The sequence below is a fragment of the Rhipicephalus microplus genome, chromosome 7, assembly GCF_043290135.1.
Source record: "Rhipicephalus microplus isolate Deutch F79 chromosome 7, USDA_Rmic, whole genome shotgun sequence".
NCBI classification, from domain to species: domain Eukaryota; kingdom Metazoa; phylum Arthropoda; class Arachnida; order Ixodida; family Ixodidae; genus Rhipicephalus; species Rhipicephalus microplus.
The window spans coordinates 155955483-156019705 of NC_134706.1; the positions used below are offsets into that span (position 1 = coordinate 155955483).

The 64223-nt window shown below is 44.9% G+C and overlaps 1 long non-coding RNA gene across 1 annotated transcript; it reads right to left on the reverse strand.

Annotated features, from left to right (window-relative positions):
- Positions 1 to 19236: 19236 nt before the first annotated feature.
- Positions 19237 to 37678, reverse strand: LOC119179792 (uncharacterized). Its single transcript, XR_005110877.2, has 3 exons — positions 37506 to 37678; positions 36315 to 36402; positions 19237 to 19592 (listed from the first exon to the last, which is right to left on the reverse strand). It is a non-coding gene; the product is annotated as an uncharacterized LOC119179792 (long non-coding RNA).
- Positions 37679 to 64223: the final 26545 nt, after the last annotated feature.

Sequence of the window (64223 nt, forward strand, 5' to 3'; positions counted from 1 at the left end):
CACAATTCTGCCATACAATCCTGATGCCTCCGAGTTCAGCCCAGTTTCTGAAATGGCCAAACATGCCGAAGAGTCTCGTCAGCTTGCACGGTCCATCACAGCCGATAATCAAGCCCTCCAAAAAGATCGCCACGACCGTGATCTTGTTCAAGACACTTTCCCCGTCGGTTCTCTCGTATGGCTTCGACTGCCTTTCCCCTCCCCTGGACTGACTCCCAAGTTTGCACCAAAGTATACTGGCCCTTACCGCGTAATACGGCACCCTTCTTCTGTCACTTATGTGATTGAACCGCTCAAGCCGTCCACGGACAAGCACCGCCTTCGTCATGAGACAGTCCACGTCAGTCGACTCAAGCCCTGCTACGACCCTCCTGTTCTCTCGTCACCTTGAGTCGCCAGGATGGCTCATCTTCGTCGCCGGGGTATTGTAGTGGGCAATTCGCAAGGCACCGACTAGTGGGACCATCCCTCTCTGAGCGCGAAGCGCGAGTGTGTGCACGAGCTGTACACGCTGGACTGCTAGAGCATTTCTGTCCGTACCAGCTGCCTCCATCGCTACCTGGCATCGCTATTAAACTACCTTGCAATATATATATATATATATATAAATATATATATATATATATATATATATATATATATATATATATATATATTGTAGAGAAGCCTCTGAACACTGAAGTGGGCCGAACTCTCAAGTGCTTTTCAGTGGTGGGTCTACCCAAAAAGGACACCGCTCGCGCGGGGAGTTTGTGCTCGGCCGTGACTGTCGCCATTGTGTATGCTCGCTGCGTGCCGGCTAATTAACACCCTAGCAAATTGGTGGAGAGTGCTGCGATCCCCTTAGATGCTTTTGGAGCTACGATCACGTACCCTGCTATCTACCATGTCCAACGACGCTTCTAAGCAAACGCCTCCTCCCATGTCGCCCCCTTGTCCCGGTGTCCCCAGGATCCGCGCTCCGCCCACCTTCACGGGTGCCGATAGCACTGACGTGGAGGACTGGCTCGCCATTTACGAGTGCGTGAGCATCCCCAACAAATGGGACGAGGACCCAAGTTCACCAACTTGGTGTTCTAGTTTGCAGGCATTGCAAGGTTGTGGTACAATAACCACGCGTCTGATTTTGAAACCTGGTCCGACTTTAAGACCACTATCATCAACGTTTTTGGCCGCCCTGACGTTCGTAAGCTGCAAGCTGAGCAGCGCTTACATGAACGTGCTCAGCAGGCCCGTGAATTATTTACGAGTAACATCGAAGATGTGCTGGACTTGTGCGAGAAATCCAACGACTGCATGTCCGAATGAGACAAGGTCTCGAACGTCATGAAAGACATTGACGATGGTACCTTCACGATGCTGCTCCCCTAAACCCAGGCACAGTGGCTGATGTCGACACGCTGTGCCGGAGATACGAGAAGCTCCGCCGGCAGCGTTTGATGAACCGTCACTTCACACCACGAGATGCAGGGCTTGCTAACTTGGAGGTGAGCTGTGACCAGGTGACGCTGCTGGCAGACCTCAAGTCCTTCATACGTGAGAAAATCGCGCGCCAGTTCTCTCTCCTGCCCTTTGCCCACCCACCAGCTGTTCAACAATAGGCCACTACCCTTCTTCCACCCATCCGCCGAGCGATTGAGCAGGATATAGTGAAGGTCACGCCTGCGTACCACCCACAACCACTTCCGCACCCTGCGCCCCCAAGTTACGCCCAAGTGCTCGCCAGCCCACCTCCAGTCTTTCAAGCGCCCACCCCACTGACTTCTGCCGAAGCTGCCGCATGACCTTCGTCCTTTTCAGCGGATATGCCTGGCTACGTATGTTGGCGCGACCCCTCCGACTTAGCTCCAGCTCACTCTGCAGCTTTTAGAGCCATCGTTCCGTCCGCCGGCTCTTGCGACATGAAGAAGACCTATCCCGGCGAACCGATGGCGCACACCCGAAAACCAGCCTATCAGTTTTGCCTGTGGCTACGCCGGCAACGCAGCCCACCATCTCATCGCCTGTTGCTGGCCAGATCAGTCGTCCCTATCACGACAAACCGCCGTCTGTGCCACCACCGTCTCGTTTTGTTCCATCTCCTCGAAGGTCCCCGTCTCCACGACGTCGTTCCCCGTTCCCCATGCGGCCAAGTTCAGCTGCTCACGAGCGGGAAAACTAGTCGTCGCAGTCCCCGACGCAAGCACTGCGACGCTATCGCATTGTGAAAGCCCTCAGAGCCACCCATATAATGTCATTCACGTGCTTGTGGACTGTGTTCATGCATCTTCTCTTATTGACACTGGAGCTGCCGTATTAGTAATGGACAAAAACCATTACCACTTGCTTCGAAAACTGACGATGCCAATTTCTGGGGTGTCTCTTCGTACTGGTAGTTCGAATTGTATTCATCCTACAGCAGGGTGCACAGCTCGCGTTGTCGTTCAGGACGTTATGTATGTCGCCCAATTCATCATCATTCCTGCATGATCTCATGACGTCTTCCCGGGATGCGATTTTCTCTCCCGCCTCGACGCCGTCATCCATTGTGTCACCACAGAAGTTGATCTCTCACTCTTCTCGCATTTCACGCCAAAAGACAGTCTCTCGACACTGAGCAAGATTCTCGTGAAAGACGACACCATAGTGCCTCCAAGCTCGACGACGGGTGCATCGGTCTTCTGCGCCGGTTTCTCCGACACAATTGCACTCGTTTTGCCATTCGACCGTGATTTCAAAAGGAAAGGCTCGCTAGTACCTTTCGCGACCGTGATAATCCCGCAAGGCAATGTCCCTATTTGTATGGCCAACCCATTCCTATACAATGTTACCTTGGTTCGAGGGGAATGTCTTGGCAGAGTGGAACCAGTCGATGACGCACAAGTCCTGGATGTACTCGATGGCTCGTGTTGTCCCGATTCGCGTACCTTAGTGCTGTTTCTACTTCTGATCAGTCATCTCCTGATGTTTTTGGCTCCTACATTGATGACAACTCTACTTCGGTACGGCGTTCCGAGCTTCTGGACCTGCTGCAAGAATATCGTTCTTCTTTCGATGTCGGGCAAAGTTCTCTCGGTTTCGCGTCCACTGTTACGCATCGTATCGACACTGGTGCCAATCGCCCCGCCACGGTGGTCTAGTGGCTAAGGTACTCGGCTGTTGACCTGCAGCTCACGGGATCAAATCCCGGCTGCGGCGGTTGCGTTTCCGATGGAGGCGGAAATGTTGTATGCCCGTGTACTCAGACTTGGGGGCACGGTAAAGAACCCCAGGTGATCGAAATTTTCGTAGCCTTCCACTACGGCGTCTCTCATAATGATATGGTCATTTTTGGATGTTAAACCCCAGATATCAATCATATCACTCAACTGGTGCCCATCCACCACTGCGGCAACGTCCATACCGTGTGTGGCCTGCTGAACGTCGGGAAATTCACGAGCAGGTTGACGATATTCTCCGACGCGATGTTTTTCGGTCCCAGGACAGTTCATGGGCATCTCCTTTTGTTTTTTTTTGCGAAGAAAGGTGGTTCTGTGCGGTTCTGTGTGGACTACAGACGGCTAAATAAGATCACTCGCAAAGATGTTTACCCACTGCCCCGCATCGATGACGCGATCGACAGCCTTCACGGAGCCAATTTTTTTTTCTTCTCTTGATCTGCGGGATTCCAGCAAGGGGGCGCCGAGTAGTGCGGTTGTATGAACGTCGGCTCCTGTTTCACTAAATGTTTTTGGATGCAACTTTCTAGTCCCTGTGGCTGAGCTTCAAGTCCTGTGCGCTACCGCTCACACCGATACCGGACTTTGCTCGTTGAGTGATACCACTGCGGAATTTTCGAAACTTTTCTGCCAGGCCACGTCGAATGCGTCCCGCGCCTGTCGAGCCACGCGTCATGCGGCCTCTTGTGCGGCCATGCTTTTGCGAACAAAAACATCTTTTTACTATGCTAAATGAAGTAGAGGGGGTGGACATTACCATTGAAGAGTGCCTTGAGTCCGGCTGGACAACGGCCATTTCGAAGCGCAAGCAACACAGTGCGTCCGAGCGAGACGCGCACGAAAGTTTGATACAATGTGGTGGCGTCTCCTACAGAGGCCGTGCACTCACCGGCGTAAAGAAGCGTCTCATTGCTGCATCAAGACTGCCTCGCCTACCAATAAAGCACTAAAGAGTCATCGTGGAAGGTCGTGTGGAAGACCTCACTAAAGAGTCATGTGGAATGCCTCACACTTCAGCGCACAGGCTATGCAGACAACGCTTTCAAGTACCATACGTAGTTTGCTGACGAATACATGATCGTCAACGCACCAAGTCCCCTGTGCCGACCGGCACCAAGCACCTGCGGAGCCGCAGCAGACCGCCGTCGGGAGGGCTTACTGAACAACCAGCGCCATGGTCATCATCCAAGAGCGGTCGCTCCAGACCCAGGGGACGCTCGCGATCCAAGGACCCATCTGCTGTTCGAATACAAACGCTACCCAGCGGGGATACTCGCTGGGCCGACCGTGTCAAGGGAACGCCATCCTTGGTAACAAGGGAAGCGCCTCTATTGTCAGAGCATGGCGTGGCTAGGATTGCACAACTCGAACGCAAAAACGCTTTGCTAAGGAGTGCTTTTCAGCGCCTTCAAGCAGAGGTAGCCGAGCTAAAATTGGCGACCACGCCGTCACCCTCGCAGTAGCCTCCCCCATCGGGAACAGCACGTGCCCATTAAGATGCCGTCTGAGGCACCTGCTGACGAACGTCCCGCAAAGAAGAGAGCTCTATGCCAGCCTTTACGAGTTAATGAGCTGGAAGATCTTAAATCAGACTTTAACGAGTCAAACAACGACATGAAAGAATTTCAGGCCGAATTGAGAATTATGCTGCAGTTTCTTTAGGAAGCGTTCTCAACTTAGAGCATGAGGGTTGCAACACTCGAATCCAAGAGTCATAGTGGGTCATTAGGTTCGACAATGGCAAGTCCTTCATTTTCATCGGGTATTTCCACAGCTAGGACCACTCTAAAGGGTGGAAAGCAGGCCCCTATATGCAATGTGCCACAAGGCAAATCAAACTGAAGTTGCAATCATGTCGGGTCTGAGTAAGAATAGTAACATCGTAGTTTGGCTGTTGAACTGTGGTGGATCCCTACGAAAGAAGGCAATTTTTTAGCAATTCATTCGGTCTCATACCAACAAGCCGGTAATGTTCCTACTTCCAAAAACATTGACGGACTCATTTATCCTATCGGGCTTTAAGTCCCGCTGCTTATTCGGGCAAGATACAAGGGGTATCTGCACCCTTGTCTCGACGAAGTTTACCACCAAAGTTAATTATCTTTCCATGAGCCATAGTTAGACTGAGTACTTATTTGTCGAGGTTATACCAAGCAAGCAGCTTCGAAACAGCCGCTCAATTCTGAACATTTAGTGTACTCATAGGAACAACAGACAGAGCGTCACGTCGCTATTATCCAGGGCAGTAGGAAAGCCAGCTGGGGCACGACTCAATATTGTCGGGCACTTCAATGCCCCACATCAGGAGTGGGGATATCACGACACTAACGCTAAGGATAGAGAATTCTGGCAGGCTGCTTCAGAAGACAAACTAACTTTAATGACGGATCCTTCATTCCCTACAAGATTTGGAAATTAATGCTCCAGGCAAACTACCCGGGATCTAACCTTCGTGTCAAACTCGGGGTCGGTAACCTGGCACAATCTCAGCGAAAGTCTAGGCACTGATCATTACTTCTCGTCACTTCGATAGAAACACAGAGCAGACCTCCAAGGAAATTTCAGTTCACGGATTGGGATCCTTTTCGCGAAATCAGGGCGAAGATTTGTGAGAATAGGGAGTCACCAGATTCTTTCGATCACTGGGTGGCACAGCTCAAGGAGGATGTAGCTGCAGCTACCAAGTCCATAGTTATTGATTTTAGTGTTGGTAGAATAGACAGCCATCTAGCGCGTTTGTTAGAAGCTAAAAACGCCCTTCTCCGCAGACGGAAGCAACAGAAACTGAACTTTAGGCTGCAGAAAAAAATCGCTGAGCTGAATCACCAGATTGAGGAACACTGTCAGACGCTCTCTAGAGAACAATGGGATGAAGTTTGCAACTAGGTCGATGGCCAGATGCGCACAGGATGCCGGTGGAACTTGCTGAAGAATCTGATAAAAGAATTGAACTCGAGATCCAACCAGAGGGGTGCAATAGACAAAAACCTTCATATGACCTAACAAGAAAACTCAAAACAAAAAGTGTTCGAACGCCTCGCGAAAAGTTATCTGCCAGTTGAACTCTCGTGTGATGCCGACCATCCCCTTACGAGGGTCCGCACGTGGAGTCTTTAGACAAAGCTTTCAGCACGGCTGATGTGAGAGAGGTTCTTATGAAACTGACTAGTCGATCAGGCCCAGGCCCTGACGGTATCTCGAATCAAAATCTGCGTAATCTGGATGATGCTTCCATACAAATACTCACGGACGAGATTAACAAGGTATGGGAACAGGGCATTGTCCCGGAATCGTGGTAGCTGGCGTCAGTCACTTTTATCCTGAAACCGGGACGTCCACTGAACCTTTATAATCTCAGACCCATATTGATTACATTCTGCATAGGGAATGTAGCCTAACACGTCTATAATCGCCGCATTACTCAACACAAGGAAGGCCATGGCTTATTTCCGTACAACGTGGTTGGCTTTCAACCGGCATTATTGACCCAACATGCCAAGAAGTTAATTAAACACCAAATTATCTATGTTCAAACGAGAGATGTCAGGGCAATCTTGGGACTAGATTTATAGAAAGCTTTTGACAATCTCTCTCATACTCATATTCTCAAATCCATCTCGAGTTTTGGCTTGGGGCTTAGATTCCTCGTATTCATGAGCTCTTTTTTAAAGAGCAGAAAGGTCATGATTAAGATCTGAATTCAGAACCCTTCGTTCTCGGCTCCAAAAGTACGCCACAAGGTTCGGTGGTCTCACCACTTCTGTTCAATTTTGCTATCTGTGAGCTTTCCAGGGGGGTCTCGCAAATACAAGGCATATGTGATACTCTTTACGCCGACGACATCAATGTGGCAGTACGGGTGGCAGTGAGGGCAGAGTAGAAGAGGCACTTCAACAGGCTGTAGAATACACCAATGCTTTTCTTAGTGGCACTGGACTACGTCTCTCTCCAACCAAGTTTGAACTTTTGCTTTACAGACCTAATAGAAGGGGTGTAAGGCCTCGAGGCTGTGTCCCCTTTCCAGGTATCATTATAGTGCTTCGCACCAGCTCTGGTCATATCATCCCTAGGGTTGAGGTAATCAGACTACTCAGAATGCCTACAGAGGCGAACGGCACAAATGGACAGACCATAAACAAGCTTACTGCTAAAATGGCAAGCATGATTTGGCTTATCCTTGGGGTCTTCAACTCTAGAGGTGGCTTGAGAGAGGACAGTTTACCAAGGCTCTTCCACGCTTTCTGAATAAGCGAGGTTGCTTACGTTGCCGCCATGAACTGTTGGCAAAGTCATGAAAAGGTTAAGATTATTCTCCTGATTTCCAAGATCATCAAACGAGTCTAGTAATCCCTTCGGGTACCAGTACAGAACGCCTCATGCGTTTGGGTATACACAACACGTTGGAAGAGATCATCGAGGCACAGCATACGGCTCAGATGGCCAGGCTGTCCTCCTCGGCTGCAGGAAGGAGCATCCTGACAATCCTAGGGTATAGTGCGGTAGAAGAGGAATGTAGTCAGTCTCTCACTAAAACGCAAAGGGCCAACATTATGGTCGCTCCGTTCCCCCGCAACGTACATCCGCAGCACAACGTGAACAGGCGGAAGGCCAGGGGTGAAGCACTGCTCAAGAGCGTTCATGCACACACGGAGTCTGCATGCATCGTAGACGCGGCGCAATACGGTCCAACAGCCAACTTCTCGGTGGTTGGAGTTGAGCACGCAGGTTGTGTTATTCACTCCGCGTCTATCACGAACACCACTCCTTTAAAAGCTGAACAGGTAGCCATAGCTCTCGCCTTCCTTGACGACTCCCAGCAACACATCTATACAGACTCACGAGCAGCAGTGCGAGCCTTTGCATCTGGATCGGAATCGGCTGAAGTAGCTGGCATCTTAGGTAATAGCCATATTTGTGAAGACGCCATAATTTAGTTTCCAGCTCACCTCGGATCACATCCGGCCTCCATGACAAACCTAAACGAGGTCGCCCACGCCCGAGCACATGAACTTACTCACCGTGCTGGGCAGCCAGCGGGACCTTCAGACTCCAACCAAATGATCTTTAGGGATGTTCTCCTAACTTTCAATGAGGTGACCAAACATTATCAGCTAGACAGAAGGATTTTCCCTCTTTCTTATATGCAACTTTGCAGGGCCTAGACATCTACCCTCTGCATGCTCCGAACCAGGTCGGACCGCAGTCTTCGTTCCAACAGCAAGTTTATTGAAAGCATTGATCCAACATGCCCAGATTGTGGCGCCGTATCTACGTTAAACCTAGTTAGTACTCCATGATTGAATAACAATGACCGTACAAAGATGCGACAGACAAGTTAGAAGGTAAAACACAGCTCTAGTGTTAGTGTGTGGGGAGAGAGAGGTGTAGTGCGTGTGTGCATTCATGTTACCTCAAGTGTCGTTTCTTTGCACTGTAATTGTCATTGAAGCAGCGGACGATTTCATGAAAAGTAGTACATTTCGCTCAACAATTGAAATAAATATCTTCATTGTTCTCAAATATGACCTCCCCCGCCACGGTGGTCTAGTGGATAAGGTACTTGGCTGCTGACCCGCAGGTCGCGGGATCAAATCCCGGCGGTGGCGGCTGCATTTCCGATGGAGGCGGAAATGGTGTAGGCTCGTGTACTCAGATTTGGGTGCACGTTAAAGAACCCCGGGTGGTCGAAATTTCCGGAGCCCTCCACTATGGCGTCTCTCATAATCATATGGTGGTTTTGGGACGTTAAACCCCACTAATCAATCAATCAATCAATCAATCATTCAATTATGACTTCAATATTCTTATCTTTTGATACAAAGAAACTGAATTGCGTGATCAGAAACAATGTGTACAATGCCTATGAAATGCACTGTGGCTGTCAAACATAGGATACACTTCGTCATCGCTGAGTAAGCGTGTAAATTGTTTTAAACTCCAGAACTTGAGGCGATTATATTACTGCTTCTGTGAATGCCACCGTACAAAAGAAAAGAAATATATTACATAGCGAAACTAACATTTGGAACTGCGTTAATATTGATCGATGTTCATAGGAAACCTGGCTGAACGCTGTCCATCGGCGGGCTCTTTACCAGTGCACAAGAAAGGAAGGAACGATAACTTAGACAGCCTGCACAAAAATCTGAAGTATAGAATGTATTAACGTGAAGCATATTTTCAATAAAAAAATGCGGCAGATCAAGCGCACCTTAAACATCGATGTTATGCGAAGCAGGTGGAGGGAAGGTGAGCGCGTCGCAATCAGTTTCATTGTGCGACACGTCATAAAATGACGCTTAATATGTGTGCGAATGTCGCACGCATAGACCTATGTTGAAGAGTTGCAGATGTTTGTATAACCAGTTATTTACACTTGCGCAACTATGCCACCCGGAACATGCGTATTAGCAACACCAGAAGCTGCTATGAAGCGCTTATGCTCGCGAGGATGCTGGCTCTAGACACTGTTACATAAATCAACTTCAGCGCATGGGAGCAAACCACAGTTGACGTTAGCCCGAAGTGACGACTTTATCAAAGGAAGCGGAAGATAGGCAGCACTGCAACCACTATGTTGTTGTTTCACGAAGATTAGCGTCTATTTGAAAAGTATTTCCGAGACCTAGCGTAGCTTTGTGGTAAATTGCTTTTTTGCCACGCAGAATGCTTGAGTTTGATTCCTGCTGCAACCCTGACATTTATTCTTTGCATTCATCGGGTCGCCGCTACCGATGTCGGGTATTTCCCAACGCTCGCGGGTTATAATTGCCCGCGTGCGTTCTTGTCGTTTCTCGGTGGATACTAAGTGTCGATCACCTGTAGTACATGCCCGCATATCAGTGGCACATACTCGGCCGTGGTCATGTGTCCGGCGGGAGATTTTGACTACGCACGCGACGGGAATATGACGTTATTCTTGTTTTGTCCAGCGCGTCATATTCGTCAAACCATGTCACCTTCTCATGCTAATTTTGGTTCACGCGAAGTTAAGGCGGTGATCACGAGAGCACCCAAATGTAAGCGTCTAGATAGAGACGCTCAAAGTCGCTGAAGTTCGCTAAGAAATGCTTCGGGTTTAAAATTAGACAATGTCCGCGAAGGGAACCTTGATAGGATGCGAAGCTGTAGTGGTGCGCATGGCGTTGCCGTGGCTGCTGGAAGAACGGTTTAAAGCGAAACTCTGCGTACCATTCACTTGAGCAGACATTTGTTTGAAACGCAAAGACACAGGGAGGCTGGATGCGTTGAAGACGCCTGTGCTCGGCCTTCTTGGCTCGCGTCACGTCCGTGTTACCTGCGTGCTGTCTGTATTCTCGAATGCGATCGGTGTTTTTGACTAGCACCTCATTGCTGTCGACGCTTGTCTTCGGCTTCCCTGGCTCGTACTTCATCGGCGTTGACGTTGCCATACGTGAACGCAATCCGCTTCGCTAACACTCGCAATGCCGTTGACAGCCGGGAAAGGTACACTTATACTAGTGGGAAGCATGCCCCGATGTCGTCCCGCCCGTCGGCGCGATAAACAGCAAGCAACGGCTTGCTGTTTAGATTGTCGGCGCCGCGAGATTCTCAAGGCGCGCAAAGTTGGCGCACTCGCCGGCTCACGGCTTCTTCTTGCCGACAGATGCAGGGAGGTTGCGCGGCTAAGTTGTTACCTACTTGAGGAATGGGTTCGAGTGTTGCCAGTGGTGGAGAGGTTGAATCAAGAGATAGCTGACAGGCGAGGGAAAGAGCCGTCACCCGGCACTCCTAGGAAGGCGTGAGTTACTTGGCACTGCTCCAACAACTGTGGTGACGGAAGTGGTGGGGACGGATGGACAGCGTTACACAGGCTAGTCCAAAAGCTGCTTGGCATCTAAAAATTGTTAGCTTAGTGTAGCATAATTCTGCTCCTACGACGCATCATTCTAACAGACGGACAAGGCGTACGAAAACAAGGCCAAAGTAATCCTCACAAAAGGGTGCTTGCACATGTTGTGTGGTTCTGTTGTTTCATCTGCTGCCATTTGCTGCCGAGCATCAAATCGTCGCGAAAAGAACTTTTCACGTGACATAAAAACATCGCAAGCGGTGCTCACTGCACCTATGTTGCAACTGCCAGCTGGCTGAGGCGCCATGCGGCCGACACGTGTTTGAAAGCTCCTTTCAATAGAAGAGCGCTGTGTTGTCCTGCAACTTTTCGATATTGCCACGCTCCTTTCTCAAGTTTTCGTTATCGGCCCATTACACGTGTAAGTGCTGGGTTGCGCAAACCTCGTCCAACGGCTAAAAACCATTGATTTATTTTTAAAACATTTTTATGCAATTATGCGAACATTTTGAACACTACAGTTCCTTCAGAAACCTGTGCGCTCGCTAGTTATAACGGTGCAATATTCGATAGATCGAGTATAAAGGTGACGCGTTTCTTTGCTTGTCAGTTTCACGAAAACCAACGCTAAATGCACCGACATCAGAGTACAGCGTGCATTGTATGCTTTACTTTCACTTTCCGTCTCGTGGCAACAAGTTCCGCTAAATAAAGGATATCAACCTTAGGTCACCGCCTGCGGCTTTTTTAACGTCACGACCACGTGACATTATAGAGAGTAGCTTTGCTGAAATGCGTCGACAACCACTGATTATGAAAGACGCATGATTTCCTCGTTGCATGTACTGAGTTGTGATAAATAACACGTATCTGCTTTGAGTATCTACATATAGCCGTACCATGCTGCTGAGCTCCCGCTCACCAGCCAGTCAACTGCTCGTTCACTTCTTTACGCGAAACTGATTTCTAATATGCGTAAAACTGCGGTATTGCCCCGCGCGGTGGTCTAGTGCCTAAGGTACTCCGCTGCTGACCCGCAGAACACGGGATTGAATCCCGGCAATGGCGGCTGCATTTCGAATGGAGGAGGAAATGTGAGCCCGTGTGCTCAGATTTTAGTGCTCGTTAAAGAACTCCAGGTGGTTGAAATTTTCGGAGCTCTCCACTACGGCGTCTCTCATAATGTAACGGTTGTTTTGGAACGATAAACCCTACATATCAATCAATCAAAACTGCGGTATCTTTAGTCTGTCTGGAGCTTGCCCAAGCGTACAGCTCTGTGAAGTATTTGAATACCATAAGCCGCCTGTTCCTACGTAACTTTCTGGCAACCGCATCGTATTTAACTCAAGTGCGTCTAGTCTCATGGTTGTGATGATTGTTCGAAACTGGAATAAATTAGTTGGTAAAGCCTGCGGGCAAAAATTCCTGTTTTCAAAATTCACTGGTGATATCGTGCCACCATAAGCTTGATGAAAGCTTGTGGGCTCAAGCTAAGCGTTTCTTGGAATCTGGTTATCCCATGCTCCTGTTAAACGTCGTCGCGGAAAATATAAGCAGGAGAGGAAGGGCAAACGTGAGAGACCAGGCAGCTGTCACTAGGGCAGCCAAGGTTTCTGTAGTGCCCTACATGCATGCCATTTCGCATAACTTGCGAAGGATAGCGAAAAAAACTGGTGCGGGTGTAGTTTTTTCTGATCCCGAACGGTTGCAAGAAATGTGCAAAAAGGTTAACGCAGATGGGTGCGGGAAACGGGAGTATAAGATGAAGCACCGGGAAAAATTTGAGAATTGTGGTCGTGGTGTGGTCTATGGCACTCCTTTGACTTGTGATTGTGTGTACATTGGTCAATCTGGAAGGTGTGTGAATGAAAAACTTGGGGAACACAAATACAACGTAGAAAAGGCTAAATCTGGTCATTTGGCTCTTCACTGTCAGAGTTGTGGTTCTGTCCCTGTCTTTCAAAACAACCGTATTCTCCATGGGCCCGTGACAGAACTACACGTGAAATTATTGAAGCCTTTGAAATTGAGAAAATGAAACATGAATGTGTGAGTGCGGCTTCGATAGCTTTGTTAACTGAAGAAAAGAAGTATCTGGAATCTTCACTTTAAAGTTGGCGAGTTCAGATTGTCGCGATCGATGATGACGCGTGCATGAGGCGTGCTGTATCTTAACATGCTATGTTCCAGGTTTTATCGGTTCACTGTTACTGTATAAATGGACGTGTAATCGCAAATAAAAGAATAGTTGCAAGTTATTGCTGTGTGTGTGTGCGTCTCTTTTTTTGTCCTTGTCGTGGTGCGCTATACACTTATGAATGATGAACCCGAACCAACTAGCTCGGCAAAGTGTCTTAGTTGTAGACTTTCATGACTTAGATCCTGCAGCAGACCACATCACGAAGGTTCCCTGAGTTGGCACCTCAGTGCTTTGATGTCAGAGTGACTTCTGAGTCAATAGCTCTTGATGTTCTCTCTCCGAATACCGAAACGTAAATATATGATGGAACAACGAAAGTAATTGTGCTCACTATAAAAGGACCATATTAAATAAATATGAATGATTACGTACCTTTTTTCAGGCCAGCTCAGATGAGCATAATCCTGTGTATGTAAGGGGGCTATTTGAGAACTTGAGGCTTTCATACCAGACATCAGTGGCGTAGCCAAGGAGAGGACGGCGATCAAACACCTCTAAAAATTTGTCCCGACCCCCCCGCCTGCCACTTATTCAACCCATTTTTTTCGTCGCTTTGTGCTGACATGAGTTAGATACTAAGCGCTGCTACCATCACAGTATCATTGCTAGGCGCTTTGCAATAAATAATGTCTGCATATGGAAAAACGTGCCAGGCATTTTTCAAGGCATAGCATTCCGAGAGATTTTGGGTAGTAATCTCGCCCGAGAGTATTTTAAGTTGCCTCGTCGACGGGATTATTGCTGAAGCTCTGGTAATATGTATCCGCCGGAACAGATCTTGCCAGAGTCGATCACTATGACAATTTTTAATAGAAAAAGGTTCATCTTATTTGAAATAGCCATACACAGTTACATGTTCTGATAGGCCACGTTCAAACAAATTACAGTATGACTCTTCGTACGTGTGGTAAAGGACCGACAAAGGACACGAACTACCAATCATTACGTGTTGGCAGCGTATTTCAAGGCGGGGACTTCGCATTGCTAGGAAGCAACGAGCTCAGCAATGTTCAGGCGGTGACCCCGGATGCGAGGAACGAGAAATTTAGCGACGATATATGTCGGCTCAAAAAGTTCCACCTTAAACACTAGCGCTCGTTTCTCGCCTGGCGGAAAGATTCGCGGGTATACATTTCCTCCGCCTTCCTTCAGGTGCTGGTAAGATCGCGCTCACTTAGTATCTTGCTCTGCGCACGAGATGTCCCGCGTTTGTAATTGTGTCCATACGGAAGGCTGGTAGTTTCTATTGCGCTGTGATGAAATACCGCAAACGTGAATGAACGCAAAAGGGTTGATGGCAGGAGTGAAATTCCAGCGACTCTCATCAGGATGCCCGAAACAGACAACCAACAGGCATGGACGGTGCACACTAGAGAGTAAAACAAACTCGTGTTGCATGCGCAGGCAGTTTTCGTCGGCGTTTGCGCGTTCTGTGAAATGGATTAAGGTGCGCTGTGCTCTGAGCAACTCTGGAGTTTATTCCTTCATCACTGGTGAACCGATCACTGCAGATTGTGTATGGTTTGAGGCTTCTTCTGTTCAAGCTGGTGTAAGCGCTGGAAAATGAATAGACGTATGCTGCGTGGTTAAAGACTCTGTACAGTTCTGAATCTGTTCATGTATAGAGAAAAGTCGGCTGCACGCTTGCAAACAATCAATGACACCTTGTCGCAACGCTATCGTTTCAGGAAACCGAGTGAAAAGAGCAACAAAAAACGAGAATACACCGCGTTTCTTGCGCGTATTCAAGTGTTTTAGCGCAAATGAGCAGCGACCGAGTATTATGTGAGTAGGTATAGTCCCATCGCACGTGCACTTTTGATTGAGACCAAAGAATATTTCTCATCAATTATTACTTTCCCTCGCAGATTGCACAATAAAACTTCTACAATTGTAGTACTTCATTGCTATCTATAGTCATAGTGCAACTAAAATTCTGCCCGAAAAATAACGTGTGCAGTGTGGTGTTGCAAACATGCAGCAGATTTTCCAAAAAATACTTAAATATGTATCGCAAGCAAACTTAGATGCACGCGTTAAAACAAAAAAAGGTTTACTAAAAGTCCTACAAAAAAGTTTACTAAAAGGTTTACACTGTGTCTGGGAAGATTGACTAATAGAAAATTTTATAAAGGTCATTCTCATAGGCTTGAAGTCATAGACATTGACAGTAAGAAATTCGCTCAGCAAGGGAAGCAAAACCACAATGTAAATATGAATGTACAAAAGCATGCTGCCTATACTTCTGATTCCTCGCTGTACGTTGAACCCTCTTTGATCTGTTAAACGCTCTTAACCCCGATGAGGACTACACTATCTACGGTCAACAAAGATTAACGATTAACGATGTCTTCTTCGATCGGGTGGGTAATCGTAGTAATGCGTTTTTAAACCCTAGTCCAATGGTGCGGCTAGAGGCCGTTTCTCCAATCGGTCACTGCACCTGTCGTTTAGTGTATTTAGAGTACTTCTTACAGTACTGCACCGCCGCTGCGGTCTTGTGGCTTAGGTATTCGGCTGCTAACCAGCAGGTCTCGGGATGAAATTTTGGCTGCAGCAGCTGCATTTTTGATGGAGAATTATATGCTGGAGGCCTGTTTGCTCAGATTTTTGTGCACGTTAAAGAACGCTAGGTGGTCTAAATTTCTGGATCCCTCCACTACGGCGTCTCTGATAATCATGTGTAGGTTTTGGGTCGTCAAACCCCACATATATTTCAATCATTCCTACAGTACTTTTACTTACTCTCTTTCCCACCTTACACAAGGGGAGAGGGGGAATCTCACGACTTGATAGACATGTGCACCATCTGTTTATACTACAGTCGATAGTGACGTCACATATAAAAGCTGATTCTTGTGCCCCCTCCCCACGTCAAGTTTGTGAGACCCCCCTCCCCCCACAAAAAATGGCAGGCTACGCCACCGACAGGCATTATGGCAGTATTCAAAGCGGCAACAAATAAAAAAAAAACAGCTTTAACATTCTAAGCGCTGCGTACGCTGAAAAAAAAACGGCTGGTCTTGAAACGAGGATGACTCACAGTCAACGAATGCAGGGCTTTTTGACAGCCCAAGCTATGCTTCACAGGTGTCTTTTGTCAATTTTTGTTATGACACGCAGGAGTAGACGTCTTGTCGGAGCAACAGTTGTGAGTCCCTTTTGATGTTATAAATGAAAACCGTCCAAATCACTAAGTAGCACTGGTGTGGCGGGCAGTGTAATGGCCATGTGGCTTTACGTAGGACGTGTCTTTCAAATTACTCTTCAGCGCAATACAATAGCAGCAAGAGTCGTGGAGGAATACAACAATCATTATTTTGAGAAGCATTGATATAACATACGCCCTTTTGAAAAAAAAACTTCATTTTTCAATGTGCCCAGTGAAAAAAGCCAATACGTATACTTTTTCATGAGCGAAAATACATAACTTCTACAGGAGCATTCGTCATACTTTAGTGAATATATTCAAAACGCCTGCCCACGCAAAAAACAGCTTAGTAAAATTATGCATATTCATTATGCTTTCGATTCCATTGTTTATAACTAGCTAAAGTTTGGCCGCATAACCAAGATACTGTGCTTGCATAATCGTTTCTTTTTACTTTTCTGGAGTGTCAAGAAAGCTAAAGAGCAATAAAATTTTGTGTAGTGTAGGAAATTGCGACGCAGTGCTGCTCACAATCTAACGATGTAGTCTAGACTTAAGATAAAAGAAAATACATTTGGCAGCACACAGACAAGCATCCTGAGGTTTTAGATGGGAAAACGGCATCATGACGTGACTCTCCGTCGCTAGATCTAACGCTGTTCTTTCTAGGCTAAGGTGTTTAAAATAAACACAATACGGGTTCACAAACGTTGGTGCACTCGGTTGTCTTCACTATGTAATAGGATGAGCTGTATCTTAGCTTGTTACACTGAGAAACAGTATCAATTTTACAAAACTTCGATCTAGCAAGTACGTTTTCCAATTGGTCAGCGGGCTGTGTTAATGACATATGCCGCATAGGACTTGTTTGAAATATTTTTATACGCATTTTTTGCGCAAGAAGTTTCAACAGTGAAGTTGTTTGAGGTAGCCGTAAGTGGCACGCCTTATCCCATATTTAGGTGGATATATGCTCAAGAAATTGGGCAACTGTTAGCTAAAGAAACGGGCATGTGCCATTATGCGACCTTTCAGAAAACTATCATCATCGTAACCGTCGCTTGCCAGAGATACTCTGTGAATACAGGGATACATTTTTCTATAATTAACTATAAGAAACTCTGGCGTGGAGACCGTTAATCGACCACGAGAATGGTGCGTAGGATTTGCCGTCTTCGCACTCGCGGGCTTCGAATGCGCTTGTGTTTTTTTTTATGTTCTTCGGTTTACCAGCTCTGTGGTAGGATAATTGATTGCCACGCAGAACTATGCGGCTTGATTCCTGGTGGGACATTTATTCTTTTCGTTCGGCCAGCCAACGCTGCCTATGCCAGTGGTTTCTCAACTTGCAAGCGCTAAAATTACCCTTGTGTGTTCTTGCCGTTCCTGAGTAGTTATAAATTGGATAATACCTGTGTTCCTTACCCACATAACAGTGACATACACCCACCCCTGAGTATGTGCCACTGTCTTTCAGAAAGCATTTCATCACCTACGCGCCAAGATTGTGACAGTACTCACGGCATGACTGGCGCGCCGTATTCGTCAAATCATCTCACCCTCCCATACTAACTTTTGTGTACCCCAGGTTAAAAGGATGATCAAGAGAGCACCCAGATGTAGGTGTCTAGAAAGAAAGAAAGATAGATAGATAGATAGATAGATAGATAGATAGATAGATAGATAGATAGATAGATAGATAGATAGATAGATAGATCTGAAAAATGCTTGCTGTGCGCAAAGAAATGCTTCGCAAATAAACAAACGAGATTTCACAGAAAGTGAATTGCGGAACCACGCATTCCACATTGCGAATTGCCTAACAAATGAACAGTTAAATGTCTCCAATCTTTTACAAACGAATTAGTCATAATTATTTCTCCATCCACATCAGACACCGTATTCCTTAGTGGAGTAACAGGTACCATGTAATTGTACTTGTAGTAGTAGCCCGAAGAGAGCTTGTAACGGGATCCGGAAATGCCAATCTTCCAGCTTTCGTTGTGACTGGGCTGCGCTTTCAGTGGAGGCTTGGCTTTTTCTTTTGCTTGCTTCCAATTTAAGAGCTGGCAGATATTTCTATTGCTGTATGAAGAGCCCACACGTGGTCAATATCAATTTACTTTTTGTTCATATGTGAATGCATAAGTAGTAGAATATTTATTACGATAGGTAAAAGCAATATCGTCCGAAGAGTCAAAACTTCTTTAAGATGCCATCAGCTCACAATTTCAAATATTGTTGGCTTTTTCATTAATGTACACATTACCACACCCGGGTCTCCGTCGGTGTTCTTGCATCATCATCATTATCGGAAAGTAATGAGAGCCAGTATACAATACGCTTGTACACAAATTCAAATATGTGCCCGGATATTCAATGAGTGATTACCATTTGCGCCCTGATAGATAAGCCTTTGCTGCTTTGCCATTAATAATATTTGCTTTGCCACCATGCTTTGCCACCAAGTTATTGGACCATTCGGTCCAGTAACTTCTCCTATACTTTCCTTTGCATTCTTGTCTGTTAGATCTCCTTATTATTGAGTCAAATATAAAATATATATATATATATATATATATATATATATAGAGAGAGAGAGAGAGAGAGAGAGAATAGAGTACGGTGCCCGTTGGTTTTGCACGATATGTTCTTCAAAGTCGATTGGTTATATAACTATTTATAGTTATATATTTGTGTATACATTCGCGGTCTTAAATTCTAATACTGTCGCACTAATTGCAAAGTCTGCCTATAAAACCTCGAATGAAATTTTTAAAATGAATGCACACAAATGTTTTGTTTTGCGGCATGTTCGTAGATTCGCCATCAAATCATGAGCATTGGTAATGTTGAAAGAATATGAATCAACTTGTTCATAGCCTTTTATTCACAATAGGTTCTACCAGAGAGTGTGGGCTCGTATTAAGGGTATCATACCTTCATATTCGACATGATATGCAACACGGTTACTTGAAAAAGTGTTTCAAAATCCCTTTAACACTGTTTTATGTTTACAATGTGTGATCATCAAATTGTGTTTAACGCAGCATACATGCAAATCATTCTTCATGTTAGCTTTTTTTTTATTTTAAACATAAGGGTCTACATCGTCCCATAGTACAGGCGGGTAGTGCTCGACCTCAGATCCTGGAACATCCACGCTGGTGAAATGCGCTGATGCGCACATATGTGGACCCACATAGCACAAAATCACTGCAAATATTCCTGGGATCAAAAAAAGGAAGAAGCAGGTTAAGTAATATTGCCTGGTTGATACACATCGTGGAGGTTTTATAGTATATGAGGCGATTTTTTTTTCTTAGCCTCTTGCCAGATTTGTGGCGTCAGAATAGGAAACATGATACGGAAGAAAATAGCTTTTGCTGGTACAAACTGGACTCAAAAATAATGAATCCAGATCTTAGTCCAAACTGGCCACACACATCACATCCAAGTTTTCTGAACACGAGCGGTTTAGTTCACGTGAACGACACCACATGGCGTATTCACCTTAAATAATTTAAACGTCCCGCCAATACTTATGCAGCGACGTAGCAATGAACCAAACACAATAAAAAAAACGGTGCACACGCTCTTTGATTGTCGCTTCACCTCAGTGCGTAGCTTAAAGAGTGCGGTGCATCAGCGTTATCTCGACGGCGACGACTCTCAATGAATGGATAGTTTTTCTAGGCATATCGTGCCGGACAGCTTGCAGCATTCCGCACGAAGTGTCTGGCTGCCATAGGCGCAGCCTTGGTGCATCAGAACTGTAAATCTTTTTGTTTGTTAGTTGTTAGTTTCTGCGCAGCCGTATCAGTGGGGCTATTAGACAGTAGTGCTGATATGAGGGTTTCGTGTTCTCTGAGCGCCAAGCATCGTGCTTGGTTATGAACAGGACATTGCGGTTGTACAGTAACCGATTTTTTTGTGTGCGCTACTTGGGTTTTGCTTGCTTGCTCCTTGCGTTACGATAAAGTAACCTCCGTATTCTAGAACGTACCTTCACTCAATGCTTCACCTTTACTTAAGAAAACCGATGGCAGTGCCGTCTCTAGGCACGGCAAGTCACTGCATATCAGCGAAAATCTGCTGTAGTTCTTGAGTAGCGCTGCGTCATTTTCAGCCGAGTGGTGGCGCAGTGCTCAACTCTGTCAAGTGAAGGGATGAAGTCGAGTCGAGGAGCGTTTGTGAATACGGCGGTAAAACTGGATAACTTTCAGAACGCTAACAATGAGAGTACAAAAACGAACTTAAAGATATGTATTTTCGTTTTCTTTCAGTTCTTGTCGGAATGAGGCTACCACCTCCAGCTTGGCGCCGTCGAAGCGGCTGTGCCTCAAAAATGGCACGCAGTAGACCTTGCTGTCACACCATACTATGATTTAGGTGTCGCGCGGACATTTTCTCTCGACATCAGGGCTGGTACAAATTGAGTTTAGTTCAGAGATTAGCCACACAGCGATTGAAAGTAACCGTGCAACAGCACCTCCGACTACGTCGAGATCAAACCTGCTGTCAAACGCGCCCGTGTCAGCCTGTCAACGCTGTCGGGTCCGCGTGCTACGCACACTGTAGTCTCTACCCGCGCGAGCAACAAAAAAGAGAGAAAAAGCAACAATGATCATCTCAGAGAAAAGCTTACCAAAGAGTAGAACATGGAATATTATTGGATAATTTAAAAGCTTATGATACTTCTAATTATATGCTAAAGTACTTTATAGAGTTTTTATATAAGGAGGAAGTTTTATTGTTTACTAAAGCGTCATTTTTCAAATATACATTTCAGGTTACGAGGAGTTCTTGAGGAAGCAGTCACCTAGCTTCTTCTTTTTAATATATCGCTAAGCATTGTTCCCAGTCATGAGAAATTATACACACATTTATATGAAGTTGGTATAGCATTTTGTGCTTCAGACAGTGGTATAGAATCGATATATATTCTCATACAAACGTATAAGGGAGCATCCAATATTCGGTTGCAGGCTACACATTCATGTCTTGCTGCTTCGAAAATACCATTACCGCTTTACCTTTGGATAACCCAGTTACTACTGAAATAAGTGGCAACCTGCGGAAGATATTGCAGTTGAACTCGGTAAAATATCTGGAAATATCTTATGATAACCTCCTCCTTTTGGCATACGACTAAGAAAGCAATGCGAGCACTGAGAGTCTTACAAAGGCTGTGCAGCAGTCGATCAGGGACACGGAGAGAATCACTCAATATGTTTTACAAAATTTACATGCATGCAGCTTTCTAGGACACGAGCGGGTTAGCCCCGTAATAAAACTTAAACGAGCTTTATAATCTGGTGCGCAAGCTAAAAAGTTGTATTCTACTGTACGCGTGGAAAGGGAGGCCCAAATTGTCTCCTTGGATTACCGAAATTCACAGCCAATAGTCTCATCTACTTAGAAGCGAGGTTGTCCTCTCTTTTGTGCAGATTTGGATACTAACTATGCAATCATTGCTAAAGATTTATGGGAATTGTATGAAAATGAAAGTTATTTTCACGTATACATCAGTATGAGGTATTTTTTCTTTTTTCATATTGACTTTGGTTTCGTACAGCGTGGCTGAGCTTTGTAGAAGCACTTGTTGAACCATTAGATGTGAAACTGAGTGATGTTCCTTACATCAGCAACGAAAGAAAGATCCTTAAAAACGTTTTTCGGGTTATATATCAAAATCATGCAGAAATTTTGCCTAGCCATATAATAAACTAACTTCTGCAGAGGCATTTAGAGCGGATAAATGTGAAAAAATATCATAGCTACAGATGCCCCTTACTCTGAAAAGAATGACGGCATTGGTATTTTTTCTGAGACCTGCCGTTGTTCATTTTCAATAAGACTTCCGGATTTCTCGTCGGTTTCTTCGGCGGAATGGCCCTACGAAAGCTCAGAGCTAAACGCATGAACCTAAAGTGTGACCATAGTTACAGATAACTTACCCGTGTGTTCGACACTCGCAAAAAATAGCGGTTCTAAATTATCAGGTGTCTTTGCGACGCAAAATCTTATATGTTGTTATCACTATCATATTCAATTATATCACTAACTTCTCACTTTATGTTCCCTACCCACGTAACTCTAACGAGATTATTCCGGGTACCAAGCCACAAAAGGACAAAAATTGAACCAAAATGGCAAAAAAGCGGACGCGAAACAAAGGCTCTCTCAGTGGTTGGACATTCATCATTAATCTGACTACAACCCTCATGATTCGTGACAGATTTAGAAGGTGAAAAATAACTTGACGCGGCATGTGAAGTAGTTCACCACTCAGCTAAACGACTATAGACACCTCTTGTTCTCTTGGCGTAGGAATTTCTGTTCAACACAAAAAACGGTTCAGTTATTTTCATAAAATTGCGCTCTCACGTTCTGAAATTTCGAACTATATACACGCACAGAGATGGTATGGCACCTTCCCCTCCTCTCTAGTCTTCTAACAAGGACGAGACAACTGAAAACTATTTCACCTTACTGAGCTTACTGAGCGGAAACATTCTACAAACTGTGTTTATTCGAATGCAGAATGAATTTCGTCATTTCAAATATTCTATCCTTAGGAGCCCCTGATCGTATTGTGACTGAGACCGCTATTCTACGGTGAATTTTTCAAACTAATTAAGGTGGCGTTGATCTGAACTATATAAGTTGGCGTCATATTCAGTTTAAGTATGATATAGGTCATTAGTTTTACAGTTTTTAAGTGGAGACTTATTTTTATAAATAATTTGTATCTTGGCTAGTCCAAAAGAGCGGGCGTGAGCCATGCATATAGGTAATCATCATCATCAAAAGGTGGAGTGGCTCCACGTAAGAAGAATAATTAGAAGTGATGACAAGAAATGAACAATAGCAAAAATAAAAGTGACTCCGTCCCGCACACTTCAGTGCACCCCCGGAAGAGGATACCAGAAAATGTGTAAGCACCACTCGACGCAGGCAGCACCAAAATGTTTGGCCAGTTTCGCGATTGTTATCAATTGTTCTGTTTAAGGCTACACGCAGGACACGAGTAGTCAATTTTGCGCTCCAACTTACGGAAGCATCAATGATTACACGGGAAATTTGATGACTGATGTATAGAGGATTTATAGAAACCAACAATGCATTTTCGTACTGCTTCGATGATCACAACGCGCATGCGCTCTCTATGCTTCATTAACCGATACATAGACACGTTCCCACCATGGGACATACATTCTAATACTCAAGGCGACGGTATTAAAAGTTGGACTCACTTCAAAACATAAACATGAAGTGCGTGAGTAAATATTACTTTACAAGTTGAAAGTGGCTTCTAGAAACCTAAACAAAAGCACTGGCGAATTGTCCAGCGTGCTTGCATATTATAGCAACGCTTCCTAGAATTTCACTATATATATATACAGTGCATGCACAGTTCCGTGCTGCCATAAATTACCCCTGTTTGTGTGGGCTGCCATTCTGCCACAAAAGTGTTACTTTTGTCGTATGTTCTTTTTGTTTTTGAATCGCAAAGTACAATCCCTGGCTATGTACGCTTAGCACTGCGCCAATGAATCTGATAAGTGCTGTCTCGCAGTATATCATTGGACAGAGCCGCGGTTTTTTGTTTAACGGGATATATTTGTTTGTGCCATTGCGAATCACATTGCAGTGTTGTGTCCACCACGCACTGCTCCTTATAGTTTACATGTGCTATCGTCAACAGGTTGTTTTAGGGAAAATCAACCAAGTAATGAAAAAAATTATACAAGAGCCCTGCACGTCTCTTATTAGTTCAGTATGCTTCTGAGCCATATAGAGCATGTCAAATTTTTTTTTCAATGTGTCAAGCTTTGCATTTCACAAACATTAGATAATGAACCTTCTAACAGTGACTCTAGAAAAAATCTTTATTCCGTAGTTTGTAGCGTTTAACGGGAAAAAATAAAATTTTCGTTCTGCGGTAACACAACTCTATTGCTTAATTTTTACCTGCCTCGTTTTAAAGTTTGCGTAATTGAAACATTATCACATCACTGCCCCCTTGCGCGCTGCGTTTTAGTGTCCTCAAATGTAGGTTCAAGGAATTATTTTATACTGTTCAAGAAGGAAGGTCGCTTCAACAGGCTCCCTTTCCACAATTTATAGACCGGTGCACCAGAACATAAAAAAACAAATCCGAATGCTAATACGGGGCTGAATCACTGGTGTACTGAGAAGCTGTATGTACGTTGATTTCGTAAAGCATAATTAGTGGTTCTCTCCGTATCCCTGATTGAATACTGCGCAGCCTTCGTAAGACACTGAGTGCCCGTGCTCGTTTCATGGTCGCATGCCAAAAGAGATGGTTATCATAAGATATTTCCTAATATTTTACCGAGTTCAACTGTGATATATTTCACAGGTTGCAAGTTGTTCTATATAATAGTGACTGTGTTATATAAAAGTAAAACTGCAGTTGCGCTCTTTGAAACATTAGGACCTGAATGAATAGCCTGTAACCAGTTATTAATTCCTCATTTATACTTTTTATGCGATTATATATTGATTTTATCTCACTGTCTGAACCAAAAAAAGTGCTATATAATCTGCATATGCATGTCGGTATACTTCATCATGTAAGAGAGTAGTGCTTAGCAATATATTAAAAAGAAAAAGCAAGGTTACTGCTCCTCCTTTAAGAACTCCTCGTAACCTGGAATGTATATTTAAAGAATGATATTTTATTAAACAATATGAACTTCCTCATTAGTTAAAGTTTCCTACACTACTTTACCACATAATTAGAGGTTTCTTAAAACTTTCAACTATCCAATAATATTTTATGTTCTACTCTCTCGTAAGCTTTCCACTAAGGCGATCCTTTTTGCTTTTTCTTTCTCTCTTTTTTTGTTTTGCTCGTGCGGGTAGGGACTACAGTGTGTGGAGCACGCGGACCTGACAGCGTTTACAGGCTGACACGGGCGCGCTTGATCGCAGGCTTGACACGACATAGTCTGAGGTGCTGTTAGTCAGTGTCGCAGCACTGCCGCTCCACGTCATTCCCCTGACATGTTGAATGGTTACTTTCGATTACTGAGTAGCTTACCTCTGAACCGAACTTGATCCGTAGCAGCCTTGATCAGGAGCGAAAATGTCCGTGTGACACCGATGTCATGGTGCGGTGTGAAAGCAAGCCTGGCTGTGAAAGTAATTTCGAGCCACAGCCACTTCCACGGCGCCACGCTGGACGTGGTAGCGTCATTTCGACAAGAACTAAATGAAACCAAAAACACATATCTTGCTCTTCGTGTTCATACTTTCGTTTTTGGCGTTCTCCAAGTTATTCAGTTTTACTTTATCGTAACGCAACAGCAAGTGTGCATAACTTCGAAATTTCCGGAGCCCCCCACTACGGCGTCTCTCATAATCATATCTTGGTTTTGGGACGTTAAACCCCAAAAATCAATCATCAAGTGTGCATAACTTCAGTTGCGCGCACAAAATAATGGTTATTTTACAGCCACAATGTCATGTTCGTAACTAAGCATAATGCTTGGCACTCAGCAAACACGAAACCCTGAAAGCAGCATGCTATCTCTACCGATACGGCAGTGCAGAATCCAAAAACAAAGAAACAAAAAACTTATACGCTTCTTTTGATACACAAGGCTGCGTCTACGACAGCCAGATATTTCGTGTAGAATGCTGCAAGCTGTCTCTTCTGGCACAGTATGTCTAGAAAAACAGTCAATTCCTTGCCAGTCGTCACCGTCGAGTTAACGCCGACACACCGCACTTTTATCTGCTGCGCACTGAGGGGAAGCGACAGTCACAGGGTGTGTGCACCAATTTTTTTATATTCTGTTTCTTGCTACGTCACATCATACGTCATGGCGGGACTTTTCAATTCTTAAGGTCAATATGCCACGTGGTATCGTTCACGGGAGCTAAGCCGCTAATGTCCAGAAAAGCTGGATATGTTCGCGTTGAACTCCTAAAGGTGAAGCTTTCTGTTGTAACCTTGTTCCGCTTTTATCAAATGAGCATGATCTAAGCCATCATTGACAAGTCGGCCCCAAGAGCGCAAGCAGTTTTTTTTTCGGGGGGAGGGGGGGGGGAGAGCAGGCATCTTTTGATATGTGCTTTTTTTGTTGGTTATGCCATAATGAAAAAAAATTGAGAGGGGGGAGGCATGGGCCTGCTGTGGTGCCGCGACATGGCTATACGCCCTCGGTCGACCCGTTTGAATAATTTGAACTTTACATTAGTTTTATTCTACGGAATTAGGCTGATTGGTATCTTGGATTTTTTCAATGAAGTGTTAGGTAGCCCGCATACCGCCAAGTACTAAATAAATATATCAAAATATTTAAAAAACGTAGAAATGGCAAGATGGAAGCTCGTGATCAGTAATCCGCAAACAGGGGTTGTGTCCATTGTCTTTCTCAAAGGTAAAATATAACTGATTGATTTACTGCTAGTTTATCTACGATCTACGCTTCGTACCCTCTCTTGAATACAAAATATACTATGTGAAGATAATGCGAAAGACATTGCGTCGACAGACCCTCTTATTAAAAACTGCCCCACTTTCATCACAATTGGCGAGTCGCCGGAGCTTCGCAGATGACAGCAAGTGACAGTTTTTGAACCATCTGTGACGAGGAGCTTCCTAGGCGTACGACCACCATCATGTACTAACAAGTGGTTCAGCGGCACAACAAAATGTTGCTTCGTATGTTGATACGCCCCCTTATCAGAGGCCGGGAATCACTACATGAAAGGTGTGCGCTTCTATCGTTCACAACAACCTCTTAAAATAAACTTGCATTGATGACAAGTATCCATTTGCGTAAATTACCACAGGATGTAGGCTCTTATACGGACAAAGGCCTGTATTCAAGTATTTTAGCACAAAGGTGCTGCGCCCCACCCTGACTGTTAAATTACACTCAATGTGTTCTGGTGCTCTCGTCTTTACAAAAAATGAATCGAGCTTTGGAACATTGTGGGTAAAATGAGAAAGCAGACGCAAAGTATTCCCAGAATTGAAGAATAATATTATTGTTACGGTTGAATTAAATGATAGGTGGATTTATTCACAGGGTTAGGATGAAGTTCGGCAGTCGTTGTAAAGATGGAGTCTTCAGGCCGCACCAGACAACGTCATCTTCCTCTTCTACCTCTCCGGCACATACTACAATCCGGCTCAAACCGTAGCAATGCCCCGTTCACAGACGAAGCCCGCTGGGCAAGTTTATGTCACTGGAGGGATGAAACTTCTTGAGGCGAGCCACGTGCACCAACTGCGTTCAATTTGACCGACGAGAAGGTGTCGTCAAGCGTGCCACAACGTACGTCAAGTCAGTCAAGCGATCTACAATGACGTAGGGGGCTGTGTACTGCGGTAAAACTTCTGACATAAACCAGGTTTTCGTTGGGGGGTCCACAACCACACGAATTCACCTTTGCGGAATAAAATGGCATCATGGCGTTGATTGTATCGTTGCTTGGAGCAATCTTGTGATGCCAGTGTTCGCAAGCGAGCAATTTGGTGGGCTTCTTCAGCCCGGCACAATGTTTCGGCCACGGACTCATCGGTATGGAGCTTAAATGGGAGGATTGTATCAAGGGAGCTGCGTGGTGATCGAGCGTAGAGCAGGTAGAAGGGCGTAAAGTCCGTGGTCTCGTGCTTCGCTGTATTGTATGCGAAAGTAATAAATGGTAAGATCTCATCCCAGTTTTTGTGATTGGACGCGACGTACATTGCGAGCATGTTAGTAAGAGTTCGATTGGTACGTTCGACAAGACCATTTGTCTGGGGATGGTATGGTGTCGAATGTCTGAACTGTGAAGTGCAGAGTCGAAGCAATTCTTCCACAGCGTCCGCGATGAATTGGCGACCACGGTCACTGATGATTACTTGAGGTTGACCATGGCGAAGAACAACGGAGCGTAACAAAAAGGCAGCGACGCCATCAGCTGTAGAAGATGGTATCGCAGCGGTTTCGGCGTATCTGGTAAAGTGGTCGACGCACACTATTATCCAGCGGTTGTTGTTCGAAGATCGCGGAAACGGGCCCAATAGGTCTGTTCCCACTTGCTCTAAAGGCGTAGTAGGTGGTTCTACGGGATGAAGAAGGCCGTGCGGTGCACTGGTAGGTCGTTTGTAGCGCTGGCAAGTCTCGCAGCTCGAGACGTATTGTTTTGTAAAATCTCGCATTCGGGGCCAGTAAAAACGCTGCTGCACTTGATGCAGGGTGCGAATGAACCCAAGGGTGGCCTGATGTTGGATCATCGTGCATAGTACGGAGAACGTCGCATCGAAGACTTTGAGGTACAACCAGTAAATAACGTGCGCCGGTTGCTGCGTAATTCATTTTGCACAACAGCCCATCACGAATGCGAAAGCGACCACTGCCTTTGAGATTCCGAGCGTCGACGAACAATGGGCCTAAAGATAAATCATTCAATTGTTCTAGTTTGAAGATGTTAGCGTCAGGAAACGTGTGAGAGACCACAGCAAAACAGACGTCAAGGGTATCTGCACTGTCCTGCAGATACCCTTCTCGCCTACCATTGTCAGGTAGGCGAGAAAGACAATCAGCGTCCGAATGACGTCGTCCACTTCTGTACGAAATGCTGAAGTCAAATTCTTAAGCCGTAAAGCCCATCGAGAGAGGCGGCCAGAAGGGTCTCGGAGGGTAACAAACCAACATAATGAATGATGGTCTGTCACAATCGTGAATGGACGACCGTAGAGGTAACAACGAAACTTCTGAATGGCGAATACAGCCGCTAAACATTCGTGCTCTGTCACCGTATAATTCATTTCAGCCTTGCTTAGAGATTGACTCGTATAAGCAACAACATGCTCTGCATTATCATGGCGCTGAACAAGCAAACCTCCGATGCCAATTCCACTTGCGTCACTATGCACTTCTGTAGGAGCAGAAGGATCGAAATGACAAAGAATAGGCTAAGATGTCAGTAGGAGTTTCAGTTCAGAAAATGCGGCATCACAATCAGGTGTCCACTCGAATGGGCTGTCTTTTCGCAACAAGCTCGTCAGTGGGTTTACTACGTCCGCGAATCGGGGCATGGAGCGGCGAAAGTAGGAACATAGGCCCAAGAAGCTGCAAAGTTCCTTCAGTGTCTGGGGTGGTTTGAATGTGCCGACTGCTTCGATTTTGCGGGGATCCGGCCTGACACCATCTTTGTCAACTAGGTGACCGAGGACTAAAGCTTGTCGTTCACCAAACTGGCACTTCTTAGAGTTCAAAATCAAGCCAGTCTTTCCGACACAGTCTAAAACAAGCCTTAAACGGACGTTGTGCTCTTCGAAGGTACGCCAAAAAATGACGACGTCATCCAGGTAGCATAAGCACACCTCCCATTTAAGACCACGAAGGACTGAGTCCATAAACTTTTCAAAAGTGGCGGGGGCGTTGCAAAGCCCAAACGGCATCACATTGAATTGGTACAGTCCATCAGGCGTCACGAATGCGGTCTTCTCCTTGTCTGAAGGGCGCATAGGTATCTGCCAATATATTGATTGTAGGTCTATTGAAGAAAAGTACGAAGCCGAGTGTAAGCAGTCAATAACATCGTCGATTCTAGGCAGAGGACATACATCTTTTTTGGTCACGGCGTTGAGTCTTCTGTAATCAACGCAGAATCACCAGGCACCATCTTTTTTCCTAACCAAGATGACCGGTGCTGCCCACGGGCTACACGACTCTTCAATAACACCCTTCTTCAGCATTTCCTGAACCTGGTCGGCAATAACTTTTCGTTCTGATGACGACACTCGGTAAGGCTTTTGTCGGATCGGATGGGCAGTGCTGGTGTCAATCCTATGATGAGCGCAAGAACATGGTAAAGGTAGTGGCCTCTCCTCTTGGCAAAAGTGAAACACAGAAGCATGTCGCCTCAACAGATGGCGTAATGTTTGCTGCTCGTGTAACCGCAAAGTGGCGCTAATCATGCCTAGGATCTGCGACTCGCAAGAGCAACTGCGCTTGCCAGAGACTGTACCTTTCTCGCTTTCATCGTTGTTAACGACCGCTACAGAACCTTCAGTGGAATCATCGAAGACGCCAAGCTTCATTCCTCGAGGAAGCACAACCGGCATTCGCAAACAGTTCAGTGCCCACAGAAAAGCTTCTCCTTCATCAACAGATGCCAAACTACGAGGGACGAGTATGCCCTTCCTCGCACATTGAACGATGGCAGGTTCAACGATGGCGTCAAAAGATGTGGCAGATTCTGGGGCGAACACCGCAACTGACCTCATTGACCATGGCGGCACTGTCAGCTCATCGGAAACAATCAGAGCATCCTTCGCGGCCTCCGGCGCCTCATCGACGAGGCAGGAACAATGTCACCGCTGACGGAAAGTTCACCGCTCCTACAGTCGACGAAAGCGCCACATCCTTGGAGAAAGTCAAGACCGAGAATCAAATCGTGGATACAATATTGCAGCACAAGAAACTCTGTTGGGAACACCTTTTCTGACAATAAGACATTGACGACACAAACTCCGACAGGATGAAGTACTTCCCCACCAACACGACGAAACCTTGTTGATTCGCCCCAAGTAAACATAACTTTGCGGCCAATGTGACTTTTGAATGAAAGACTCATAACTGATATCGTAGCACCAGTGTCTACCGAAGCACTTGTACAAAAGCCATCTATTTCCACACGTATCTTGTTCTTGGACATTATAACTGGCGAAGGCATCTGAGGCAAACCCTGTTGTGCGACCTCACCTCCATCGGTCGCGCTGGCTAGTTTCCCGGCGGCGGCTGTGATGACAGGCGTCGTCCCGGCGAAGGGGAACGATGCAGTCGGCCAGTTGGAGGCGTCAAACTACAGTCAGAAGCCGGAGAACTGCCACGGTGATTTCCCCGCCGTGAGGTACTCCTGGAATAATCGAGCCAATGACCGTTGTTGTGACGAGTGCCCACTGGCGCAAACTCTGATGGGGAACGATAACGGGATGTTGGCTCTCTCTGCGACGACAGAACCGAGCTATATGCCCGGCCATACCGCAACGGTAGCACACAGGGGCTTGGCGGTATGCATTGTACTCCTGAAGGCATTGCGCCGACGTGGTGGTGGTGCGGGTGCATCTTCGTTTGGGTCGTAACAGGTGTTGGCTGGCTGATGGGGGTAACTGAAGCGGTCTTCGTACATCGGCAGCGGGTATTTATTGCGCTGGGACTTCGGTGGTGAGGGCGGCCTGTAGTTGCAGTCATCGTTGCCTGCTGCGGCAATTGACACGGAAGGGCGAGAGGGAGGCAGTGCGGGTGTAGGCTCGTGCAGCGTCGGGCGAGCGTGTCGAGTGAGCTCTTCTCGGACGATCTGGCGTATTGTCGACGCGAGATCAAGCGGTGTGTATTTTTCAACACTTGCCACGGTGGTTACATTCTGTAGGCGACCGAACTTGGGGGTGATACGTCGTATCTTGAGGGTCTCGAATGTGCGACAGTGGCTTATGACGTCGGTCACCGTAACAAGGCTGTCTTTGCTGATGAGGAACTGATACACGTCCTCGGCAATGCCCTTCAACAGGTGGCCAACTTTGTCTTCCTCTGACATTGAAGGGTTGGCAATCTTGCAGAGCTTCAAGATTGCCTCGACATAGGTCATGCACGTCTTTCCTGGGATCTGAGCTCTCTGCAGTAACGTTTGTTCCGCCTGCTTTCTCTTAGCTACGGAGTCTCCGAAGCACACTCTTATTTCAGAAACGAAGCGATCCCATGACTTGAAGGCATCTTTGTGGTTCTCGTACCACACGAGTGCTGTGTGCGTTAAGAAAAATACTACATTCGTAAACTGGATCGCCGCATCCCACTGGTAGTATTTGCTCACCCGTTTGTGGTGTGAGCCAGGCATCCACGTACTCGCCAAATTCGCCAACGAATGTGCGAGGCACTATCAGATCCTGACGCAACCGGGGACCAGCCGCACGCGAACCTGGTACTAGAGGTGCTGCTGGGGCTGGTAGAAGGTCTGCAGCTGCGGAGATCCGGTTTCCTTCTTCGCCGTGAGACATCTCAGCTGCAAGTGGTAACGGGGGCAGTCCAGCAAGGCGGCGGCTTCGTCGTAGAGATCAGCCGCTTGAATCGTCATGTTGCTTCGTTGATTACCCAGCGCCTCCACCACAAAACTGTTACGGTTGAATTAAAGGATAGGTGGATTCATTTAGAGGGTGAGGATGAAGTTCGGCAGTCGCAGTAAAGATGGAGTCCTCAGGCCGCACCAGACAACGTCTTCTTCCTCTTCTACCTTTCCGGCAGATACTACAGCCCGGCTCATACCGTAGCTATATATAAACTGGGATAAAGTGCATATGTTTTTTGAAAAAGTAAAATTAAACTCTAAAAAACACCATGGTAATTTAAGAAATAAGCAACTTAAAGAACATATATTTGGAAAAGATGCACCCCAAACAGCAATACATTTGTAGCCCTCATAAGAGCTTTTCTCGTTCATAACATGCCATCAGTCTATTTTGGGTGCTTCAATGCCGTGTAGGTCGGAGTTGCAGTCACTCTCATCAGTTTAACCTTCACCCGGTTGTAATATTCTAATTTTTTCCCTTCGAGAAACGTACTATATCTGATTTGTCCAGCACCTTGCGAAGGCATAGCCGCTGGCCACAGTGCTGTTAGCAGTCACAAAAGGTACGTGGAATGGTTTTTTCGTTGTCACAGTGGTCACAAGCTGTGGTATCGGCCATCTAAATGCGGAAAGCATGGGACAACTGGCTATACTCTAGAGCATTCATACATGTACATGCGCTTTTCACCAAGTGATAAAAGAAAGAATAGAACAAATTCAACACACAAAAATGTAGTAAGAATCATACAAGGCCAAGAAATTTTGAAATGTGATAAAAGTACACGAGTTCCCGTTTCCTTGCTTTTTCGAGCAACAAAAAAAAACAGAATCGTGATCGTAAATTGCTTTATTGATCACGGTTTGGTTCCTGTTAAAGCACCAGTCTCTGGAAATTTTTGAAAGCTTTGATTTACATACGTCTTACAACACAACACGCCTATTTGTTGCAGCGCACAGAGCTTTATGAAGGCAAAGTAAGAAAGCATGCAACTCGCTCTCATGTGCCAGCCCTGAAAATTTCTGGCGTGTTTTTGGTGCATCGTCCCTTAAAAGAGTTTCTGCGGTGTCATGCTGTGCATGGCGGTAAAAATAGATGATCGATTTCAGCTTCTCGAAACGTGTGCGCATAGAGGAATCCTTCCCAGAAAAAAAGTACATTGCGATACAGAAAACGTCGAAACGACGCAACATCGCTTCTGTGTATGACCTGGCGAGTACATGTGACGCAATATGACCTTGCGTGCGCATGACACGCTGATGCGTCTGCGTCGGTATCGATACGTCTCCAATACCGAAGGGGGCAGGGAGGTAATTAGGCTTGGCAGTATATATTGGGCGAGTGGCAAATGTTTTAAGCACAGCTCCACACAGCATGCTTCCGAAGCTGGTAATTAAAATAAAAAAAATCTTGTGGTGCGCCACCTTTCATTGGGCACGCAACTATTTCCGTTGTCTAAGTAAAATTTCTCATGTGACCTAGTGAAGCGCCCTTGAAGAAGTAAATCACAAACAAAAGAAAAACCACGTGGACATCCTTCGTCTTTTTGATCTACACTCTACTTTCCCCTGACGGCACTCCGTGGCTTTGCATTCGTTTTCCATCGTTCTCGGGCGGCACAGAAGCGCCTTCTGTTCTCTGCACGAGCAAGCAGACGACGTGAGGTGGAGAAATGGATGTGTAGAAACGATGGCCCTTCATATGGCTAAGTGGCCTTGCCGCCTTGATAGTGCTGAAAATAACTCTTGACAATGAGTATTGGTTGCACGCCATAATGATTTGAAAGCTGAGTTTTGCCTGGTAACATAAATACCAGTCTCCAATGATGCTATAGAGCATACTTCGAGCTTAAATTGTGTTCGTGAAGGCACTGATCTTATACATAGGCATTTAGAGCCACGTATAAAACTTTGGCACAAACTTCAGAAACATACATTCGTAGGCACAATAAAACACTACAGAAGAGCTTCCTAAACCCTAATTTAGCCTCTTGTACTAAAGCGGTATGATTGAAACGGAAGACACAAAATAAGAATTTGCCTGTAATCCAGTCTCCATCACATGCCGTGAAATCACATGCATCACATGTCCTAAACCAGTAGCTCCTTGTGGTGATGCCACATAGAAGACTTGTGGAAGTTGCTCTTAGTAACCAAAGGAGTAACTATTTCACAGTGCAAAAAGTTCTGGTGTATTGCAAAGTACTACTGCATGGGAAGCTTGTTGATCATCAAATATATTTAAAACTGAAACTTTTTTAAACCAGGTAGTACGACTATGAATAACAAGCATGACTTCATAATATATTTAGTACAAAAAAAATAACAAAGCATAATCTAGCCGTAGAAGTAGTAAAGAAGAGTCCACTGGCTGTAAAAGCAGCGGAAGTTTAGCTCTTTCTATCGGATATCGTAACAAGGAAAATTTGCTTGAACCATCCAGTTGAAGAAATCGCTGCCCGTATCTGCACTCAAACACACGCGCAAAGTTTTTCAGCATTTTTATGAAATAAACATAAACATGAATGCTCTATGCAGATCCTAAAATTAGGGGTAGGGGTCATAAGCTTCGCCTTTTAGACTTGAACGCGATGGTTATAATTAGCCCCTAGTGCGTACTTCAACTACTCAGTGCATAAGATTTTATGTATGATGTTACTCGAGCAGTTTAAATTGTGATTTACTATATTGTAATGAATGAAGTCAAAAGCGCCTTGCGTCAGGGAAGCATTCGCACGTCTCAGATTTTTGTATGAGATATCATACTTCAAGCCACGAGCATATGCGCGTCAAATCTTTTCGAACTTACTATGCACCAACTACGTAGTCTTAGGCGAAAACGCGCACCCACACTTGTGCCTTTTGTAATGAGTGGCTGGCTCTAAGCCACAAAGTAGTTTTAATAATGACAATGTCTGACGCACGAACGCAAGTCCGTTTTTAAAATACAATAATGCTGCGATAAAACATGCTATATTTTGAAGCATGTATAAAAGAAGCTCCGTTTGTAACAAAACAATAAGTGATTTTACAGCACTTTAAAGTAGAAATATTCATAATTATATTGCCAAGCAGACCCGCGATTTTGTGGTAGATGACCTGCTTTTAAAGAGGTTCGATCCCCATTCTGAACCAAAAATTCGATTATTTGTAGTATCTTCATCTTTCACAATTTTTTGCGGACGGACAAGATAATGATTGCTTTCTCACAACTACCAAAACTATCGCCAATACCAATGAAGGAATTTATGTGAAACGAGCTCTTTAGCGCTCTCTCGTTAAAATGTACGCAGTAATGTATGGCTAAGGTAATAAACATATTCGCCAATTTGACGAGAAAAGTGTGTTTATTGCAATGCAGAGGTTTCAAAGGAAAGTCACAACGAAAGCGGATGATTGATGTTGTAAGCAGACTTGTTTGTACGGCATATTTATACCGTAATGGCAGCACAAGATAGTAACATGGAGAGACAAACAGCTCTAGAGTGTGTGCGTGTCTCCGTGTTTTATGTTGCGCGTGGTTTCTTTGCACTCTCATTGTTATTCAAGCAGAGCAAGATTTCTTCGATCGTTAGAGATCAAGCTTAGTGTCTTTATTGAAAAGCGGTCATTTTTGTCCACCAATGTCAAACATCCCGTGAATATTACTTTGTGCTATGAAATTTCTTCTCTTGGTCTGCAACACTGTGTGCAAAAATACTTAAGCACAACCTATGAATTTCAGCGTGGGCTTAAAAAATAAGGTAAATTTCATCATTCCTGCAGAACTGTCCTATTTTGTCAACCTTGGAAGGAGACAAATTGCTAACATTTTTGTGAATGCCACCGTATCGTGCAAACAAACAGAAGTCTTACCAATGAAAGCCTCAGTGACGCTTGGAATTGCTTTGATGTATGTCATTGTGTATAGACCATTCAGCTAAACGCTATCCCTCGCTGAGCTCTTGGTCAATGCAGCAGAAAGAGAAGAAAAAAGAATTTTGGTTGCCTCCATGAACAAGCATGAAGTATAAAATGTAAGAAATCTGTAACAGATTTACAGACACTGTTGGTATAATATACCTCAATTTTACTCAATACCTCAATTTAGTATGCCTCAATCTTTCCGAGAGGGACGTCTTTCCGAGAGAGAGACATGACGTTTAATGGCAAGCCAAAACTGGTGTCGTGATGTTGCTTTGTCCACTGCCATTTGCTGCCGAGCATCAAATCTTCGCGAAAAGAACTGCTCACGTGACGTAAAAACATTGCAAGCGGTGCTCAGTGCACTTGTGTTGCAGCCGCCAGCTGCCTGAGCCGCCATGCGGCCGCGACGTGTTTCAAAGCTCCCTTCAATAGAAGAGCTCTGTGTTCCCCGTCAACGTTTCGATATTGCCACGCTCCTTTCTCAAGCTTTCGTTATCGGCCCACTAGACGTGTAAGTGCTGAGTTGCGCAAACCTCGTCGAATGGCTAATAATCATTGATTTATTCTTAGAATATTCTTATGCAATTACGTGCACATTTTTAACATTACAGTTTCTTCGGAAACCTATGCAGTCGCTAGTTTTAACGGTGAAATATTCGATGGATTGAGTGTAAAGGCGACGCGTTTCACTGCTTGTCAGTTTCACGACAACCAACGCTAAATGCGCCGACATCAGTGTACAGCTGCATTGTTTGCTGTACTTCAAGTTTCCGTTTGCCTCCACGAGTTTGGGTAAATAAAAGGCTTCACTTTGAAGTCACCGCCTGCTGCCTTTATCAACGTCACGACTATGTGACAATATATAGATGAGCTCTGCTGAAATTAGTCGACGACCACTGCTTATGAAAGGCGTTGAATTTCTCCGCAGCGTGTACTGCGTTGCGATAGTTAACATGCATCCTGTTTGAGTGCCTAAATATACCCATACTATATCTGTTTTGATGTTATAGAAATCTTTGAGTCAATATATCCTGATGTTCTTCCTTGCAACATCAAATCCTAGAGTTTTGATGGAAAAAACGACAGCGATGGCACTTACTAATAAAGGGCCTTATTAAGTGAATATAAATGATTGCGCACCTTTGGTCAGGTCAGCTCACATGAACATTATCCTGTGTTTCTAAAGGGGCCATTTGAGGACTGGGGCTATCATAACAGACATATTAGCAATATCCATTGTCCACAGAGTTAACGCAGCTAATTCAAAGCGTCCACAAATAAAAAGGCAGCCTTAACATTCTAAATGCTGCGTACGCTGAAAAACACCAGCTGGTCTGAAAACGAGAACGACTCACAGCCAACCAATGCAGGGCTTTTTGACACCACAAGCTATGCTACACAGATCTCTTTCATTAAATTTTGATATCATGACGCACACGAGTGGACGTTTTGTCGGAGCGACAGTTGTGAGACCCTTTCCTTGTTGTAAATGGAAACCTTCCAAATTACCGAGTAGCGCTGCTGTGGCGTGCAGGGTAATGACCATGTGTTTTCAAGTAGGACGTCTGTTTGTAATTAGTCATAAACGCTATAAAATAACTGCAAGAAAGATGCACAGATGGATTAACTTTATTGGGTTCTCCGCAGCGTGCTTGAGCACGTTGTGGGCCGCTCCCACGTCGCAACAGAATGATCAAGTCCCTGTGCAGCGTCACGGGCTGGTTGGACTGCCATAACTGTTGTTCGAGCTCAGTGCTGGTAATAGTCACCCTCCCACCTTGAAGGCATAATGAACTCCCCACAGCGTGACGCTGGCACCGCCATAGCATGTGTTTTGAATTAGCTACATGAGTGAAGAAGAAACATGTATTAGTTGGCTGTATTACGGGATAAGTCTTAATCTTGCGCAATAGCGTGGACTTACGGTGAACCCTGTCTACAAGAAGCCCGAGTGTCCGAGCTTGAGGTCTGCTTAGTTTTCTACGTGGTGGCTATTGTCTCCACGCTTGAAAAATGTATTGTCAGTTCGTTATACAAAACGGAAGGACCCCGATTTTCGAAAACATCAGCGCCGTGCCCCCCCCCTCCAATAGCTATTAGTTTACTAGTCGTCGCCCTGCTATGTGGCCTGGCTCATTGATATTGGGCGGGGCTCGCTCAGTGCATACCATGTCAGCTTGGAACCACACGGGGGTTTGTCGCTCGATCTCCTTGTCGAAGGATCCGCAAAGCCGGTTTCGACATTGTGTCCTCGGGAAATGCTCTGCCCATCAATCTCGAGACGCTGTATATTGTGGACCTGCATTTGTCCAGGAAGGCCAGCACGATTGCCACTTGCTGAGCTATCTCAGCCATCATCGTTCGGGTCGTTGTGGACTTAGTGATACTGCCCTCGTGAATCATGCTCACTACCACATACGCATTCCCCTCGAGATACCAGGCCAGATTGATGAAGCAACAGTTCCCGGCGTGTTCCTATGCCCTTTTTAGTAAAGCCTTCGCCCCGGCCTGCCTAACAACTTGCTAATGCTCGGGGTTGACAGTTTACGGGATGGGCACAGCTATGATTTGTTCTCAGAGTCAACGAGTAATTCTGCAGAAGTGAGACTTCATTTGCACCAGTGGAATCTCCAGCTCTCGCAGGACGTTCCTACAAAAACGCGTGGTGGACAGCCTAGCCAATTGACCCTCTCCTGTGCCTACGAAATTTAATCCGCCGTGTTATGCATACCGAGAAGAAGCAGCCTGCCCGAGCATGGGGAGCCTAAGAGGTCTCTTGACGTACTTTCTTATTAAAGTATTTTGTTTATAATTCTCCTTCCTGTGTCAGTTATTTCCACGTCATTTCACGTAGGCGAAATGACACCTCACAAAGGCGTGTGATGGCGACTACGAACGCAATCACCCACATCGGAGACGCGATGCTTTATGCAGAGAATTACTAGCCCTCCCAGCGAACAATATGTCGAGACGCGATGCTCGGTGCAACTGTGACCTTTAGCCAGGCGACGTGCCTCACGGTGCCGAACGACTGACCTTGGAAACACCTCGCTGAGATTCCTGATGCCCTCGGCAAAGAACAGAACAGGACGTCAGGCCACGCCCTGACGTGCTGTTCTTGTCCAAGTATTGCTGTTATTTTTCATGTGTCGGTACCAGTAACTTGGTCGTTAAGGAGCTTGAGAGCGTCTTGCGTTGAGAGACACGCCCTGAAGCCTATCATGTTGTGGGTGTCAATATCGTGTTCATCCATTTATCGGGTAACCTTGTGCAAGGTGGCGTGTTCGACCACCTTTTCCACGCATGAGGTCAGCTAGATGAGCCGGGGATTGTCGAGGCTGGAAGGTTTGATCCGCTTGGGGATGAGAATGGTGGCTGCCACATGACATCTGTCAGGTACGTACCGACTTCTCATTCAAGTTTCTCAAAGCCTTGTTCGTGGCAACAGAAGCGCAAGTGGGATGTTTGCAGCGGTTAACAAAAAAAAACCGCCTGCGAACACGTCGGCGCTGCCACTTAGTCAAAATTTTAACAGTGCAGCGACATCGGCGTGATGGTTAGGTTTTTTTGCCAACTCAACACGTGCCTCCAACAGGCATGTCTGTGGGCGTTTGTCCTCTTTCGGACAGGTTCTTTCGTTCCACCTTCAACATAGAAGTTTCCACTCTCAATGGCACGAAGGGCACACACGCAGTACTCTCGCACAGCTTGTTTTGCTTCGATCAAAATTTGCAGATAAATATAAGGACAAGTGGTGATCATGGACGCACGCATCAAGGGGACAACGCGGCTATGATTGAATACAAAGTGAGCGCGGTGAATTTAAATGCGTGGCTTCGTAGCTGCGTGGTGGTATTACTTTTACTTCTGCGTGCGTGTGCACGTACTCTGAGCAATAAAGCTGATAGATTGATTGTGCCGCTCGACGTAAGTAATGCTCCCCGGCACCAGCAAGCCTGGTCGGCGTACGCGATCTTCGCCACGTGCGACTTTCAATCAAATTGATTTACACGTCCACTCGTATAGGAACTCGTTGATTCTGAGAAGGTCCCAGTTCAACTCGTGACTGTGACGTAGCCGGTGTTCCTGTGAAGCATTTGAAGCGATGAACACTAAGCGGCACCTTCATTATATAAAAAATGAAAAAGATGGTCCCGTATCGGCATGGTAATCTGCAAGTGTTGCCGAAAGACGATAGTCTTGCGTCTGGATAGAGTGTACAAAACATTTATTTGATGTTCTGCGCAAGAAAATTGGTGAATTGTGTTTTGAAGGCGCTGCGTTAGAGTGCCTCGAGCGTGCAGCGGAGGCGAACGAGCGCATCAAGTCACGCCACACGTGAGAAATCAGCGCTGTCTGGCAGTTTTCTTGGAAAACAAAGTGCACGCCCGTCTCTGAGGGGATAAAAGGTAGAAACATTCGCCTTTCCGTGCAAGCGTTGCATTGTGAGCGCTACAGTCCTTAAAATTATTTATGTATGCATTTTCAAGTAAAAAACGCACATGCAGAATATATACGTGTTGTCATACCCACAACATGCGCAATTATTGCTTTTAAAGACGACAGTCTTTCTTGGGGACCTTCCACGCAAAAACTTTGTTCTGTCTGTCTATCTGTCTGTACATTTGTCTGTTTGTTCACCCTTACTGCGAACTTGGTACTCCGAACAGCACCAGCCGTTTACCCGAACGGCCGACTTCATCCGCAGTGCCCACCAATATTGCTCAAGGATCAGCGTTCATACGTGTGCGATTGTCAATTAAAAAGCAAATATTGCGCACATCTGAGGCATCAAAACAACACATATATCTTTTACATGTTCGTCGTTTACTAGATAAGGCATAAATAAGTAAATCTAAGGACAATAGCGCTTAGCACGCTGCGCTGACCATGCAACGCTTTCACGAAGAAGCGAGTGTTTCCAACGCTTTGCTAGAACGACACGGTGGTGGCACCTGCTCGTCGCCTTGCGTTCTACATTTTATCACCTCTGACGGGCGCACACGCCCGTCTCTGGGCCATGCGTCTTTTTTTCCAAAGAACTGCCAGATGGCGCTCATGTCTCACGTGTGACGTGACTTGATGCGCTCGTTCGCCTCAACTGCACGCTCGAGGCACTCTAATGCAGTGCCTCCGGAACACCATTCACCGATTTTCTTGCGCAGAACTTCAAATAAATGTTTTATTCACTCTCTCCATACGCAAGACTATCGTCTTTCAACGGCATTTGCAGATTACATGCAGATACAGGGCCAATTTTTAATTTACTTATTGCACAAGTATGAACGCTGAATCTTGCGCAACACTGGTGGGCGCTGTGAATGGAGTCGGCCGTTTCAAGTACCCGATGCTGTTAGGTGTGGACAAAGAGACAAGTGTACAGACAGACAGACAGACAGACAGACAGACAGACCAAAATTTTTGCGCCAAAGGTCCCCAAGAAAGACTATCGTCTTTAAGTATTTGGTGAGCTTACACTACTTGTTCAAGACTGGAACCATAGAATAGCTTGTGATAACCCAGCTTCTTGCAGCTTTTCAAGTTGGTGGTCAAAATCGAAGTGAAGACCGCATCAGCTCCGTCTTAATTTTCGTTGTAATAATTGACAGAGGCATAACGCTCAGTGCACTGAGTTGTTTTTTGGCTTCAATGACACATTTACAATTAAAAGTCAATTATCTCAAGTGCTATTAGCAAACGCATGATTTTTAGGAAGCTAATAAACATAATGCGGATTAGCACAATACTAATTGGCATCATAATAATAAGTGCTAGTTTGCATGGCTTTACTTACGTGCTCATGATTTACGTCACGTTAACTAGAAAAATTTACCTAGCTCATCAACAAACATGCGTTAGCGCGCCTGGTCCTAGCTCTACACGGCACCATTAGCACGGTCTTTTCCAGATGTTGCGTAATTACCTCGGCCTTACCATGACTTGCCTTAATTAGCTGGGTCATAGCATGTTTTGGCCTTAATAGCCAAATATACCGTCCAGAATGTACAGGCTGACAATAAGCACGTGACATCGGGTTTAGTAGTGGTCGCGATGTTGTAAGACGCTCGGCTGGTACTAATCTCAGAGGCGACCATGCAGATTGTTTTAAAACAGACTTAGTGCACGGCACTAGAAGCTTCAGAATAAATTTAAACACCCCGTGCCCCTATAAATTTCACGACAAAAAGTTTATGACACATTTATTGCATCCGCGCACTTCTGCACTCATTGGAACAACAATATAATGAAAGAAGATGCCTCTGGTTTGAAAACACTGCTTAACATAGTCAACCATCCTGGACGCGATGACTGGTTACATCGCTACCAATGAAATGCAGCGCACTTCGCTGTGAATTTATTGTTCGTACTGTTCACTCATTCATGAAAGGATATTGCCAGAACTTGGAATGATCCCGAGTTTTGCGAAACTTTGGCGGAAGTCGGCTGATCATGCATTTCACCCCAGGCAGGATCCTGTCCACGGACTTTTGCATCAGTGCGGCAATCATGCTCTATCATGAATAAACTGTTGGCGCTGTGCTCGGAAAGTTTTACACTGTTCAGGTATTCGCACAATCCGTGCCCTTTTCATTTATAAATTGTAAGTTGAAACTGCGCGCATGGGCTCAGGGGCAGTGCGGCAAAATAATGAACGACATTGCTAACGGCGCTATCAACCGTAGGCGCGCTTCGGTAAAACACAAAAAATGACATCGGTAACGGCGCTGCCAAGCGAGCGCGTACTTGGGTGTGATGTGGAGAAGACAAAACTGACGGTGCTGCCGATGGAGACGATTACCATCACTCACGGCGAACGGACTTTTTTTTTCTCGTTGCCATATACAGCCTTTGCTGTGATAAAGAAACAACAGTTAGCCTAACAAGTGGGTGGGAAATTTCGTACTACGGTCGCGAATGGTCGACCAAGGTAAACGACAGGTCCAAACATGATAATCATAGGACGTGTGTAATGTAAAACAAGACTACATGCTGAACTCATAGCGCACTCACGGCTGTTTCGCTAGTTCCACATAATTACATTTGGTATCACGTGACGTGAATAGATTACAAAGGTAAATCACACGTCCAAACATGATAATTATGATATGCTATCTTGTAAAAGACCACTACATGCCACGCTCATAGTGTGCTTGTGACTGTTTCGCTAGATCCAAATATACCACATTTGGCCATGCCTGGCGTCGATGGTAAATTACACGACTAAACATGACATTCATGATACGCGTGTCATATACGGCATATTGCACGTTCACCTCGTATTGCTGGGCTCATTTCAAAGTAGCACATCAAACTTCGTTATTGGTGATTCGCATATCATCATTCCCACTGTACGTGGGATCTGCCAATTTTTTATTCAGTAATTGTAGAACAAATGCTTATGGACCACGTATATGTCGTTCTGCAGCGTATGGCTTTTCTTTTTCTTGCTTTATTGTAGGCATACAGCATTAAATTCTGGCATTGCATTAAACTCTGACCTGAAAAAACTTGGTTTGTCCTTAGTTGGTCACCTTTGGTTTTATTCTAGCGTAGTACACAGGCCTTTGTGGGGAGGGGGGAGAGATGTTTTCCTATTATTTCCTTAAAATGCTATCTGCTTGAAAGATTTTTAAACATGTAATTGTACAGAATCGTTTACAGGAAGTAAACTTGCTGAGAATGAAAAAAAAACAGGGGCGGCGCGCACATAAAGAGTCTCCAGCTAATGCTAGCCTACTTCAACCTTCACCAAGTATATAAGGCCTATAGCCAGCCAGATAAGTCTGAGGATAGTCGAGATTTATTGTTTTCATAACAGGGCTGCTCAGTACAATCTTCGCCATTTATGTGTGTGTCCTTAGTGTAGCGATGTTGAAGGACTCGGGGGTATAATAAACGTATTTAATAAAAGGGCGAATCTGTGCCCACAACTCAAAGTAACTATGGTCGTAGAACTACGCGTCAGTCTTACACAAAAGATGTCCTCCAGCTGGCTTCTCCTTTTTTTCCACGAGAAGTCCCGAGTGCGTGGCGCATATCAGTCGGATGGGTCCAGCTGGTTGCTCGTGCCATCATCGTCTCTGCGCAACACAAGACGGCGCACATAAGTGTCCCTCTGTGTGCGGTGATAGGTGCGTTGTTTGAATGCAGGCAAGATGTCGCGGCATGATACCCCTCCGCATACGCATCGTCCTGATTCGTCAGGAAATGAATAGATTCTTGGTAGGCGTCACTGGTTTTCCGATGATCTTTCATAGTAAGGCTTCATCCTGACCACATGTACAACCTCTGTAGGGTTGCGGCGTTTTGGGCTCCCGTGTACAGCAAATTTGACTTGGTAAGTTACATCGCTTACACGATGCAGTACTTCGTAAGGCTCGAAACATCGGCTAAGAAGTTTTTCGGAAAGTCCACGGCGAAGCACTGGGGTCCATATCATCCTTTGTCACCGGGATGATAATACGCTTCGGTACGACGCTGATTGTATCGGTAGGAGTCGATACGCTGTTGGCGGTGCATTCTCTATCCCGCCATCTGTCGTGATTCCTCGGCTCTTCGCAAGAAGTCGTCTAGCTCGGGTAGATTGCTGCATTCGTAATTCAGAGGTAACATGACATCCTGTAGAGTGGTGACTCTTTGGCCGAGTACAAGTTCTAGGGGCGCCACTCACGTTGTTTCTTGAACAGCTTTATTATATGCGAACGTGGTGTAGGGCAATATTTCATCCCACAGTTTATGTTCAACATCGACATACATTGAAAGCATATCAGTCAAGAGTTCTGTTCAAGCACTCCGTTAGGCCATTTCTTTGAGGATGGTATGCCGTAGTTTTTCACTGGTCTATGTGGGTCATTCGCATCAGACATTTCATTAGGCCTGCAGGGAAAACTGTGCTACGATCAGTAGTTACTACGGTGCGTGCACCATGCCTGAGGACTACGTTGTTGATAAAGAACTTGGAAACTTCAAGAACTGTTGCACTGTGCAGCCAGTCAGTCTCAGCGTAAGAGTTGAGATAGTCTGTGGCTACGACTATCCACTTCTTGCCTGCAGTCGTTGTCGGAAATGAGCCTAGGAGATTCATACCGACTTGTTGGAATGGTGCATCTGGCAGTTCTATTGGCTGAAAGAGACCTGCTGTTTTCACGACAAGAGTTTTGCGTCTTTGATACTCACGGCCACTTTTCACGGTGCTAAACTTATGCTTAAAGCTTCGGCCAGTAGTATTTTAGATGAATTCTGGCGAATGTACGGCTGACACCCATATGTCCAGATGTTAGCTCATCATGACATGCGTGCAGAATCTCGTCTCGTAAAGAATCAGACACAACTAGCGAAAACTTGTCACCATTGGCCTCGAAGATCTTCTTGTAAAGGACCTCTTCTTGAAGGCAGAACGAAGAGAGCCCTCTTGATAAAGTGCGCGGGACTTCAACGTTGAGTTCTTGGAGACGCTGTATAAGCGGCTGCAAATCGGGGTCATTCTGCTGTTGCGCGATTTATGATGCCTGGTCGATGCGTAGAAACGGCAAGCATTCTTCCTCTGGCTCACTTGTGTCCACTGTGGCGCGTGACAGGCAGTCTACATCGCTGTGCTTTTCCCCAGTTTTGTATGCCACAGTAATATCGTACTCTTGTAGCTGAAGGCTCCATCTTGCTAAACGGCCAGAGGGATCCTTAAGATTCACCAGCCAACACAGGCGATGGTGGTCACTGCCCGGAATGGTCCACCGTAGAGGTACGGTCGAAATTCATTTAAAGCCCAGAAGACCTCGAGACACTCTTTTTCAGTTGTACAGTAGTTTGTCTTACTTTTCGAAAGCTCACGGCTGGCATACGCTACCACTTTTTCTTGGCTATTTCGCCACTGGACAAGAATGGCTTTGAGGCCGATGCTACTCACATCAGTGTAAACTTCGCTTTTGACAATCTAATTGAAGTGGGTGAGAATTGGAGAGGCTTGCAGGCGTGTTTTTAACTCATAAAATGTTTCATGTTGTTCACTCTCCCATACAAAGGGCACGTCGTCTTTTGTTAGATTTGTAAGTGGTTCATGTTCGAAAAATGTTCCACAAATCTTCAATAGTACCCTCATGAACCCAGGAAGCGACGTACTGATTTCTTGTCTCGGGGTGGCGGGAACATTGTGATAGTAGCTGTCTTTTCGGGATCTGGACGAACGCCTTCGGAGCTGACGACGTGTGCGATGAATCACAGCTCTTCAGAACCTAAGTGGCATTTTTCTGACTTGATGGTCAAGTCTGTTGAACCAATGGCTTCTAATGCTGTGCGGAGTCGCTCTAGATGTGTGTAAAATGTGGCGGAAAATACTACAACGTCCTCCAAGTACACCAAGCATGACTGGTATTCCAGTCCAGAAAGAACAGCGTCCATCGATCGATGAAACTTCGCTGGCGCTGTGCACAGGCCGATTAAAAGCGCTTTGAATTCATAGAGGCCGTCTGGGGTTATGAATGCCGTCTTTTCACGGTAGCGCTCATCCACCTCAATTTGCTAATATCTGCTCTTGAGATCAAAAGAGGAGAAATACCTTGCACTCCTTAGTCGATCAAGTGTATCATCAACACGCGGCAGAAGTTATACGTCCCGTTCGGTTGCGCTGTTCAGTTTCCGATAGTCTACGCAGAATCGGAGAGTGTAATCTTTCTTTTTAACAAGGACTACGGGAGAGGCTCATGAACTGCTGGAAGGCTAGATCATGTCATCTGAAAGCATCTCCTCCCCTTGTTCCTTGATGAAGTCTCTTGTGACACTCAATGCGGGTGCTGGCAAATCGGTCTCGTGGCTACTTTTGTTATATTCCTGTGTTTCGCAATAGCGGTGCGTCGCACCTTAGAGGAGGTTGAAAAACAGTCCAAAAATTCTTTTATAAGGGCAAAAATCGTTTTTTATGACATGATAGGAACCTACGGTTGACGATAACTGATGCTTCGATGTTGCAGGTCTCTTGTGGTGTGGTCGGCGTTGTCGCTAAGCTTCATAGTTCGGTGGTCATGCAGAACGTGAGGAAATAGGCGATAGTCATACCTTGCGCGATGTATTGACAATAATTCTCAAAACTCGTAAGGAGGACAACTGGGCGGCCATTCGTTAAGTGAACAAGACCCCTCGCCAAGCAAATTTCTTTGTTTAAAAATAGCCCTACGTTTCTATTCGCTATTTCTTCACGGTCACAAAATGCCTTATTTTCGACAAGCACCACTACGCTACAGCATGGTGGCACTGTGACGTCATCATCAACAACCCGCAGAGCAGTAAGACGTCGCTTTTCCTATTCCTCCACCCACATAGCTTGTTCGATCAAAAACGTTACAGTGGATCTACGCAGAATCTACGCAGATCTACGCAGAATCCACACAGTGGATCTACGGCTCCATTGGATTGCTGAAAATTCATTCCTAATATAAGCTCCCTTGAACATTCCGGTGTTACGATGAAGTCAGCAACGTAAGTAAAGCCTCTTATTTCGAGCCTTGAAGTGCATTTGCAAAGCAGTGTAATAGTGTGGCCAACTGCCATGCGTATCTGTGCCCCGCTCTATTTCGTCAAAAACGTTTTCAGTTTCTTTGCCAATTTGTGACTCATTAGCGAATAATGAGTGCCGGTGTCAACTAAAGTATTCATCTTGTATCCGTCTATTTTCAACCACAACTCTGTATTCTTTATCTTCGCACTGCTACTTCTTTAAACTGTAAACATAGCATCGTCACCTCAAAACCGTGATGGAGGATCTTCGCAACTGTTAATATCAGCGGCCTCACCTCCACAGGTCGCTTGCTTTAGTTTTCCGGGTGTGGGCTTGTGCCCAGGCCGTGTGGAAGAAGCACGTGGGCTTGATGAACGGTAGCGCTTAGGTGACGGCGATCTCGGATGATGTTGGTGTAGAGTGAGTGAACTCTGGCGTGTCGACAGGTACTCTTGGATTACCGCAGGCCGTTCACCGTTTCGAGGGCACGGTGCGTACAATGAGAAGCCCCTTAATCCTACCTCTTGGTAAGGGCAGAACTTATAGAGGTGACCTGCTTCTCTGCAATGGAGACACCAAGGCCTGCGCTTATGTTCACGCCAGATGTCACTTTTCCGGGGCCTTTGGTTGACGTAGCGAGCTACATTACGGGAAGGTGGTGGGTAAGTAGCCGTCGGTTCTAGTGGACGAGGTGAGCTGCGCACCGTCTGTGGGTAAAAAGCGGCCACCGCAACTGCTGCATGGCTGTGCTCCGCGGGTTGTGTGGGTATTTCAGGGTACGTTGGGATGCGTTGGATCGGCTGTGGCTCACACTTCGGCTCGCGTATGATCTCGTACTACATCGACGACAGACAGTGTTCCTGTAGTGTGAGGTTATTGCAACTTGCTTATGTAGTGACCCTCGTCAGTGGGTGCCATGCTGTCACTCAGAAACGTAGCCGGGCCGCGCTCCCACACCTGGAACCCCAGTTCTCTCGGAACCAGCGTCTAGCAGTGTGAAGCGACAGGAGAATTAGAAGACGGTCCGTTAGCCAATGTCCCTACAAGCCATTCCTCCGGGCCGGCTTGTTTAGCGAGACGGCGAAGGAGACCGGCCGCACAGGTCGCGTCTATGCGATTGAAGTATCCACTCCTTGGCTGCCTTTCCTTAGGAAGGCTGAAGAAGCAACCCAACCACCAAATTATTTCGGGAAGGAACACCATTTCTCCTCTCCTCAGAGCATTGCGTAAAGTGGTACAATAGCTATTCGGCAAATCGTGTGTTACTGACTGATGCCCTGTGGGTGGTGTCTTGTGTATGTCATTGGCATTTAAATTAAGGAGGAGGAACCCGACAGGTTTTATAACGATGCTGCAACGTACTGGACGTGGCTCTGAACCATGTAACGCTTCAACCACCACGCTCGCGGTTTATGAAACGTCTAGCCCTTCTACGCTGTAATTAAGGATAAATTGTGCCATAAACCTGTTTGTTTTTCATATCCCCATTTTGACAGTGTTCGTTTCCTCCACCCGAAGTTACGCCACGATACCACAAGAGAACGGGTCCAACGTAACCTTGACGTTTCGGAAACACACGTAAGCGGGGAAGCATCGGGTAGACCCCGCTCGGCCACAAATCGTGATCAGCGCTTGTATTCAAAGCGACTACTGGTGAACAGCACTGAGATCCGCAACACTCAGCTCTTCCCTCATCACCAATTTGATGAGTTCTGGTAGGGCTTTCATGTCACTTTGCTGGCCTCCAGAGAAGAAATTGGCAGGTGCGAAGATATGTCCCGATTGTACTGTCGAGCCCACTGTTCTAGCGCTTTCTCAATGGCTGTCGTTTCTGTATGAAACTCCGCAACTATTCGTGGTGGGTTGCGGACGAGAACAGCGAATAGGTCCTGCTTCACCCCATGCATGAGGTGGTGCCGCTTCTTATCTTCAGTCACATGGGACTCGGTGCGCTTGAACAGATGGATCATCTCCTCACTGTACATTGCGACACATTTGTTGGTGAGTTGATTTGTGGTTTCAATAGCAGCCTGCGCCTTTTCTTTGGGATCCGTGCTGGCATAAGCGGCCAGAGCTTGTCGCCGAAATTCATCCAAGGTATTAAACAAGGTTTCAAGGTCCTGATAACGCGTCTTTGCAAACTCCTTCAGAGCAAAGAGTACGCGACGGTGCTTCTCTCTCTCGTCATGACCGTTCAAACTTGCCGCTCTCTCAAAGAGCTTCAGCCAATCTTCTACGTCTTCGTACGAGTCACTATGAAATACTGGTGACTGGTGAGGCTGATTGATCACCACGTGTGCGGGTGTTACCTGACTTGTCATGGTGATGGCATCCATTGACTGAGTTCCCCTTGGCGTGAAGTGGAGTGAACTGAACTCTGGTGAGTCACCTCGAAAACGGTGACTGGTCCTTTAATGCACAAGTGTCATTTCCGCAGGATCAACTCGCGGGTGGTTGGGGCTACGCTGTCTTGCGTTCGTAGGGCTTCGCTTCATTAACCCACACCTGCACCAAAAATGTAGTTGTTTTGAAGGACTCGGGTTATACTTCAACGTATTTATTAAAAGGGTGAACCTGAGCCCACAACTCAAAGTGACCATGGTGGTAGAACTACGCGTCAGTCAAACACCAAAGATGTCCTTCAGCTACCTTCTTCCTCCTTTCGACGAGAAGTCCCGAGCGCGTGGCGAATATCAGCTAGGTCCAGTTGGGTGCTCGTGTCTTTACGAGCCCCCAACTGATAGAAACCGTCTATCACACTCACTCCTCCTTACTCCGGTTACACCTTGTGAAGTTGAAAAGTTAATCTGTAAAATACGTGACAATCTTGCTGCAGGTGTTGACGAAATAGCAGCCAGCCCGATAAAATATGTAGCGTCACTAATTTCACACCCTCTTTCATACATCAGGAACACTATGTTAGGAACCGGCATTTTTCCTTCAGAACTAAAAATAGCCCGCGTTTGTCCTATTTATAAAGGGGGTGCCGAAAATGTAACATCAAAGTACCGCCTGATATCGGTTCTACCGGTACTCTCCAAAACTTTTGAAGGAATAATACACCCCAAACTTGAATGCTTTTTCACTAAGCACCTGATAATTAATAAAGCACAGTATGGGTTTCAAATGGGTAAGTCTACGGAGTTGGCGCTATTTGATACGAAAGAGGAGATATTGAAAAACATGGAAAAGAGAACCTCCACCATAGGTCTTTTCATTGACTTGAAGAAGGCCTTTGACAGTCAAACATGATATTCTGATACCTAAGGTGCATGATTATGGTGTAAGGGGCGTGGCAGCTAAACTAATAAAAAGTTATCTTACCGAAAAAAAACAATATGTTAGGGTGGATAACCTTGTTTCCCCAATAAAAACTGTAAAAAAATAAGTACCGCAGGGTTAAATCTTTGGATCGTTACTATTTAAAACATATAATAATGATCTGTGGGACATTCCCCGATCCCCAAAATTAATTATTTACGCTGACGACACCAACATATTTTTTACAGTTAGAATACTCATGCACCTTGGAACTGAAGTAAATGATTACTTAATCAAATTAAAAAAAGGCTTCATCAAAATAAGCACATGATTAATATATGTAAAAGTAAGTACATAGTATTCCAGCCTATCAACAAGCCCTGCGAGGACGACATTAACATCTTTTTCAAAAAGCAAAGGCTGGAGCAGTTTAAATCACAAAAATTCTTCGGAGTGCGGTTCCAAGAAAAATTGTCTTAGAATACCCGTGTTGATAGTCTCGCATCCGAACTAAGTAAGACTGTTGAGTGTATATTTAAAATAAATCCACTTATACCAATTTGGCTAAAGAAAGATATACTACGCTCTTTTTTATTCGCGTTTGAATTATAGTATGCTAGCATGGGGCACCACAAATGAAAAGAATTTAAATAAACTAGAAATCTTACAGAAAAAAGTTGTCCGCCTATTCGATAATTATTATGGCAACCCAAGGGTTCTCTTTCCAAATAAACACATCTTACATAGTGATATACTTATATAATACACTCGTATATTCATACATGCATCTGCCCATGTGTACGTACATACTACTGTATATACACGCGTTTTGTACCTAAAGGTGGGAGTATATGTGGAACCTAGCCAGAAGGTTAATGAATATGAATAGTGTTTTATGAAGAATGTTTTATGAATAATGCTTTATGAATGTTTTATGAAGAATATTTTATGAATAGTTGACCTAATGGTCCACTATTCATAAAGCATGGTATACTCAAAGCAAGACGGGTGTATGAGTATAAGCTATTACTTTACATTTATAAAAATAAACTCCCCACTATTACGGCAGAGGAAGGTGCACTCAAATACTCGCTCCGTAGGCAACAAATTTGCGTTCCTGCTACTAGGACTGGATATGGCAAAGCCCAAACTGCATACCGTGCCCCACAGCTTATAAAGCACTTAGGTGAACAATTAAATTTTAACCTCTCATTAACGCAATTCAAATATCACATAAAACATTTCCTCAATAATTGAGTATAGTAAACATCATGTTTCCAATAAACTTCTGGCTAGGTTCCACATACACTCTCACCTTTAGGTACAAAACGCGTGTACATACAGTAGTATGTACGTACATATGGGCAGATGTATGTATGAGTATATGAGTGTAATAAATAAAAATATCACTATGTAAATATGTGTTTATTTGGATATGTAATAAAAAGAGCCTCGATGTCTGAATCTGTGTGTCTATGCAGCCTGTTTTTGTAGGTATATGTCACCCATTTTTGCTTTTATTCTATTTCTATGTTCTGTTATTATGCTGCTCCTTGCATTGTGATAATTATTATTCAGTACAGCACTGTTTGCTGAACGTTTATAATTTCGCGTAGCGAAGCCATGTCAGGCCGAATGGTCTTTAGCTTCGCTTTGTTTTTCTGTATCTCTCCAGAAATAAAATCTGTTCATTTTCATTTTCAATTTCATCATTGTCTCTGCGCGACAGAAGACAGCGCTCATGTGTATACCTGTGCACGCGGTGATGGGCGCGTTGTTTGAATGCAGAGAAGATGTTGCGCATTCAGCACGAAAGCACCACTTCATTGTTATTGAGTTTTCTTCCATTTACATTAGGCATACGAGAAGTTAAAATGTCTTCCTGTAAATTTAGTCACTTTGTGAAAATTGTAGCCCCTCCCGGCACGTGGGCAGAAAATGTCTGCTATCGCGCATGTCGACAAATCGAAGGCTAATGTTTGGACTGCTCGGACATAACTTGAGTGGTCAAGTTACAGCTTAGCAACCATTTCAAAGAACTGAAAGCCACGCTACTTTGCAATGATATGCCAGCCATCTGTATCGTGCTCTGGTGAATTGCTATAAGAATGAAAAACACTTGACTAAACTTGCGAACTGATGGGACTACGTAAGTAATGGTTCTCACATTTTTATACAAGTGGATGAACAACCAAGTAACGAACATTTAAGTAATTCTGACTGCGCATGACGTGACGCTTCTTGAGGGCCTGTACCGAAAGTAGGCTCCGTCACTGCCCAGGCAGCACAGAAGGTTGGCCCAATATTGGGGATAGATCGGCATTGCCTGGCCCATGAACCGCCCAGTTTTCACAATGTACCGCCAAGATTGGCTGTGCCAGCCAAATATAACGGCGACGTTGGACCAGCGTTGACAACGTACCCCCAATACTGGCTGTGCCAGCCGTATAGAATGGCTATGTTGGACCAGCATTAACAACATTCCGCCAATGGTGGCTGCGCCAGTCTATTAGATCGGTTATATTGGGCCAGCTTTCAGAACTTTCTTCCCATATAGGCTGTGCCGGCCTATTAGAACGGACACATCGGGCCAGGTTGTACAAGTAGCAGCCAATATGGGCGGAGTCATCCAATAAGACCGGCATTATTGGCCCACTGTTTCACCGTTATTGCCGGCGTCAGCTGAAAAGTCAAGATCAAGATGTCATAACATTAGAATATGAGCCAATTTCTGCGTCTGCTGCTTTTTGGCGCTGTTCTGGGCCCAATTCACGCGCCGATTTTTCAAGTTAGAGAGAGAGTAATATATGGGCCGGGCACAACATTAGAACAATCTTTTCATCATTAAACCATGCACAGCTCGTTGATATGCATAATCGTCGGTTGAAGTTGTGCAAGGTAAACTATTTATTTGAGAAAGAATTACCGATCAAGTTTCTCTGTCAGACGTGACGTCCGATGCGGTGCTATCCGTACGTATGACGAAGCTGCTGCGGCTACCGCTGTCATACGCGTGCGTGTAGACGTCGAATATCTGACGCAAATCTTATCGTATCATGTGTCGGGCTAGCTATCTACGCAACAAATTCGAATCTGTTTTGCATTCACAGCACAGTACGTGTTTACGGCACTTGCTGCTGCTTGACGTGTGGGAAGAGCGGGGGTCGTCAGTTGCGTTATGGTGACTGAATCATACAACATATGCAGTTGCCGTGATCAAACACACAGACGCGCGTGCGCACGCACGCACGCGCTATATTCATGCAACGACCACACCAATTCCCAACAACATCGCAGCGAACGGTTGGTAAGGTGTTGCGGAGTGTGTGGGCGTCGTAGGACACCCTGTCGGTGCCCAGCTCGTTGCGAACGCGAATTTCGGCGTGGAACGCTTCTTTTTTATGTACTTTTTTTACGTGTGCCCAAAACGGTAGGCAGCGCGATACGAGCAGTACGACACACACAAAAAAGAAGAAACGTGAATGCGTAGTGCAAATCGTTAATAACAAAAAAAAAACACGCACGCTCACGCCACTGCAGTGGCGTGAGCGTGAGTGTTTTTTGTTATTAACGAAGCATATGTGCTTCCATAAAACATGACAGCCAAGAATGATGAAGTATTCATTTACACACAAATTACTATGAGTTGCTGAAACTCACGCAAAAGAACATAATTTTCTTCCTTAGATATTGATCGAGTGCCTTGGAGTTATGCTATGTGAATTTGAAACATCAACAGTGCATTATGATTCCCACCTGAAGGGGCTACAATCTTGGCAAGTAATAGAAGTACTCTTCCCACCTGATGTGCACCTAACGTAAAGAGGCCTTGTTTCTCAAGTTAGCAATATATATATATATATATATATATATATATATATATGGAGCACATCACCACTGGAAAAATATACCAGGTGTAACCAGAAAAAGGCGCACCTGCAGTTATATAGTTTAAAAGAAGCAATTACATGCCAACCATCGAAAATAGAACGCCCGAGAAAGGAGCATCACTCAGTTTTACAGCAGCTAAAAGCTTGCTAACAGCTGAAGGTAGTCATGCTGCTCTTCCATTCAAGTATAGTGTACACTGAGAAAAGATACTGAAGATACACCATCAGCAAATGACAAAACCAGAACAGACAGAGCTTTCTCTTATAATACAAAAAGTCTTTAGCTTAGGAGGCAAATAAGTCATTGGCACACATTAAGTGCACAAAAAAAGCTGTCGCACGAGGCTGTCAGCGCTTAGACAACACAGGCAAAATACAGTAGACTGAAGGAGGGAAACCCATAGCAAAAGTTACCATACTCCTGAGTTCTTGCTTTGCGTGCAAATGAAGCTAGCGTGCAGTTGAACACTATATTAAAGCACCACAATCAACATCTGGAAGTCAATGCTTTAGGAATAATACGAAGTACTGAAGAATATGCAGAGCATTCCTATGAAGGCAAATATAAAAAAAGACTGAAAGCTCTGTGGCCCTGAACAAGACAACATTACAACCAATCGAAAAGCACTTCGGACACACCAGCAGTTCGGGCCAACACTAAAAAGTCACGAAAACATACCTTTAATGCATTTTTGCAAAAGAACTTCAAACGAAATGTGCGTACACCAATGTCAGAAGTATCGATGGAAGCTATTACTCATATTCAGCTTTTCATTGAAACACTGACAGAAGATACTTCTACCTGGATGATTAATTACTTTGGTACAACTCAAGAGCGCCGACGCCAAGTGGCAAAAAAATTATGATGGAAGACTACAATGTGATCAAATGCACACGTCAACCACCAACCAAGGTTCTATGCTAGAGTGAATATCGCAAAAAATCTTCAACGCCTAATGTCACTGGCTCATACTCAGCGTTCTTAATGAAAATCTTGACCTCCCACACAGCATATTATTTCAACAACCTGCCACCTCTCACCATATGTCATGAAACGAGCTCGAGTATACACAAACCCTCCTCACCGCTCCACGAGTGCTTCACTCTCGGAACACATAGACCAGGGCCGTAACCAGACGAGTAGTGAGGAGGTTCTGAGCCCCTGAAGTTTTTTCATGCTGTGACGTTTCGTCAACAATAGCTTAATCTGGGCAAGTTGGTTCATCGTGGTTGTGTTCTAGTAACAGCGAGAGAACTTCAGGAAGAGACAAAAAGGAGAGGAAAGAGCGCTGACTGCCAACTGAATTTTATGGAAGGTACTACGCCCACTTTTATACAGAGTACAAGAACAGTGCTCATGCACAACGACGCATGTGAGACCATGATAATATAATCTTAACTGAGAAAAGAATACTCTCTCTCCGAATGGATGAGTGAAGGTATACTGATGCACTGATCCATGGCCTTCCTGACAAGAAAATGCTTTCACAGTCTCTCTTTCATTTCTTGTTCTTGCTTTTTTCAAAAAAAGTGTTTTATGAAACATGGAACTGCACTTACATTCTTTACAGTGTATGGCCACGCGACTACCATAGCCATTCTTAACATTTTAAGCATGCTGTCTTGCTCGCTCTTTGGAGCATTGCCCAGTTTGTCTTATGTTTACGTTTCCCGATGTCAACGGTATCTCATACACAACATTATATTGGCCTTCAGTATACCTATTCTCGTGACAAATGGTGAAATAATGGCTATTCCTGTTGCTATTTAGTACACATACTTTTGAAAACTTGCAAGGGATGGCAAATAACAAGATAAAATCATATCGGCTCGCTATTTTCTTTATATTGTGAAACACCTTATGTACGTACGGTATAGCATGCAAAGATCTTTGGTCATTCTGTTTTTATTTTGGTCCAGTTTTGTTTAACTTGAGTTTCTGCAGGAGGGTTTAGCACACAGGTGTGATTATGCGGTTGGGATATCCTGCATCCTTTAGTCTTTTAATCTGGTTTTTAAGGCTTACCTCATCCTTGTGCTCACATGACTTCTGAAGGGTGGCCTCAATGCACGTGGGGGCAATTCCTCTGTGTAAATTGTGTAAATGTGTAATTATGTGTTATGATGTGCTAAAGAAGATGTCCCAAGAATCAGAATAAGTGACAGTAGTCAAACTTTCTGTCCCTACCTTTATACAAATACCAGTTTATTTCTTGCCTCCTGCAGTATTTTAGGGCCTCTTATATAGATAGGATGTTTTCTCACTTTTATTATAATTTCGTATTGATGATGCCATATGCCCAGGAGGTAGAATGTCGTTATGTTCTTTCTGATAACTTCTAGCTTCTGAGCAAAGATAATGTTTCAGAAAAATGAAAAAAGACTAGCAAAATATTAAGACATGGAAAGAAAGCAGAGTTTATCAAAAATTGAATGCATTAGTTGGCAAAGAGAAAAAAAGATGGATGACAGGTCAGTAATGTCAATTAATTTATATTAGGACACATGAAATGTAGCAGAGGGTGGCAGGTGATTAGTTCCAATGAGATCGAGAAATTATCAGCCATAATATGAAATTGGCTCATACAGGACAGGGAACATTGGTTGGGCTTCCACCCTGCTTGGACATAATATAGGCTTAACGCTAACAACGAGAAAAGCCTGTGAAATTAATGCTCCATGAAATGAGCAGTACTGCACAGATTGCTGTGCTAGACTTCCCTTTTAGCATGTTTTTACCAGCTTATCCTGCTCGCTGTTCAGACAAAGCTTCACCAGAAAAACAATGTTATACTTGGTGAGGATGATGCCAGTGAATCCAGTGTTTTATCTACACCTTTTCTTGCTTAAGTCCTCCTCCAAACTATACGATTTTTCTTAGAAATGTTCTGCTTACAGCACATCAACCGATCAAGTGAAACAACTTTATTGGGGTCCTGCAGGACGCACCCTAGTATGCAATCACCATTTCACTTCACGTTACAACATACTGGTGGTAAAAATATTCTCTGGCAGGGTACAGAAGTGCATGCACTGAGCTAGCTTGTGCAGCGTGATCTATTCCAGAAAGCTGAACCTATGTTTGGTACAGAATTTTGTAACCACACGATGCTTGCACAGATTAAGTGTGGCCACAAATAACAACTTTTGAGCTTTTTTATGAAATGATCTCGCAGTATCTGAAAACATTTGTTTTTTGTTTACTTCATAGTTCCCAGTGAAATATTTCTCTTGTTCCTCTCATTGAATAATGGCATTTAGTGTGACTAAGGTGTTCCTAATGCCTCACTATGAGATCAGAAAAACGAGTCTCCTTGAAACTGCTTCACAAGCATTTCCTAAGATATAATGAGACTGCTTGCACATGTACAAACATTTCCTAGTTTTATTGAGAGTTGATGATAAAGGGAATCAGTTGGTGCATCCAAGCCGGACAGAGATTGACTGGCCCTGAAAAGGGCCGTTCAGTTATATATCTTGCAGCTTGTTCTAGGTAGACAGGGCTTCATACTGTAGAAATGGTAACTCATCACACTGGTTCCCCAGCATGAAGAACATAACGTGATGCTAACACTGACTCAGATGTCCTGAAATGTCATAGAGGGTACATGAAGGCTGGGTACATGAAGGTTGTTGTTCTACTAACTGTATAGTCAGCATGCTTGTGTGATATGTGCATAGCTGCATCAAAGCCACGTGTGAGAATTGCGTGAACAGCTGAAAATCTCAATGGCAGCATAGCTTCAGAAGTCTGTCATCCCTTTTTTTCCAGTTTCCGATATCATCCTCCCCTTTTCATGCATCTTTTTTCAATATATCTGGGGTTTTAATTTCCAAAACCAAGATATAATAATGAGAAGCAAATTTTGACCATTACGTGTTCTTTACTATCTTCACTTGTTTGCAGCACAACACCAGAAACACAGGACAGGGAAGGAGCAAAAGAGAAAGAAAAGACGGCGCCGACTCTGAAAAAGACGGCACTGACATCATGACACGCACATGTCGTGATGTAAGCTGCCCAAAGAGTGCCTTCCCGTGAGAAGAGTGAAGAATCGGGAATAGGATCTACCAGTAAGTGCTTTGTGTGCAATTCACAAACAGTCAAAAAGATCCACCAGGGGTAAACCACAGGTGGTGCACTCTGGTTGAGAGAGAGCAGAGTAAAACAGATGTGCCAGACAGGAGATTATAAATGGTTTTGTCTGGAGCTGGTGCCAGACCGAGCTCTGATTAAGCGTAGGCAGTATTGAGCGCCAGGCCAATCTGATCCCATTCCTGTGATGCGGTGCAATGTGATGACAGGTGCCAATTCCATTTTCTTTTTTTTTTCATGGGTTTAGGGAAATAAATTTTCAGGGTTCAGATGAAAACACCTCCGACATACATACTAACAGCCTACTCTTGGGCGTAGTCATGCCTAGCCACCAGATGGGGAGAAAAAGGAATGTTTCCCAAAATGTGCGATAAAGTGTTTGGTGCTACGCCTTGACGGAAGCATTGATAGATGTATGGAAATCGGTACACCATTTCTGTAATCGTAAAATACGCAACTGCATGTGCCACTGCTAGAGATAGCGTGACACTCCCAGCCATTTCGTGCTAAGCCGTTTTAATCTACATGAAGATGTTAATGAGCCCGTTCTCCATCACAGCAGTAGCTGTGGCTATTCCTTCAACTAGGCTTACTGCAGCGCTAACTAAACGTCTGCATGAATTTAGCACTAGTACCGTACATAGTAATCAGTACGTGCCTTGGGTTCACTTCGATGGTGTTGTGAATTCATGTTGCGTGACAATGGTTTAAGTTGCATGCGTGCCTTAACCATTACTGCAATAGGAGACCATGATTTATCGTCACGCATGGTGTTGCTTAGCTCGGTCCTCAGTGTTCGAAGCAGGTTCCGCCTTGTGAGTGCCTGAGAGAGGCACAAGAGTTGATTTCTGCTCTGTGTTTCTATAATTCCCTAGCCTGTATTATACAGAAAGCGGATAGTGCTGGTGTGTGTCAGCTGCCTCGGTGCGCTCTCAACCGCCTGCCTGGTAAGACTGATAGCTCATTCTATCAGCGCCTTGTCGTACTCCCTCCTCACACTGCGACATGTCCTCCACTTGGAGGACATGATGACAGAACTAGATGATATGGAAGCCCAAAACCGCAACGTTTGCAAGCCACAACCCGAGCAAACAATTCAATGGTGAGACCAGAAAATCTACCTGACTAGGCCTGGAGCAACAAGCCAAAGACCAGAGAGCATATTCTTGAATAGATGGATGGATGGATGTGACTGTGCCCTTTAGATCGGGCGGCGGCTAACGCCACCTAGCAATAATGCTTAGTGATCTAACCACTAGATTTATTTTTTTCTCCTTTAAATAGTAAAGTTGGACGGGTACCTTGAAGTGAAGGGTTTAATTTTCACTCGCGCCTTGACTTTAGCCACCAATCAGATAACCTCCTTCTAGTTAAGTCTACCCGGTTAAAGTCTATTTTGCCCTCCCTGTCCCTAAACCTTAGTGCTTTGAAAAACTCTGTGCCATCATCTTGAACTATAAGGTGAAGCTCTTTACAGAACATTATCAAGTGTTCGGCAGTTTCTTCTTCCTCTCCACACGCACTGCGTACTGTGCTACCCCTTCGTATTTGGCCCGATATGTCTTGGTTCGCAATACTCCCGTCCTGGCCTCAAACAGTAGAGAACTACCCTGAGTATTATCATAGATCCTTTCTTTGGCAATTTCTTGCTTAAAAGTTCGATAGATCTCTAGTGCGGACTTCTTAATCATGCCAATTCTCCACATGTCAGTCTCCGTTTCCTGCACTTTCTTCTTAACCGATAGTTCTTTTTTGTTTGGCCACCTGCTGTTTTCTAAGTATTTACCAGTCAATTCGCTCGTTCGCTTCCTCCATTTTGTATCGACATTCTTCATGCACAAGTAGCTGAAAACCTTCCTAGCCCAACGCTCCTCCCCCATTTCTCTCAATCGCTTCTCAAATTTTATCTTGCTGCCAGCTTCCCTGCCATCAAATGATGTCCATCCCATACCATTTTGTACTCCCTGGTTTAGTGTATTCCCGTGAGCCTACATATTCCACGTTGCTTAATTTCTAATCTTGCTTGAACTTCTGACCTCATGCACAAGACCGCATTGCCGAACGTCAGCCCAGGAACCATGACCCCTTTCTATATTCCTCTCACAACATTATATCTATTGTAATTCCACAGTGCACTATTTTTCATCACTGCTGCATTCCTGTTACCTTTAGTCGTCACGTATATTTCGTGTTCCCTCAGGTACTCGGTCCCATTGCTTATTCATACGCCCAGTTATTTGTATTTATCCATTATCTCTAGCGTGACTTCCTGTATTCTAAGCTCACTACCTTTGTTATCATTAAAAATCATGACTGTTGATTTTTCCTATCTGAATCTAAAGTCTAACCTATCTCCCTCATTACCGCAGATGTCCATCAACCTCTGCAAATTTTCCTTGTTGTCGGCCATTAGCACTACATCATCTGCGTAGAATTATGCTGGTAGTGCCTGATCAATGAGTTTTCCTTGTTTGACTAAAGAGAGGTTGAAGCCAAGTCCACTTGCCTCTAATTTGGCCTCTAATCCTTGTAGGCACATCATGAATAACAAGGGTGACTGTGGGCACGCCTGCCTAATTCCACGTTTCACCACTGTGGGCTTGGATACCTGTTTTTCCCACTTTATAACTACCTTGTTAGTTTTATAGATTTCTTTTAAACGATTAGTGACTCCATCTTTTACACCCAGTGTGTCTAGTATTCCCCACAAGTCCTCTTGAACCACGCTATCGTACGCTCCCTTGAATTTCTGCAGGCCGGTAAAAAGCTTCACAGCGCAGCGCCTGATCTTGTGAAACGGCGCAGCCATGCAGGCAGGGCATTCAATCCCCTCCCTATTTTTTGTATACTACTGCCCTTGTGTATATCGTAGAACACATAACAGTAACGATAGCAAACAGATCGTTGACTCGGGTAGGCTTGGTTTTTTTATTTAAAATGGAACAACGAGGAAGCTGCTGAAGCTCGTGCCTGTATACAGCTGCTTTATATGGATATGAAACTTTAACGACAAAAAAAATGTAATGATCAACAGTAGGCTCATAACAAACAACATTTCTCTGAGCGTGCATGGAATATGTGTCCCATGCAATGCTATGCATTGCAGTCCTTACTGCATTAATTATGTACACGTACTGCAGGGCATGCAAGTGTATGCAGACATACGCTGACGAAATGACATTTTTTGCTACATACAAACGTGCACCGCACCAAATAAGACGCACGTGTTTTTATAGTCAGGGAACACTCGTGAATATTGATGAAATCACACAGCTGGCTTACAGTATAAGACAAACACAATTGCGAGCAATAAAATGCAACGCTGTTTAAAGAGGCGGACCCAGGTTACGAGGAGAATTATCAGTATGGCATACACACCACGTGTCAAGCTTTTGCAACATCTAAAGAGACTAATTATGGAAATTTGCCTTTGTAAGTTAACATGACAGTACCAAATGGAGAAGACACACGATAGAACAATTCATCGTGGTCTAAAGATTGTGTTTTAAATATTATACACAGCTTTGCAAGACAATATCGACGAGTTTTACTCGTTTAGGTGTGTGAGGTGTAGGCCTGATGAAATGCGATGTTGCTTCAGAGCCTTTCTTTCGTAATATTGCAATTTTATTCAACTCTATCAAACGCGGCACCGTAAATTTCTACTGGGTGCTCGAACACGGCAAGCAGGTCGCGGGGCAAAATCTTTGTAACATTTTATTACCGAAACAGCGATACTAGCCATGCTTGAGCTGCACTTGCTGTTTTCGAAATTGTAACCTCCTCAATCTCATCACTGTGATCAGGAAACAGAGAGGAAAAGTACAGCAGTAGTACATAGAGAAATATTCAATTTCAAGCCTTTTAGCAATATCATCTAAACAAATTGCCAGTTCACTGGGCTTTGAATTCTCAATGGAAACCAACAGCTGATCAAGACGCAAGCTTGGCTTGGCACTGGCTTGGTCGTTCATACAGAGCCAAAAGCCGCTGCAGGAAACTGTATTGCGGATCGTATTGAGACAAAATATTTTATACATTTTGTTTTCTTTGTTTCATTTCCCTAATTGCTCTTGTGATGGCGTGGACCGCGCTTCGTGATCTCATGTACCGGCGCACTGTTTTTAAGTTTAGTATGGCGCACGATAATACATGATTGCGTGCTTTAATTTAAAAAGGTTCCCGAGTATGGCAGCAACACTGCAATGTCGGGAAGAGGATAGTAGTAGAACCAGTAGCAGCTGCATGCCCGGATGGAGTGACTGATGCCCGGATGGAGGAATTCCAACCCGATGCCTTTTGTGTTGGCCGTTCTGGCAGTTCCGCTGACTGTATAGAAAGAGACGACCCCGTCGCTTGTCCTCTTCTCTTTTCCTTCGGGCATCAGCGACAACATTGACGGACGACGTGTTCGACTTCACCGTGCACGTGAGTATAGGTTGGTTTTGCATTCGAGTGAATTCTCGTTCAGATTTGCAACTTGTCGACTTCATCGTGATCACCTGTCGCTGGCAATAAGTCACATACGTGTAATATTTAGGTGAAATAAATAATAATGCACATTTTCTGCTCCATTTGCGTGACTTAGCTGCACCAGGACGTGAGGTAGAGCCTTTGTCGCTAGCCACTAGCAGGCAAGATCGATCATTCGCATCCTTCAGTTCACGAATCAACGCGCCTGCCTTAAAGTTAGTAAGCTGCTCGCAAAGAAATCTCACCGAGGCAATTTTGTTTTCCGTGAACTATGCACCGTAGATTTGTCTTGAATAACAAAAAAACTTGAAAAATAAATGTCGCGACCTTTTAGAAAACGCCGTGTCTAAGAGCTAGACGCGGCATTTTGTAAAAGGCTCATTAAATTCAGTATTTTTTCGTGGTTTCTGCTTGAAATTATTATTGTCTATGAATTTCATGGCCGAATCTTTCACTTTGGCTGAAAATCTCGGCGGCAAAAACTTTGTTCAGTGTCCCTTTAAGGGCAGGTGTAGATGCCATCATTTCAGTCACAAATCTTTTTGCTAGTCGGTCGGCTGGTTAACAATAAGGGTACTAACCAGAGTTCCAGATTTCATCAGCAACACATCATCATGGCTTCATCAGATGCTGCATTATATACATTCTAT